Here is a 72,089-nt window from a genome sequence, read left to right as displayed (position 1 = left end):
TTTCATAAACTGTTATTTTCACCAAGTCTGAAACTGTGTGTGAGAAGCCATTTTGTGACTTCTTTTCCTAGTGATCCATGCTTCCATGCTAGTTGTTGTTAGCTGTATTTTGTAGAGCTTCTTGCCCTCTATCGTGTCATATCTTGGTTGAGTATATTGGAATTGTGTAGCTCGTAGTTGTGGGGTGTAGAAAATGCTATGTGGCTGATTTTGGCAGATTGTAGTGTTTTCCTGTTTTGCTCGTAGTTGTTGAACCGTAGCTCCGTTTTGATCGTGTCCTATATGGAACTTGCTTAGAATTTCGTGTAGTTTCATATTATCTTGCTGGGTGTATGTTTTGAAGTGCTCGTGACTGTCGTTGCACACATATTGCATTCACGCCATCATATCTTGCGGTGTCCGTATCTTTTGATCCGTAGCTCCGTTGGAGATGTTCTCTATGTGTAAGTTGCTTGTAACGACGCATAGAATCACGTGAACCTATTTGTTTTGTTGTTTAACAACTATTTAAATGCGTTAGTTCAGATCTGGACAGAATTATGAATTAACATGTGAGGTCATTTCGGAGGTGCTATATGTCATTTCCGACCTCATTTAAAATGCCTTGATAGGTAGCTTAATTACGCTTCTCCTCTTGCCATGTTTATTCACATTTAATATTGACGAGTACCTAATCGGGAGTGAAGTAAGTAAATCAAATGTGGAGTTTCGTCAATATGCAACTCGTTGCATATTGAACTTCACTTAATGTGTAGTATTTGGTTGTTGTGATTTGACATGCCGTGACTTGCATGTATTCAGACTGATCATGCATCATATGTGGATTGCATCTTGTCGTGCATTTTCCGTGGTGAATATCTTTGTTAATGCTTGTTTCCGGTTTCCTTCGTCTCGATTAGAGTTCCGCAAGCGTGTCGGAAAGTGAGGACCCGTTCGATTACATCGATTCGCCTGCTTCACGGAGTCGTTCTTTTTCCAAGCGGGATCTCAGGCAAGATGACCATTTCCCCAGATACCATTACTATCATTGCCATGCTAGTTTTACCGTTTCTATCGTTATGTCTCATTGCCTACCACATGTTAAATATCAGCCTCCCAACATTGCCATGAAAACCTTCAACCTGTTCAACCTAGCAAACCACTGATTGGCTATGTTACCGCTTGCTTAACCATGTTGTTAGCATTTCTAGTTGCATGTGCATTTGCTTCCATGTGCTAACATGGGTCCCTTGTCATATCACCCTATTAAATGCTATTTAAATTTAATGCACCTATATACTTGGTAAAAGGTGGAAGGCTCGGCCTTTCTAGCCTGGTGTTTTGTTCCACCTTTGCCCCTTAGTTTCGGCTACCAGTGTTATGTTCCATATTTGAGCGCTCCTAACACGAGCGGGGTTGTTATGGGGACCCCCTTGATAATTCGTTTTAGATTAAAGCTGGTCTGGCAATGCCCAACATTGGTACACCATTTTCCCAACATAATAATTTTGCTAATACTGAAATGCATAGGGAGTTAGCGCTACCCGAGGAGTAATTCTACATAATACAGGGAGGGCCAGTGCTGATGGTGTTGGTCCAAAATAGTGCAGCTTACTAACGCTACCTGGGGCAACTCGGCGTTTGGCGTGGTAACCATCGCTCATCCGTCGTGTCCTGAGAACGAGATACGCGGCTCCTATCGGGATCGTCGACACGCCGGGCGTCCTTGGTGGATTAGTTTTACCTTTGACGAGATATCTTGTGCATCGGGATTCCGGTGATGCTTGGGGTAATCTCAGAGTTGAGGTTTTCCCCTAAGGAGTCCGATGTGATTGCGAGCTTCGTGATCGAGTATTTCTATGCGGCTTGTGGTAATTTGTGATGGACTAGTTGGAGCACCCCTGCAGGGTTAAATCTTTTCGGAAAGCCGTGCCCGTGGTTATGTGGCAATGTGGAAACTTTGTTTAACACTAGTTCTAGATAAATTGAAGTTAACTTAATTAAAACATGCCAACTGTGTGCGTAACCGTGACTGTCTCTTTCGTGAGTTCCTTCTCCGATCGAGGACACGGTGGGGTTATGTCTGACGTAGGTAGGTGTTCAGGATCATTCATTTGATCATCAGTAGTCACGTCCGCTATGCGTAGATCTTACCCCTCTTATTTCTTGTGCTCGTAAGTTTAGCCACTAAATAAATGCTTAGTCGCTGCTGCAACCTCACCACTTAACCTTACCTCACCCATTAAGCTTTGCCAGTCTTGATACCTTTGGAAATGAGATTGCTGAGTCCCCTATGGCTCACAGGTTACTACAACACCAGCTGCAGGTACAGGTAAAGGTTATTTGACGCGAGCGCGTTGATTGTTCATTTGGAGTTGCTTCTTCTTCTTCGTCTTCATCGAACTAGGATGGTGTGGGGACCCCGACTAGCAAGTCGAGTTCGCCGTGCCCAGTGACCCCAAGGATCAATGTTCACTGAACACAGATACTGAATAATAGAGTCTTACATCCAAGTACCGAAATTATTACATCAAACGACCAGAAGGTCGGGTTCAAGAGCGAGGCCTAAGGCCAAATTAAACAGATACATCGAGTAGCAGAAACTCGTAAGGGCTAAGCGGTGCCCATGCCATCAAGCCTACACCGACAGGCATTCCGACTTGGAAGCGTCCTAGATCGCAGGTTCGTCTCCGACGGCGTACTCATCGCCAAACTCCGGTCCTTCCATGTCTGGTCAATAATATAACCAGTGGCAAGCCAATGAGTACTTTGAATGTACTCGCAAACAGCCCATGATATGAACATATATGGTAAGGAATAACAGTAACATGTATCCTTAGTGGAATGCAATGTGGTGGCATGATCATGTATATGCATCAGGTTAAAGAATTACTTTTGAAGAACAGGTCAGAGATATTGACATATCTGACAAGGGTTGAACACACCGGGTTCACCCTGTATGCCAAGTCATCGGACTTGTCATAACCTCAAGGTATTAATGAGGGCTAAACCATCCAGGTTTACCCTATATGTCAAGTCACCGAACTTGATCATATTATTATCATGATTATAACAACACCTTTTTAACACCACACACGCACACTTGGTTTATGCGGAAACACTAGACGTAGTTTAAGCAGCACCACCCAACTGTCCTTGACCATGGACACGACAATTCGAATAGTTTACACTCTGCAGAGGTAGTACGCTGGACCCATGAGAAACAGGAAACTTCCGTGTCATCCACGACTCGCGGTATATCACATATACCCGAGGTAAGTACCCGATCATCATCTTTCCCCTAACGATACTAGACAAAGAGGTCCACTCGATTGGTACCCAGCCCACATGTTGTACGTCTTACGAGCACCGACTCTCGACAGTATCAACCATGCAGGGACCAACGGTGTGCCTGGAACTCATAATAATGGCATAGTCGTCCTACCTGGCACGACCCCATCACGAGAGTGACACCGATCACTCCCGCCACTAGTAATGTGGCTCTTTGCTAGTACCGACCAGAGTAATCAACAAAGCCCCGTCCCATAAAGGGGTATCGTGGTTGTACTGGTAAGGTTGGGACGGTCGACACATCATAAATCTAATCCCATTTCCGAAACCATACTCACACAAAAACACCGGTGCATCACTTCACCAAAAGTGATCACCAACTCATCATCACCCTCGGGCATTAGTGGCACCCGACTGGGTTTTCATAAACTCTTTGTTTAACTCATCATCATGATCATAATAATATGCTCTATCTTTACTTGTCAACATGGTAATAACATGACCCTCATGGGGTAGGGTCAAGCTCAATGCAATGATTCAATAATTCTACTAGTCAGCATGACAATAGCTTGATCCTCGTAGATGATAGGGTCAAGCTCATCATGCTTGTGCTCCGAGGATCCATGTGAATAACATTACTATCAATGCAAGTGCTTCGAAGAAGCCTTCGGTACCATGACATTAATGATGAACCAGCATCATGATCACATGTAACGGAAAATACTTGCTATTCTAGCATGCATCATTTTATATACTTAAGTCATGGCAAAAGGGCTGCTTGCCTTGGTGAGCTAGGTATCCGGGGTCTTCGAGGTCTTCCGCTCCGGATCCTCCGTCACTCAGTAACTCTACCGTCGAGAAGGGAATAAATAAATAATAGCTCTCACTAAAACAGATCACAAATTGCTTTTATAAATGTTGCAAAGTTTGAATAAATTCAGTTTATTATTTTGGAAAATGTTTCCTATAGTTTTTATTAGCTAAGACTATTTATTTAAAAGCAAACAAGTGCTTTTTAATATCATTTTATTATATCAAAATAGTTTCTGTTTTTGATAAATGTCAAACACTACAGAATAAAATACTACTCATTTTTAGAAAATTATTGGTGGAAGAATCATATTTTTCTACTGGCAAAATCTTTTTATAAAAGTCATTTAAGTTACTGGATTAAAATAAAAGAAAAAGGCCAGGGAACAGATCCAGCCGGCCCAGCCAGCAGGCCTGGCCACCAGGCGCGCGCGGGCTAGGTTCAAACCTGACCTACGGGCCCCTGGGGTCAGCGTCAGCGGCTACGCGCGCTGGCTGCCCCAGGACACCGACAGGTGGGCTCCACATGTCGGGTCCTTCTCCTACCTCCATCCAGAGAGGTGGAGACGGACGCCAGCGAGGCTGCCGTTGTCCTCGGGCCAATGTAGGAACGGGAACGGGTCCCTCATGCCTCCGCCTACCTGCTCGTGGTCGGGACGTCACCGGAGGTGGTCTGGGTCGCCGGCGACGAGGTGACCGTGGCGGAAGGGTTTCAGGTTGGTGTTGAACTGGTGGCTAGGGGCACGGATTCGCTCGGGAAGGTTAGGGGAAATGTTCCTGGTATCAAGGGGAGTGTAATGGGAGGTCGGGCAGTGCAGGAGCCGATGTGTAGCCGGAGATCGACCGGAGCTCCGAGGCGGAGGGGCCTCGGTCGATCTCGAGCAGCGGGGCTCTGCGAGCTCCACTAGGTGACTAGGGGGTGTCTACTAGTCGTGCTGAAGCTGCTTGGAGGGTGCCGGGGGGACCTATTTATAGGCCATCGACGGTGACCCGACTCGGGCGCGCCGGTGACTCACCGTGGCGCGCGTGCGAGCACAGTGAGGTGCTGGCCGCGAAACCACGGGTTCGGGACGTGGTTTTGGACCTCCTGGTGCATCGTCCGCAGAGGGAAAGCGAGTGGGGTCGAGTCGCAGCGACCGTGCATGCTCGGCCGCGTCGGGCGCGCACGGGCACGCGTCGCCTGAGCTCTTGCGCGAGGGGGAGAGGGTCCCTGGGGTAGCTTTGCACTGAATGGTTGTCGGGGGAGCGTTTGGACATAACTGGGGAGGTCGGGACCGGCCGGAGCGTCGTCCCCTTGCTGGAAGCTCTCTGCAGCGCGCCCAGAGCATAGTTTTGGCATGCCACGGCATGGTGGCTCGCTCTGGGGTACTTGGGACGTGTCCTCCATGTCCCGTGTGTTGCTGGGAGTGTGCCTAGCCGTTGTGGTTTAGTGGAAGCCCGAGCTGGTCAAGGGAGCAAGGAACACTAGTGATGCCAGTACTGCCCTGCAGCTCAAATTGGAGTTCTTGTCACTTGTGCTTGGAGTTGGGAAGGGGCTGATGGACTGGGTGCTCAGGGTGTTCTGGGGCTCTAACCCACCAAGTTTGGGGCCTTGCCATTGGGTAAAACAGTGGCTAGGAGGGTTTTTACCTTCCTGTCAGTAGGTGTTCGACACTGACTTGGGGTGCTTCCACTCCACCACTGTAAATGAAACTTAACAGGTTTGGTCTTGGGGTAAAAACATGGGGTTTCACCAAATTTGAGCTCCATTGAACCAGTTTGGCTTTGTAAACTTGAAAATGCCTCAAAATGACCAGTACTGTCCTTTACAAAGGAAGTGTGGCCAAACAGAGTCTCACAAATCCCATCTTTGGTGTGGAGTCCTCATTTGGGGTGTCAAACACCTCTGCAAAGTTTCAGCTCCATTGGAGAAACTTTGCAATGTAGAGTGGTTCCAACTCTACTCTGGTCAGAGAGGGTTTTGGGCTCATTAGGTGCACTTCCCCACCTTGGATCAAGGTGAGATTTTAGGTGAGCACCTAATATGGCTTGGGAGGGCTCCTGTAATTTTATGGGAATCTACTAAGATAATTTCCTTTGGAAACATCTCAAAAAGCTAAAACAGACAGAAATGGTTTTTAGGGTTTTACTCAAATAATATTAATATAAAATAGGGTTGAAAATCTTATATATGGAAAATATATGTCCTTCTGAGCTTCCATGAATTTACTCAGAATTTTCTAAGGCAGGAAAGCAATTTTCCTTGTGGGAATATCATTACTGGCCTTAGAAAGAGACATATTTATAAAATAGGAAAATAATAATTTAAATCACCAATTAATGTTTTTAATGAATGAAAATAATATTTGGATCAGATCACCAACTTTGGTTGGAAGTGCCACTTGGCTTCATGAGCTAGTAGTGTATCCCAACATGGTGAAGGTGATCTTGATATAAAGGAAAAAGGGTTTTTGAAGAAAGCAACATAATAAGTTTTCATGGGTTTGAGTCATCAAACAAGCAAGCATTCACTCATACAAGGGTTCACATTGCACTCACAACATTATTTGAAAAAGTTTTAACAAGCTCTGATTTTTGCAACATAAAATACTTGTGGTGAAAAACAGGGTGTGACAGACCTATCCCTCTTACAAGAATCTCGTCCCCGAGATTCCTAAGCTAAGCGTTAAACAGCTCGGGAAATTCTGATCGAAGATAGTCTTCACGTTCCCATGTGGCTTCAGCATCGGTATGGTTGCTCCACTGAACCTTGAAAAACTTGATGGTGCGGCTTCTGGTGCAACGCTCGGCTTCATCTAGAATGCGGATCGGTCTCTCGCGGTAGGTAAGATCCGGTTGAAGGTTAATAGCTTGGTGATCAATGTCCTTGTAAAGATCGGGACGGTTCGGCACTTGCAAGCACTTCCGGAGCTGTGACACGTGAAACACGTTGTGCACACCCGAAAGCTCAGGAGGTAGCTCCAACTGATAAGCTACTTCCCCGCGCCTTGCCGTGATCTTGAAGGGCCCAATGAACCTTGGAGCTAGCTTCCCCTTGACGTGGAAACGCTTGGTCCCCTTGAGAGGCGTGACTCGCAAGTACACTTGGTCTCCGGGAACAAACTCCATGTTTCTGCGGCGAGGGTCCGCATAGCTCTTCTGCCTTGACTTAGCTGCCTCCAAGTTTTCTCGGACAAGCTGAACCTTGTCCCCTGCTTCCTGCAGTGCTTCTGGTCCAAAGACTAGTCCTTCACCGGTTTCGGACCAATTGAGCGGGGTGCGACACTTCCGCCCATATAATGCTTCGAATGGGGCCATCTGAAGACTGGACTGGTAGCTGTTGTTGTAAGAAAACTCAGCAAACGACAGGCAGTCTTCCCACTTGGCGCCATGAGCCAAAACACATGCGCGGAGCATGTTCTCAAGTATCTGGTTTACCCTCTCGGTCTGTCCGCCCGTCTGCAGGTGGAAAGCCGTACTGAAGGAGAGTTTGGTTCCGGGGGCTTCTTGAAACTTCTTCCGGAATCTTGAGGTGAATTGCGTGCCGCGGTCGGACACGATCTCTTTGGGAACTCCATGGAGACTCACCACTCGATGAATGTACAGACTGGCCAGCTGGCTGCCATCGTAGGTGGTGTTAACGGGGATGAAATGGGCCACCTTGGTCAAATGATCGACTATGACCCAAATGGAGTTATGACCCTTATTCGATCGGGGCAACCCGGTGATGAAGTCCATGCCGACTTTATCCCACTTCAATTCCGGCACTTGAAGAGGTTGCGGCAATCCAGCAGGTCGCTGGTGTTCAGCCTTGACTCGCTGGCATACATCGCATTTAGCGACATAGGAGCCAATTTCTCTCTTCATGCCATGCCACCAGAATCGTTCTCGGATGTCTTGGTACATCTTGGTACCACCTGGATGGATAGAGTACGGTGTGTCATGAGCCTCTTGCAGGATCAAGTCCTTAAGTTCGGCCTTGTTAGGCACGCACAAGCGCTTCCCGTACCACATTACTCCTTGCTCATCAATCGAGAATCCTAGGGCTTTGCCTTCTTGCACCTTCCTCTTGAGGCCTTCGATACTCTTGTGCCCCTTCTGGGCTTCCTTGATGTCGTCTGCGAGAGTAGGCTTGACCTCGAGGTTGGCCAGGTACCCTGGCTCGACTATCTGAAGTCCGAAGTCTTCCATCTCTTCATACAAGACGGGTAACCTTTCCTTGAGCGTGACGTTCAAGGAGCCTGCCTTCCGGCTTAAGGCATCGGCTACCACGTTCGCCTTGCCGGGATGGTACTGAATGCTGAGGTCGTAATCCTTGATTAACTCAAGCCATCTCCGCTGCCTCATATTCAGATCCCTCTGAGTGAAGATATATTTCAGACATTTGTGGTCTGTATATATCTCACATCGCTTCCCCAGAAGGTAATGTCGCCATGTCTTCAGAGCATGCACTACAGCTGCTAGCTCGAGATCATGGGTGGCGTAGTTCTCGTCATGCGGTCGCAGTTGCCGTGACAAGTACGCCATGACCCTGCCATCTTGCATGAGGACTCCACCGAGCCCGGTTCCAGAAGCATCACAATATATCACGAATTCCTTGTTGATGTCTGGGGTAGCCAATACCGGGGCGGGAGTTAGCCTCTTCTTCAACTCCTGGAAGCTTGCTTCACACGCCGGTGTCCACTCGAACTTCCGGCCTTTCCTCAAGAGCTGAGTCATAGGTCGAGCGATGCTGGAGAATCCTTCTACGAACTTGCGGTAGTATCCCGCGAGCCCGAGGAAACTCCTGACATCCTTCACGTCCTTTGGTGATTCCCAATTGGTCACTGTAGTAATCTTGGACTGATCTACGGCCAAACCGCGTGCTGTCAGGGTATGACCCAGAAATCCAACTTCGTTCAGCCAGAACTGACACTTGCTGAATTTGGCGTAAAGTTGGTGCTCTCGAAGCTTTCCCAGAACTAGCCTCAGGTGTTGCTCATGCTCTTCTTCGGATTTGGAGAAGATTAATATGTCATCAATGAACACGACGACAAACTTGTCCAAATATTCCATGAAGACCTTGTTCATGAGGTACAAGAAGTAGGCTGGGGCATTTGTCAAACATTAAGGCATGACAGTGCATTCATATAGACCGTACCTGGTCACGAATGCAGTCTTGGGTATATCTTCGGGTCGGATCTTCAACTCGTAGTATCCCGATCGAAGATCGATCTTGGAAAATACCCTGGCCCTGTTTAATTGGTCAAACAGGTCTTCGATCTTGGGGAGCGGGTACTTGTTCTTAATTGTGACTTCATTAAGGCAACGGTAGTCGACGCAGAGTCGAATGGTACCATCCTTCTTTGAAACAAATAGAACAGGTGATCCCCAAGGTGATGCACTCGGACGGATGAACCCTTTCCTGAGTTGCTCATCCAGCTGTTTCTTCAGCTCTGCCAGCTCCTCGGAACCCATCTTGTAAGGCTTTTTATATATAGGCCTTGATCCGGGCATGAGCTCGATGATGAACTCGATGTCTCGGTCAGGAGGCATTCAGGGTAGCTCGTCAGGAAAGACGTCCGGGTATTCACAGACTATAGGCACTTGATCAAGCTCTACCTCGGATAGACTGTTGACTCGGGGCACTTGAGCCGATACTGGCTCAGAGACAAACTTGACCTTGACCCCTTGGTTGCTTGTCATGGTAATGGCCCTGTTGGCACAGTCCAAAAAGACTCTGGTGCTTGGCCAACCAATCCATGCCGAGGATTACTTCTACACCTTGCGATTTAAGCACAATGAGGTCTGCCAAGAAGCTCGTCCCATTGATAACTATCTCGACCCTTCTACACCCTAGGTTGGTTCGCAATACTGATCCCGGGGTTTGAATTGTCATCTGCCCACGGAGTAGAGTGGGTTTTAAACCACACTTCTCCGCAAACCCTTGAGTAACAAAAGAATGCGAGGCACCACAATCAAACAACACTGTTGCTGGAGTTGAGTTGACGAGGAACGTACCGAGAATGCAGTCCGGGTCTTCCTGCGCCTCTTCTGCAGTGATGTGATTGATCCGGCCCTTGTCATTGAACTGCTGGTTGCGGGGGGCCTGGTTCCTTCCTGGTGCACCTTGACCGGGGTTGGGTGCATTGGGGCGCGGTGCGTCGGGCTTCTTGTTGGGGCACTGCCTGGAATAGTGCCCAGTCTGACCACAGCCAAAGCATGTGACTTGCCCCGGAGGGTTGGTCTTGACTCCACCGTGGTTCGGCGGGTTGACTACTGGCTTGGCTTCCTGCTGAGGCTGATTATTCTGGCGGAACACCGGGTACTTGTACTGCTGCTGCTGAAAGTTGGGTCTTGCAGGTGTTGACTGCCATGGTCTCGGTCTTGCGTTACTGGGTCCTCCACTGCCTATCAGTTTGCACTTGCGGGTGTCGTCCATCACACGACGCTTGTCTTCCAGCATAAGCGCCTTGTTAACCAGCTCGCTGAAAGTCTGGCAGTCGCAAACCACCAGCTGGTATTGCAGGGACTGCTGTAACCCTTCCATGAAGCGTTCCACCTTAGCGGCCTCAGTGTTAACATCTTTGGGCGCATACCTCGACAAGAGGTTAAACTTCTGCAGGTACTCCTTAACAGTTCCACTGCCCTGCCTCAAGGCTCGGAATTCCCGCTTCTTAATGGTCATCAGTCCAGGTGGAATGTGAGCCGCGCGAAATCCTTCCTTGAACATCACCCAAGTGATGACTTGCCCTATCCGCATGATCTGGAATCCATCCCACCATGCCCTGGCGGTGCCTCCGAGACAGTGAGAAGCATAAAGGACCTTCTCATGATCGTCGGTGCACTTGACCAGCGCAAGGAGGTCTTCAATGGTGCGAATACAGTCATCGGCGTCCAGTGGTTTAGTCGACTCCGTGAATATGGGAGGCGTAGTCCGCATGAACTCAGAAAGAGTAAAGCGACCACCGCCATTCCCATTCCGCGGCGGGTTGTCCACCAGGACTTGAGTCAGTTGCTGAATAGCGGCATTGCTGGCTTGACGCTCCTCCCGAAGAGCTTGAAGGAACTGAGCCATCGTCAAGTTTTCAGGAGGAGGTGGTGGCGGAAGGTCTCTAGGCTGCTGGTGGTGACCTCCAGCGTGAGCTTCTCCTTCGGTTCCCTGTGGCGTCCCTGAGGAGCCGGCGCCGGGGTTGCCGAAGGTGCTGTTGCGGGTTGCGTTCACCATCCTGTCATAGAAACAGACAGGTCAAAATGCCACCTTGCTCGGGAATACAAGGATTTGCTCCTAGTAAGAGGGGGTCCGGTACGTGCATGTGCCAAGTTTTCAAAACCAAGTTTTTGACAAACTGGAAATTACATTCATAAAAACTAAGTGATGTAGTCACTTACAGGCTGCCTAAGGCAATATGTGACTTACATCATGCACACATACGCAAATTAGAAACGGATACATGGATACCCTATGCTCGGGGTACTCCTAATTGCCTACGCTAAATCCTACGGGGCGGACTGCTCGGTCTCAAAGGCGAACTCAACAGGATCATCATCTTCATCAACATCTTCCTCCTTTATAAGAGTGGAAGAAAGAATCCGCACATCACGGCGTCTCTTAGGCGAGGCGGCGAAGATCTCAGTGTACTCTTCCGCTATCAGGCGGCGACTCCGAAGAGGGACTGCCTGGATGGGTAACACACCACCCCTACTGGCAACAGTTGCCCTCCCTTCAGGTGCGCCTGCCTTGTTTAGCTTGCGGTTCTGCATCTTCTCAGTGTGGAGCAGGCCCTTGACTAGGTACAGCTCTTGGCGAAGCTTGACTGATTCCTTAACCAGGAAGTGCGTTAGGGTGTCCGACGAGAGATTGAAGTAGGTCTGGAACCTTAATGGCATCCCATCCTCCATGGCTGGGGTGAGTGTCCAACTCCCATCCACTCCTTCCTTAATGAAAGGTAGGTGACGAGTGACAGGCTCATTAGCCATCTCAGGGAGGATGATGCGGAGTTGCACGAGCGCCCCTCGTGCAGCCGTCTCCACTGCCAACATCAGCTCTCCCATCTGTGGTCCTTCGAAGAACCAACTAGACGGGGAGTCATTAGCCTTCACTATCACGTCCACGTGATATTCCTTAGTGTCGGCGTTGACCCAGTGCTCGTGGTAGAGGAAGATGGGCGTGCGACGTACGTGGCACTTCTCGAGACAATCCACTAGAAGAAGTGGAAAGCCGGTCTCCAGAAGCGTCTCAGGTACACAGCCATCTACAAGGCATAGGAGAGAAGTCAGAAGGTTGTATGTGCAAAAGTATTGTGCAAGGCTGGCGTTCTAACATTCTCGGTTAACGTCCATGCTATCTAAGGCTTCCTATAGTCGGGATGGCTCTGATACCAGTTCTGTGGGGACCCTGACTAGCAAGTCGAGTTCGCCGTGCCCAGTGACCCCAAGGATCAATGTTCACTAAACACAGATACTGAATAATAGAGTCTTACATCCAAGTACCGAAATTAGTACATCAAACGACCAGAAGGTCGGGTTCAAGAGAGAGGCCTAAGGCCAAACTAAACAGATACATCGAGTAGCGGAAACTCGTAAGGGCTAAGCGGTGCCCATGCCATCAAGCCTACACCGACATGCATTCCGACTTGGAAGCGTCCTAGATCGCAGGTTCGTCTCCGACGGCGTACTCATCGCCAAACTCCGGTCCTTCCATGTCTGGTCAATAATATAACCAGTGGCAAGCCAATGAGTACTTTGAATGTACTCGCAAACAGCCCATGATATGAACATATATGGTAAGGAATAACAGTAACATGTATCCTTAATGGAATGCAATGTGGTGGCATGATCATGTATATGCATCAGGTTAAAGAATTACTTTTGAAGAACAGGTCATAGATATTGACATATTTGACAAGGGTTGAACACACCGGGTTCACCCTGTATGCCAAGTCATCGGACTTGTCATAACCTCAAGGTATTAATGAGGGCTAAACCATCCGGGTTTACCCTATATGTCAAGTCACTGAACTTGATCATATTATTATCATGATTATAACAACACCCTTTTAACACCACACACGCACACTTGGTTTATGCGGAAACACTGGACGTAGTTTAAGCAGCACCACCCAACTGTCCTTGACCGTGGACACGACTATTCGAATAGTTTACACTCTGCAGAGGTAGTACGCTGGACCCACGAGAAACGGGAAACTTCTGTGTCATCCATGACTCGCGTATATCACATATACCCGAGGTAAATACCCGATCATCATCTTTCCCCTGACGATACTAGATAAAGAGGTCCACTCGATTGGTACCCAGCCCACATGTTGTACATCTTACGAGCACCGACTCTGGACAGTATCAACCATGCAGGGACCAACGGTGTGCCTGGAACTCATAATAATGGCATAGTCGTCCTACCTGGCACGACCCCATCACGAGAGTGACACCGATCACTCCCGCCACTAGTAATGTGGCTCTTTGCTAGTACCGACCAGAGTAATCAACAAAGCCCCGTCCCATAAAGGGGTATCGTGTTCGTACTGGTAAGGTTGGGACGGTCGACACATCATAAATCTAATCCCATTTCCGAAACCATACTCACACAAAAACACCGGTGCATCACTTCACCAAAAGTGATCACCAACTCATCATCACCCTCGGGCATTAGTGGCACCCGACGGGGTTTTCATAAACTATTTATTTAACTCATCATCATGCTCATGATAATATGCTCTGTCTTTACTTGTCAACATGGTAATAACACGACCCTCACGGGGTAGGGTCAAGCTCAATGCAATGAATCAATAATTCTACTAGTCAGCATGACAATAGCATGATCCTCGTAGATGGTAGGGTCAAGCACATCATGCTTGTGCTCCGAGGAGCCATGTGAATAACATTACTATCAATGCAAGTGCTTCGAAGAAGCCTTCGGTACCATCACATTAATGATGAACCGGCATCGTGATCACATGTAACAGAAAATACTTGCTATTCTAGCATGCATCATTTTATATACTTAAGTCATGGCAAAAGGGCTGCTTGCCTTGGTCAGCTAGGTATCTGGGGTCTTCGAGGTCTTCCGCTCCGGATCCTCCTTCACTCAGTAACTCTACCGTCGAGAAGGGAATAAATAAATAATAGCTCTCACTAAAACAGATCACAAAGTGCTTTTATAAATGTTGCAAAGTTTGAATAAATTCAGTTTATTATTTTGGAAAATGTTTCCTATAGTTTTTATTAGCTAAGCATATTTATTTAAAAGCAAACAGAAGCAAACAAGTGCTTTTTAATATCATTTTATTATATCAAAATAGTTTTTGTTTTTGATAAATGTCAAACACTACAGAATAAAATACTACTCATTTTTAGAAAATTATTGGTGGAAGAATCATATTTTTCTACTGGCTAAATCTTTTTATAAAAATCATTTAAGTTACTAGATTAAAATAAAAGAAAAAGGCCAGGGAACAGATCCAGCCGGCCCAGCGAGCAGGCCTGACCACCAGGCGCGCGCGGGCCAGGTTCAAACCTGACCTGCGGGCCCCTGGGGTCAGTGTGAGCGGCTGCACGCGCTGGCTGCCTCAGGACACCGACAGGTGGGCTCCACATGTCGGGTCCTTCTCCTACCTCCAGCCAGAGAGGTGAAGACGGACGCCGGCGAGGCTGCCGTTGTCCTCAGGCCAATCTAAGAACGGGAACGGGTCCCTCGTGCCTCCGCCTACCTACTCGTGGTCGGGACGTCACCGGAGGTGGTCTGGGTCGCCGGCGACGAGGTGACCGTGGCGGAAGGGTTTCGGGTTGGTGTTGAACAGGTGGCTAGGGGCACGGATTCGCTCGGGAAGGTTAGGGTAAATGTTCCTGGTGTCAAGGGGAGTGTAATGGGAGGTCGGGCAGTTCAAGAACCGACGTGTAGCCGGAGATCAACCGGAGCTCCGAGGCGGAGGGGCCTCGGTCGATCTCGAGCACCGGGGCTCTGCGAGCTCCACTGGGTGACTAGGGGGTGTCTACTAGTCGTGCTGAAGCTGCTTGGAGGGTGCTGGGGTGCCGGGGGACCTATTTATAGGCCATCGACGGTGACCCGACTCGGGCACGCCGGTGACTCACCGTGGCGCGCGTGCGAGCACAGTGAGGTGCTGGCCGCGAAACCACGGGTTCGGGACGTGGTTTTGGACCTCCTGGTGCATCGGCCGCAGAGGGAAAGCGAGTGGGGTCGAGCCGCAGCGACCGTGCATGCTCGGCCTCGTCGGGCGCGCACTGGCACGTGTCACCTGAGCTCTTGCGCGAGGGGGAGAGGGTCCCTGGGGTAGCTTTGCACTGAATGGTTGTCGGGGGAGCGTTTGGACATAACTGGGGAGGTCGGGACCGGCCAGAGCGTCGTCCCCTTGCTGGAGGCTCTCTGCAGCGCTCCTATAGCGCAGTTTTGGCATGCCACGGCATGCTGGCTCGCTCTGGGGCACTTGGGACGTGTCCTCCATGTCCTGAGTGTTGCTGGGAGTGTGCCTAGCCGTTGTGGTTTAGTGGAAGCCCGAGCTGGTCAAGGGAGCAAGGAACACTAGTGATGCCAGTACTGCCCTGCAGCTCAAATTGGAGTTCTTGTCACTTGTGCTTGGAGTTGGGGACGGCCTGATGGACTGGGTGCTAAGGGTGTTCTGGGGCTCTAACCCACAAAGTTTGGGGCCTTGCCATTGGGTAAAACAGTGGCTAGGAGGGTTTTTACCTTCCTGTCGGTAGGTGTTCGACAGTGACTTGGGGTGCTTCCACTCCACCACTGTAAATGAAACTTAACAGGTTTGGTCTTGGGGTAAAAACATGGGGTTTCACCAAATTTGAGCTCCATTGAACTAGTTTGGCTTTGTAAACTTGAAAATGCCTCAAAATGACCAGTACTGTCCTTTACAAAGGAAGTGTGGCCAAACAGAGTCTCACAAATCCCATCTTTGGTGTGGAGTCCTCATTTGGGGTGTCAAACACCTGCAAAGTTTCAGCTCCATTGGAGAAACTTTGCAATGTAGAGTGGTTCCAACTCTACTCTGGTCAGAGAGGGTTTTGGGCTCATTAGGTGCACTTCCCCACCTTGGATCAAGGTGATATTTTAGGTGAGCACCTAATATGGCTTGGGAGGGCTCCTGTAGTTTTATGGGAATTTACTGAGATAATTTCCTTTGGAAACATCTCAAAAAGCTAAAACAGACAGAAATGGTTTTCAGGGTTTTACTCAAATAATATTAATATAAAATAGGGTTGAAAATCTTATATATGGAAAATATATGTCCTTCTGAGCTTCCATGAATTTACTCAGAATTTTCTAAGGTAGGAAAGCAATTTTCCTTGTGGGAATATCATTACTGGCCTTAGAAACAGACATAGTTATAAAATAGGAAAATAATATTTTAAATCACCAATTAATGTTTTTAATGAATGAAAATAATATTTGGATCAGATCACCAACTTTTGTTGGAAGTGCCACTTGGCTTCATGAGCTAGTAGTGTATCCCAACATGGTGAAGGTGATCTTGATATAAAGGGAAAAGGGTTTTTGAAGAAAGCAACATAATAAGTTTTCATGGGTTTGAGTCATCAAACAAGCAAGCATTCACTCATACAAGGGTTCACATTGCACTCACAACATTATTTGAAAAAGTTTTAACAAGCTCTGATTTTTGCAACATAAAATACTTGTGGTGAAAAACAGGGTGTGACAGATGGGTTCCAGGCCGGCAGCCTGGGATAGCAAGGATGGATGTCGTTCTTCTTTTCTCGTTTGTTTTCGTCTGTAGTCGGACCCTGCTCTTCTTCATGATGCTTATGTATTGTACTGATGTGACTCTGATGTAGCTTGTGGCGAGTGTAAGCCAATTATATATATATATATATATATATATATATATATATCTTCTTTTCAGTACATGTACTTGTAACGATATCCATTCTTGCGAAATGACAAGATGCGCTTCTATCCCTGACGAGGCCCTCGTGCCAAATTGAGGATAGGGTCACATCTTGGGCATGACATAGAGGGAGACGGGTCCGATCAGATTCACTTAGAAGAAATACCAACTTGAAGACTTAGTAATAAGTGAATTCTATTGAGGACATTGAAAGCTCATTACAATATATATATAGTCAATGAAGATGATCACAATTTTTTTTTGAAGAATTTGAAAATTTTGAAGACTTTGAAAATTTTGAGGAATTTGTGAGAAGTCTCAGATTTGAAGAGTTTGAACTTTGACGAATTTCCATTTTGAAGAATTTCAAAGTTTGGTGGTGGCGTGACCCACCGTATAAGAATGATGATTTCAGGCATCGCGTACAATTCTCATAGGGCCCTCATAACCAAATTCTTCATTAATTTCTTCATACTTAGTGTGATATTCTTCATTGATTGAAAAAAATCGTTACTTCGTGTGTTGCACATCTAAGTCATCAATTTTGCATAAATGTTAGGATGTGTGCATGTTTATAAAACATTTGAAGATTCTAGGATATTTAGCTCACACCGCAACTTGCAAAACCTTCTCTCATCCAAGGGCTTTGTGAAGATATCTGCTAGCTGGCCATCAGTCTTCACATGGTCGATGATGATATTGCCCTTGAGTACATGGTCACGAAGAAAATGATGATGAATTTGGATGTGCTTGGTCTTCGAGTGTTGCACAGGGTTGTAGGAGATCTTGATTGCACTCTCATTGTCGCAGTAGAGAGGCACATTCTTCATGTTGATGCTGTAATCTCTGAGGGTTTGCTTCATCCATAGCAGTTGAGCACTTCAAGATCCGACATCAATGTATTCAGCTTCAGTAGTGGAGAGTGATATGCAATTCTGCTTCTTTGAGGACTAGCAGACTAAGGATCGTCCGAGAAAAAGACATGTGCCTGACGTTGACTTGCGATCCACACGGTCACCAGGATAATCAAAATCAGAATATCCAACAAGGTGAAGATTTGAGCCTAGTGTTGGTGTTTGAGCTAGATATGGAAGAATATGTTTCACAGCCTTATGGTGTGATTCCTTCGGTTTTGCTTGAAAACGTGCACACATGCAAACACTAAGCATAATGTCTGGCCTAGATGCACATAGGTACAATAAAGATCCAATCATAGAATGATACATCTGCTGATCAAAATCTATACCATTTTCATCAGTGCACAGGTGGCCGTTGGTAGGCATAGGAATCTTGACGCCTTTGAATTCATGCATGCCGAATTTCCTCAGGACTTCCTTGAGGTATTTCTCTTGAGATATGAAGATGCCATCGCGTTGTTGACGAATTTGCAGACCTAAGAAGAATTTCAGCTCCCGCGTCATGGACATTTGGTATTCTTCACCCATCATGTAGGCAAATTCATCACTGTAACGTTTGTGAGTACAACCAAAAATAATGTCGTCGACATATATTTGGCACACGAATAATTCATTGTCATAGGATTTTGTGAAAAGAGTAGGGTCAAGTGAACTGGGTTTGAAGCCTTTCTTCATGAGAAATTCCTTCAATGTATCATACCATGCCCGAGGGGCTTGCTTGAGGCCATACAATGCCTTTTTGAGTCCGAAGACTTTGTCAGGATGCTTCAGATCTTCGAAACCTGGGGGTTGAGCAACATATACTTCTTCCTCAAACTTAAAATTGAGGAATGCACTTTTCACATCCATTTGATATGGAGTAATATTGTGATGGTTAGCATAGGCAAGTAATATTCAAATAGCTTCAAGTCTAGCAACAGGTGCAAAAGTTTCATCAAAGTCGATTCCTTCAACCTATGTGTAGCCTTGGGCTATAAGTCATGCTTTGTTCCTCACAACCTGACCATGCTCATTTTGCTTGTTTCGGTAGATCCACTTGGTGCCGATGATATTGTGCTTGCCACGGTCTGGTCTTTTGACGAGTTCCCATACATCATTTAGCTTGAACTGAAGAAGTTAATCTTGCATGGCTTGAATCCACTCAGGTTCCATGAAGGCTTCAACAACTTTTGAGGGTTCTACAATAGACACAAAAGAGGAATTCCCACAAAAGTTAACTAAATGTGAAGCTTTTGAGCAAGTGAGAGGACCTGGTGCACTCATGTCTGATACATCTCCAACGTATCTATAATTTTTGATGGTTCCATGCTATTATCTTGTCAAACTTTGGATGTTTTGTATGCCTTTTATATCTTTTTTGGGACTAACTTATTAACTCAGTACCAAGTGCCAGTTCCTGTTTTTTCCGTGTTTTTGACCCTTTTTAGAGGAGGATTTTAAACAGAGTCCAAACGGAAAGAAACTTCCACAAATATTTTTTCCGAAACAGAAGAAGACCGGGGAGCCTGAGAACCAGGGCAGGGGGCCACCAGGGACCCCACAAGCCCCCTAGCCGCGGCCAAGGGGGCCCGCGCGTCCCAGGCTTGTGGGCTCCCTTGGCCACTTCTGTCCTAGGTCTTTCGCCTATATATTCCCATAAATTCCAAAAAATCAGGAGATCATCGAAAGTACTTTTCCGTCGCCGCGAGCTTCTGTCTTTGCAAGATCCCATCTGGGGCACGTTCTGGTGCCCTGCTGGAGGGGGCTTCGGATACGGAGGGCTTATTCATCAACACCATGACCTCTCCGATGATGCGTGAGGAGTTCACCATAGACCTATGGGTCCATAGCTAGTAGCTAGATGGCTTCTTCTCTCTCTTGGATCTTCAATACAAAGTTCTCCATGATCTTCATGGAGATCTATCCGATGTAATCTTCTTTTGCGGTGAGTTTGTCAAGATCCGATAAATTGTGGATTTATGATCAGATTATCTATGAATCTTATTTGAGTTTCTTCTGATCTCTTTTATGCATGATTTCATATCCTTGTAATTCTCTTTGAGTTGTGGCTTTTGTTTGGCCAAATTGATCAATGATTCTTGCAATGGGAGAAGTGCTTGGTTTTGGGGTCATACCGTGCGGTGACCTCACCTAGTGACAGAAGGGGTAGCGAGGCACGCATCATGTTGTTGCCATCAAGGGTCAAAAGATGGGGTTTTCATCATTGGTTTGAGTTTATCCCTCTAAATCATGTCATCTTGCTTAAGGCGTTACTCTGTTCGTCATGAACTCAATACACTAGATGCATGCTGGATAGCGGTCGATGTGTGGAGTAATAGTAGTAGATGCAGAAAGTATCGGTCTACTTGTCTCGGACGTGATGCCTATATGTATGACCATTGCCTTAGATATCGTCATGACTTTGCGCGGTTCTATCAGTTGCTCGACAGTAATTTTTTCACCCACCGTAATATTTGCTATTTTGAGAGAAGCCTCTAGTGAACACTATGGCCCCCGGGTCTACTCCACACCATATTTTCAGCCTTACTCCTTTACTTCGTTGCACTTTCCGCCTTTAGATCTCACTTTGCAATCAATCTTGAAGGGATTGACAACCCCTTTATAGCGTTGGGTGCAAGCTCGTTTGTGTTTGCGCAGGTACTGTGGACTTGACGAGATTCTCCTACTGGATTGATACCTTGGTTCTCAAACTAAGGGAAATACTTACTGCTCCTGTGATGCACCACCCTTTCCTCTTCAAAGGAAAAACCAACGCAACCCCAGCCTCCGTCAATGTGTCAATCTCTCGCACTGTTGTCTGTTGCCGTAGCAGAAGAATTTCTGGCGCCGTTGCCGGGGAGGATCAAGTCAATAACTCATCCAAGTAAGTGTCGCAAACTCATCTCTTGCATTTACTTTTTTGCCTCTCCTTTTCCTCTCCCCCACTTCTGAAAAACAAAAATTTACAAAAAAATATTTTTCCTTTTCGTTCGCCCTTTTCTCTCGCTTGCTCTTCGTTCGCTTGTGTGCTTGCTTGCTTGCTAAAGTCACCATGATTAAAAACACCAAACTTTGTGACTTCTCGAATACTAATAATAATGATTTAATTAGTACTCCGATTGCTCCCGCCACTAGTGCGGAGTCATACGAAAGCAATGCCACTTTGTTGAATCTTGTTATGAAAGAGCAATTTTCCGGCCTTCCTAGTGAAGATGCCGCATCTCATCTTAATACCTTCATAGAGCTTTGCGATATGCAAAAGAAGAAAGATGTGGATAATGATGTGATTAAATTGAAGCTTCTTCCTTTCTCATTGCGAGATCAAGCAAAAACTTGGTTTTCGTCTTTGCCCAAAAATATTATTGATTCTTGGGATAAGTGCAAAGATGCTTATATATCCAAGTATTTTCCGCTAGCTAAGATTATCTCTCTCTGTAATGATATCATGAACATGTTGCACAATCTTGGAGAGAATGAAATTGATGATTAGTAATTGTCCCGCTCATGGCTTGAGTCTTTGGATGATTATACAAATCTTCTACGCTGGCTTGAATTTCGCTTCTAGAAATATCTTGGACTCTGCCTCAGGTGGAACGTTCATGGAAATCACGTTAGGAGAAGCCACAAAAATCCTAGACAATATCATGACGAACTACTCTCAGTAGCACACTAAAAGGTCACCTACTAGTAAGAAGGTACACACTATAGAAGAAATTAACTCGTTGAGTGCTAAGATGGATGAGTTAATGAATTTGGTTGCTAGTAGAAGTGCTCCTTTAGATCCTAATGATATGCCCTTGTCTTCCTTTATTGAGAGTAGCAACGCTAGCTTGGACGTTAATTTTGTTGGTAGGAATAATTTTGGCAACAACAATGCTTTTAGAGGAAACTATGTTCCTAGGACTTTTCCTAGTAACCCCTCTAATAACTTTGGAAACTCCTACAACAATACTCATGGAAATTACAATAGATTACCCTCTGATCTTAGAGTAATATCAAAGAGTTTTTCAACTCGCAAAAGATTTTCAATGCGTCCATAGAGGAAAAACTACTCAAAATTGACGATTTGGCTCAGAGCGTTGATAGAATGTCTAGTGATATTGATGCTTTGAAAGTTAGATGTGCTCCCCCCAAGATCAATATGGATGAAACTTTGAAAGCTATGCGTGTTTCCATGAGGGAGAGCAAAGAAAGAACCGCCCAAATTCGTGCTAGACATCTTGTGTCAAACCTAATGATGATGGGGCTGGATATGAATCCACTTTGGTTGAAAAACGCCCCAATGATTCAGAGTCCATCTTTCTTGATGCTAAAGGCATTGAAAGTGGAGTAGAAAATATTAAAACTTTGAGTAGTAATGAAATTACTACTTTGGATTTCAAGGAATTCAATTATGATAGTTTCTCCTTGATTGAATGCATTTCCTTGATGCAATCCATGCTAAACTCTCGAGACGCTTATAGCCAAAACAAGGCCTTTACCGATCATATCGTTGAAGCTATGATAAAATCTCTTGAAGAGAAACTTGAATTGGAAGTCTCTATCCCTACAAAGCTGCGTGATGAGTGGGAACCTACTATCAAAATCAAAATCAAAAACTATGAATGCAATGCTTTGTGTGATTTGGGTGCTAGTGTTTTCGCGATTCCAAAGTCTTTATGTGATGTTCTAGGTTTTAATGAGATTGAAGAGTGTTCTCTTAATTTGCATCTTGCAGATTCTACTGTCAAGAAACCCATGGTAAGGATCAATGATGTTCTTATTATTGCAAATAGGAACTATGTACCCGTGGATTTCATTGTGCTTGACATTGATTGCAATCCTACATGCCCTATTATTCTTGGTAGACCTTTCCTAAGGACTATCTGTGCTATCATCGATATGAAGGGAGGGAATATTAGATTTCAATTTCCTTTAAAGAAGGGCATGGATCACTTTCCTAGAAAGAAAATAAGATTGCCTTATGAATCCATGATGAGGGCTACTTATGGTTTGAGCACCAAAGACGACGATACGTGATTCTATCGCCTTATGCCTAGCCAAGGGCGTTAAACAATAGCGCTTGTTGGGAGGCAACCCAATGAATTTATTTCTTTTTATTTCTGTTTTGTTGCGTCCACACTATCATAATTCTATTATGATTGTGTGTTTTGTGTTTATTTTTGTGTTTGAGCCAAGCAAAACCTTTATGACTAGTCTCGGTGATGGTTGTTTGATCCTACTAGAAAAACACAGAAACTTTTCGCTCACGAGATGATTTTTAATTTTTATTCAGAAAGAGATTTTGAGTTGATTATTTTTAATGCTGGTGGATATGCCTTTTGCCCAGACAGTCGTAATTTTTGAGAATTTGTGAGGTACCAGAAGTATACGAAGTATACAGATTGCTACAGACTGGTCTGTTTTTGACATATTCTGTTTTTTTTAGTTGGTTGCTTGTTTTGTTGAAACTATGGTTAGTATCGAGGGGTACTAGCCATGGAAAAGTGATAATACAGTATCCTAACACCAATATAAATAGAAATCAAGATTGCTACAATACCTAAAGAGGTGGTAGTTTGTTTTCTTGTGCTAATGTTATCACGAGTTTCTGTTTAAGTTTTGTGTTGTCAAGTTTTCAAGTTTTGGGTGATGTTCTCATGGACAAAGAGATAAGGAGTGGAAAGAGCTCAAGCTTGGGGATGCCCAGGGCATCCCAAGCCAAATTCAAGGACACCAAAAAGCCTAAGCTTGGGGATGCCCCGGGAAGGCATGCCCTCTTTCGTCTTCAATCCATCGGTAACATTACTTGGAGCTATATTTTTATTCACCACATGATATGTGTTTCGCTTGGAGCGTCTTGTATCGTAGGAGTCTTTTCTTTTTGTTGTGTCACAATCATCCTTGCTGCACACCTTTTTAGAGAGACATGCACTCATCGTGATTTTTCTAGAATGCTCATCGTGCTTCACTTATATCTTTTGAGCTAGATAATTTTGCTCTATGTGCTTCACTTAGATCTTTTAGAGCACGGCGGTGCGTGACTTGGTAGTTAGCTTGTGCTATGAAAGTATCCCCAAAGGTGATAGGTACCCAAAGAGGATACAAAAACCTCCATCGTCATGTGAATTGAGTAGAAAGAAAAGTTTGATTCCTCTCAATTAGTTTTGAGACATGCATTTGGTAATATTATGAGTTATGTTAGTAGGCTGTTGTGAATCTAGAAATACTTGTGTTGAATTCAGTGATTCCCGTAGCATGCACGTATGGTGAAAAGCTATGTTAGGAACTCGGAGCATAATTGATCTATTGATTGTCATCCTTTGTGTTGAGGTCGGAATCGCGTGATGGTTAACACCTACCAACCCTTCCCCTAGGAGTATGCGTTTAGCACTTTGTTTCGAGTACTAATAAAAACTTTCGCAATAAGTATGTGAGTTCTTCATGACTAATGTGAGTCCATGGTATATATGCACTTTCACTTTCCACCATTGCTAGCCTCTCTAGTGCCGTGCAATTTTCGCGGGTACACAAATCCACCATATGCCTTCCTCAAAACAGCCACCATACCTACCTACTATGACATTTTCATAGCCATTCCGAGATATATTGCCATGCAACTCCCACCATTTCGTCTCATGACTTGTGCCGTCACTATCATATTGCCATTGCATGATTGTAAGATAGCTAGCGAGATGTTTCAACGTCCTACGCCAAGCTAGATCGTTGCACGTCCCGGCACACTGCCGGAGGCATTTCCTATGGAGTCATCATCGTTTTGAGCTTTGAGCTGTGAGTAAATAAAAGTGTGATGATCATCATTATTAGAGCAATGTCCCATGTGAGGAAATAAAAAAAATAGGCCAAAGAGCCTAAATAAAAAAAGAGAAAAAAAAGAGAGGCCCGAGTGCCCAAATAAAAAAAAGGAGAGAAAAAGAGAGAAGGGACAATGCTACTATCTTTTTCCACACGTGTGCTTCATAATAGCACCATGTTCTTCATGATTGAGAGCCTCCCGTTTTCTCACCACCATATACTAGTGGGATTCTTTATTATATAACTTGGCTGGTATATTCCAATGATGGGCTTCCTCAAAATTGCCCTAGGTCTTCGTGAGCAAGCAAGTTGGATGCACACCCACTAGTTCTCCTTTTGAGCTTTCACATACTTATAGCTCTAGTGCATCCCTTGTATGGCAATCCCTACTCATTCACATTGATATCTATTAATGGGCATCTCCATAGCCCTTTGATATGCCCAGTCAATGTGACCATCTCCTCCTTTTTGTCTCACAACCACCACCACACTCTATTCAACCTATAGTGCTATATCCATGGCTCAGGCTCATGTATTGCGTGATAGTTATAAAAAGTTTGAGAAAGTAAGAGTGCGAAAACAATTACTTGGACAATATCGGGGTTGTGCTCGATTTACATTAGTTGTGTGAGGATGATGGAGCATAGCCAGACTATATGATTTTGCAGGGATAACTGAAGAAGTTAATCTTGCATGGCTTGAATCCACTCATGTTCCACGAAGGCTTCAACAACTTTTGAGGGTTCTGTGATAGACACAAAAGAGGAATTCCCACAAAAGTTAACTAAATGTGAAGCTTTTGAGCAAGTGAGAGGGCCTGGTGCACTCATGTCTGATACGTCTCCAACGTATCTATAATTTTTGATGGTTCCATGCTATTATCTTGTCAAACTTTGGATGTTTTGTATGCCTTTTATATCTGTTTTGGGACTAACTTATTAACTCAGTACCAAGTGCTAGTTCCTATTTTTTTCGGTGTTTTTGACCCTTTTCAGAGGAGGATTTTAAACGGAGTCCAAACGGAACGAAACTTCCAAAAAGATTTTTTCTGAAACAAAAGAAGATCGGGGAGCCCCAGAACCACGGCAGGGGGCCACCAGGGACCCCACAAGCCCCCTAGCCGCGGCCAGGGCGAGGGGCCACGCCTCCCAGGCTTGTGGGCTCCCTGGGCCACCTCTGCCCTAGGTCTTTCGCCTATATATTCCTATAAATTCTAGAAAAAAATCAGGAGATCATCGAAAGTAGTTTTCCGCCGCCGCAAGCTTCTATCTCCGCAAGATCCCATCTAGGGAACGTTCTGGTGCCATGCTGGAGGGGGGATTCGGATACGGAGGGCTTCTTCATCAACACCATGACATCTTCGATGATGCGTGAGTAGTTCAGCATAGACCTACGGGTCCATAGCTAGTAGCTAGATGCCTTCTTCTCTCTCTTGGATCTTCAATACAAAGTTCTCCATGATCTTCATGGAGATCTATCCGATGTAATCTTATTTTGCGGTGTGTTTGTCGAGATCCGATGAATTGTGGGTTTATGATCAGATTATCTATGAATCTTATTTGAGTTTCTTCTGATCTCTTTTAAGCATGATTTCATATCCTTGTAATTCTCTTCGAGTTGTGGGTTTTGTTTGGCCAGCTTGATCTATGATTCTTGCAATGGGAGAAGTGCTTGGTTTTGCATTCATACCGTGCGGTGACCTCACCCAGTGACAGAAGGGTAGCGAGGCACGCATCATGTTGTTGCCAACAAGGGTAAAAGATGGGGTTTTCATCATTGGTTTGAGTTTCTCCCTCTGCTTCATGTCATCTTGCTTAAGGCGTTACTCTGTTTTTCATGAACTCAATACACTAGATGCATGTTGGATAGCGGTCGATGTGTGGAGTAATAGTAGTAGATGCAGAAAGTATCGGTCTACTTGTCTCGGACGTGATGCCTATATGTATGATCATTGCCTTAGATATCGCCATGACTTTGCGCGGTTCTATCAATTGCTCGACACTAATTTGTTCACCCACCGTAATATTTGCTATTTTGAGAGAAGCCTCTAGTGAACACTATGGCCCCCGGGTCTACTCCACACCATATTTTCAGCCTTAGTCTTTTACTTCGTTGCACTTTCCGCCTTCAGATCTCACTTTGCAATCAATCTTGAAGGGCTTGACAACCCCTTTATAGCGTTGGGTGCAAGCTCGTTTGTGTTTGCGCACGTACTCTGGACTTGACGAGATTATCCTACTGGATTGATACCTTGGTTCTCAAACTGAGGGAAATACTTACTGCTCTTGTGCTGCACCACCCTTTCCTCTTCAAGGGAAAAACCAACAGAAGCCCAGCCTCCGTCAACGTGTCAATCTCTGGCACTGTTGTCTATTGCCGCAGCAATGTCATCGATGATTTTATTAAGTTCCACTTCATTTGCAATACTTGGATGAGCTGGTTGAAGACTTTGGTTGGGCTGAGGAATTTGATCTGTAGCATTTTCCGCAGGTGCACCTGCTTGAATTTCCTTAGTGTTGGGTACGATTTCTTCAACAAGGGGTTGTTTCTCAGCAGGAATGATATCTTCAGTAGCCTTGTGGTTAATAGCTTCCTCATGAGTCAATTTATCTGGCACAGGAGGCAGTTACTCTCTTTGCGAGCCATTAGTTTCATCGAACCACACATCTACAATTTCAACAACCTTGTTGTGATAGGTGTTGAATACTCTATATGTGTGCGAGTCCTTTCCATACCCAAGCATAAAACCCTCATGTGCTTTAGGTGCAAACTTTGAGCTATGGTGAGGATCTCTAAACCAGCATCTTGCACCGAAGACTTTGAAATAACTTACATTGGGTTTCCTATCACTGAGGAGTTCATATGAGGTTTTCTTGATGAATTTGTGAAGATATACCCTATTGATGATGTGGCAAGCAGTGTTGATTGCTTCAGGCCAAAAGCTACGAGGAGTCTGATATTCTACAAGCATAGTCCATGCCATTTCAACCAGAGTCATGTTCTTGCGTTCAACGACGCCATTCTGTTGAGGAGTATAAGGAGCAGACAATTCGTGAGTAATACCAAGTTCATCAATATAATCACCAAGACCAGTGTTTTTGAATTATGTCCCATTATCACTCCTGATGTGTCTGATCTTGACATCGAAGTTTGTTGAGGCCCTTGAGCAAAATCGTTTGAAGACTTCCTGCAAAGCACCGCAGAGATGGTCCTTGAGGAATTTGACGGATTCGATGCCAATGACATGCTTCTTGTTCGCCAGTGTGTGCAAATTCCTCATGCCTGCATGACCAAGTCGTCGATGCCATAGCCAGCCTTCTGAGGTTTTTTCTAGTAAACATGTGGCTGAATGAGGGCCTGTAGAAAAGTCAACAATGTACAAGTTGTTGGCATTATGCCCTAGAGGCAATGATAAATAAGTTATTATTATAATTCCTGTATCAAGATAATCGTTTATTACCCATACTATAATTGTATTGAATGAAGTCTTAGATACATGTGTGGATACATAGAAAAAACACTGTCCCTAGCAAGCCTCTAGTTGGCTAGCCAGTTGATCAAGGATAGTCAAGGTCTTCTGACTATGTACAAGGTGTTGTTGCTTGATAACTGGATCACATCATTAGGTGAATCATGTGATGGACTAGACCCAAACTGATGAACGTAGCATGTTGATCGTGTCATTTTGTTGCTACTTTTTTCTGCGTGTCAAGTATTTATTCCTATGACCATGGGATCATATAACTCACTGGCACTGGAGGAATGCCTTGTGTGTATCAAATGTCACAAGGTAACTGGGTGACTATAAAGATGCTCTACAGGTATCTCCGAAGGTGCCCGTTGAGTTAGTATGGATCAAGACTGGGATTTGTCACTCCGTGTGACAGAGAGGTATCTCGGGGCCCACTCGGTAATACAATATCACACACAAGCCTTGCAAGCAATGTGACTTAGTGTAAGTTACGGGATCTTGTATTACAGAACGAGTAAAGAGACTTGCCGGTAAACGAGATTGAAATAGGTATGCGGATGCCGACGATCGAATCTCGGGCAAGTAACATACCGAAGGACAAAGGGAATGACATACGGGATTATATGAATCCTTGGCACTGAGGTTCAATCGGTAAGATCTTCGTAGAATATGTAGGATCCAATATGGGCATCCAGGTACTGCTGTTGGATATTGACCGAGGAGTCCCTCGGGTCATGTCTACATAGTTCTCGAACCCGCAGGGTCTGCACGCTTAAGGTTCGACGATGTTTTATGCGTATTTGAGTTATATGGTTGGTTACCGAATGTTGTTTGGAGTCCCGGATGAGGTGACGGACGTCACGAGGGTTTCCGGAATGGTTCGTAGACGAAGATTGATATATAGGATGACCTCATTTGATTACCGGAAAGTTTTCGGCATTACCGGGAATGTACCGGGAGTGACGAATGGGTTCCGGATGTTCACCGAGGGGGGGGGGCAGCCCACCCGGGGGAATCTCATAGGACTTAGGGGTGCCGCACCAGCCCTTAGTGGGCTGGTGGGCAAGCCCAAGAAGGCCCTTGCTCAGGAGAGAGAGAAAATCAAAGAGAAAAATAGGGGAATTGGGAAGGACTCCACCTTCCAATCATAGTTGGACTAGGATTGGAGGAGGATTCCTCCTCCTCCCCTTCGGCCGACCCCTTGGGGCTCCCTTGAGCCTCAAGGCAAGGTCCTCCCGCTCCCTCCTATATATACTAAGGTATTAGAGCTGATTTGAGACAACTTTGCCACGGCAGCCCGACCACATACCTCCACGGTTTTTCCTCTAGATCGTATTTCTTCGGAGCTCGGGCGGAGGCATGCTGAGATAGATCATCACCAACCTCCGGAGCACCGTCATGCTGCCGGAGAACTCATCTACCTCTCCGTCTCTCTTGCTGGATCAAGAAGGCCGAGATCATCGTCGAGTTGTACGTGTGCTGAACGCGGACGTGCCGTCCGTTCGGCACTAGATCGGAGCGGATCGTGGGACGGATCGCGGGATGGTTCGTGGGACGGTTCGCGGGGCGGATCGAGGGACGTGAGGACGTTCCACTACATCAACCACGTTTCTTAACGCTTCCTACCGTGCGATCTACAAGGGTACGTAGATCCAAATCCCCTCTCGTAGATCGACATCACCATGATAGGTCTTCGTGCACGTAGGAACATTTTTGTTTCCCATGCAACGTTCCCCAACACTGGCATCATGAGCCAGGTTCATGCGTAGATGTCATCTTGAGTAGAACACAAAAAAATTTGTGGGCGGTGATGTGCGATTTGCTGCCCTCCTTAGTCTTTTCTTGATTCCGTGGTATTGTTGGATCGATGCGGCTCGGACCGACATTACTCGTACGCTTACGAGAGACTGGTTTCATCGCTACGAGCAACCCCGTTTCTCAAAGATGACTGGCGTGTGTGTGTTTCTCCAACTTTAGTTGAATCAGATTTGACCGAGGAGGTCCTTGGAGAGAGGTTAAATAGCAATTCATACATCTCTGTTGTGGTGTTTGCGTAAGTAAGATGCGATCCTACTAGATACCTTGGTCACCACGTAAAACATGCAACAACAATTAGAGGACGTCTAACTTGTTTTTGCAGTGTATGCTTGTGATGTGATATGGCCGATGATGAGATGTGATATATTGGATGTATGATATGATCATGTTGTAATAGTTAATATCGACTTGCACGTCGATGGTACGGCAACCGGCAGGAGCCATAGGGTTGTCTTTAAACTAATGTTTGTGCTTGCAAATGTGTTTACTATATTGCTAGGACGTAGCTTTAGTAGTAATAGCATGAGTAGCACGACAACCCCGATGGCGACACGTTGATAGAGATCATGGTGTGGCGCCGGTGACAAGAAGATCGTGTCGGTGCTTTGGTGATGGAGATCAAGAAGCACATGATGATGGCCATATCATGTCACTTATGAATTGCATGTGATGTTAATCCTTTTATGAACCTTATTTTTCTTAGAACGATGGTAGCATTATGAGGTGATCTCTCACTAAAATTTCAAGACGAAATTGTATTCTCCCCGACTGTGCACCGTTGCTACAGTTCGTCGTTTCGAGACACCACATGATGATCGGGTGTGATAGAATCAACGTTCACATACAACGGGTGCAAAACAGTTGCACACGTGGAACTCTCGGGTTAAGTTTGACGAGCCTAGCATGTGTAGACATGGCCTCATAACACATGAGACCGAAAGGTCGATCATGAATCATATAGTTGATATGATTATCATAGGGATGCTTAGCACTGAAACTATCCTCAACTCACGTGATGATCGAACTTGAGTTAGTGGAATTGGATCATGAACCACTCAAATGACTAGAGAGATGTACTTTTTCAGTGGGAGTTTAGCAAGTAATTTGATTAAGTTAAACTCTAATTATCTTGAACATAGTCTAAGTCCACTTTGAAAATATTTGTGTTGTAGATCAATGGCTCACGCGACAGTCACCCTGAATTTTAATACATTCCTAGAGAAAGCTAAGTTGAAAGATGATGCATGGAAGCAACTTTGTAGACTGGGCTCATAATCTTAAGTTGCTCCTGCAAGCTGGGAAGAAGGGTTATGTCCTTAATGCTGCGCTAGGAGATGAACCACCCGCTACGGCTGACCAAGATGTTAAGAACGCTTGGTTAACACGTAAGGAGGACTACTCAGTAGTTCAATGTGCAGTCTTGTATGGCTTAGAACCGGGACTTCAACGTCGCTTTGAGCGTCATGGAGCATATGAGATGTTCCAGGAGTTGAAGTTTATCTTTCAGAAGAACGCCCGGATCGAGAGGTATGAGACCTCCGATAAATTCTATGCTTGCAAGATGGAGGAGAATTCGTCTGTCAGTGAACATGTGCTCAAAATGTCTGGGTACTCAAACCGTCTAGCTGAGCTGGGGATTGAACTCCCGCAAGAGGCTATCACTCACAGAATTCTTCAATCACTGCCACCAAGCTATAAGGGCTTTGTGTTGAATTATAAGATGCAAGGGATGAACAAGTCACCCGGCGAGTTATTCGCGATGCTGAAAGTCGCAGAGTCAGAACTCCGTAAAGAGCATCAAGTGTTGATGGTGAATAAGACCACTAGTTTCAAGAGAAACAGCAAAGGAAAGAAGGGTAATTCAAAGAAGAGCGGCAAGCCTGTTGCCAATCCGACGAAGAAACCCAAAGCTGGACCTAAGCCTGAAACGGAGTGCTATTATTGCAAGGGTATGGGTCACTGGAAGAGCAACTACCCCAAGTATCTGGCTGATAAGAAGGCGGCCAAAGAAAAATCAGGTATATTCGATATACATGTTATTGATGTATACTTAACCAGCTCCCGTAGTAGTGCTTGGGTATTCGATACTGGTTCTGTTGCTCATATTTGCAACTCGAAACAAGAATTGCGGAATAAGCGAAGGCTGGCGAAGGATGAAGTGACGATGCGCGTGGGAAATGGTTCCAAGGTTGATGCAATCGCCGTCGGCACAGTTTCACTTCAGTTACCATCAGGATTAGTTATGAACTTAAATAACTGTTATTTAGTGCCTGCGTTAAGCATGAACATTATATCTGGATCTTGTTTATTGCGAGACGGTTACTCGTTTAGGTCAGAGAATAATGGTTGTTCTATTTCTACGAGTAATATCTTTTATGGTCATGCACCCAATGTGAGAGGATTGTTCATATTGAATCTTGATAGTGATAATACACATATACATAACATTGAGACCAAAAGAGTTAGAGTTAACAATGATACCACCATGCTTTTATGGCACTGCCGCTTAGGTCATATTGGTGTAAAGCGCATGAAGAAACTCCATACCGATGGACTTTTGGAGTCACTTGACTTTGATTCACTTGACACGTGCGAACCATGACTCATGAGCAAGATGACTAAAACTCCGTTCTCCGGAACAATGGAGCGTGCAAGTGACTTGTTGGAAATCATACTTACCGATGTGTGTGGTCCGATGAGTGTGGAGGCACGCGGCGGATATCGTTATTTTCTCACCTTCACTAACGATTTGAGTAGATATGGTTATGTCTACTTGATGAAGCACAAGTCTGAACCATTTGAAAAGTTCAAGCAATTTCAAAGTGAAGTTGAAAATCATCGTAACAAGAAGATCAAGTTCCTACGGTCTCATCGTGGGGGTGAATATCTGAGTTTCGAGTTTGGTGCTCGCTTAAGACAATGTGGAATTGTTTCACAGTTGACACCGCTTGGAACACCACAACGTAATGGTGTGTCCGAACGTCGTAATCGTACTTTATTAGAGATTGTGCGATCTATGATGTCTCTTACCAATTTGCCGTTATTGTTTTGGGGTTATGCATTAGAAACAGCTGCATTCACTTTAAATAGGGCACCATCGAGATCCATTGAGACGACACCATATCAGCCGTGGTATGGCAAAAGACCAAAGTTGTCATTTCTTAAAGTTTGGGGATGTGGTGCTTATGTCAAAAAGCTTCAACCTGAAAAGCTGGAACCCAAAGCGGAAAAGTGCGTCTTCATACGTTACCCAAAAGAGACAGTTGGGTATACCTTCTATCTCAAATCCGAGGGCAAAGTGTTTGTTGCTAAGAACGGAGCTTTTCTCGAGAAGGAGTTTCTCTCGAGAGAATTCAGTGGGAGGAAGATAGAACTTGATGAGGTTGTCGAACCTCTCATCCCTCTGGATGGTGGCGCAGGGCAAGGGGAAACCCCTGTCATGGCGATGCCGGTTGAGGAGGAAGTTATTGATGATGATCATGAAACTCCGGATCAAGTTCCTGTCGAACCTCACAGGTCGACGAGACCACGTACTACTCCAGAGTGGTACGATAATCCGGTCTTATCAATTATGTTGTTGGACAACAATGAGCCTGCGAATTATGAAGAAGCAATGGTGGGCCCAGATTCCAACAAATGGCTGGAGGCCATGAAGTCCGAGATAGGATCTATGTATGAAAACAAAGTGTGGACTTTGGAAGTACTACCTGAAGGCCGCAAGGCTATTGAGAACAAATGGATCTTTAAGAAGAAGACGGACGCTAACGGTAATGTGACTGTTTATAAAGCTCGACTTGTGGCAAAGGGTTTTTCACAAGTTCAAGGAATTGACTACGATGAGACATTCTCACCCGTAGCGATGCTTAAGTTCGTCAGAATTATGTTAGCAATAGCTGCATTTTTCGATTATGAAATCTCGCAGATGGATGTCAAAACGCCGTTCCTTAACGGTTTCCTTAAGGAAGAGTTGTATATGATGCAACCCGAAGGTTTTGTCGATCCTAAAAATGCTAACAAAGTGTGCATGCTCCAGCGATCCATTTATGGACTGGTGCAAGCATCTCGGAGTTGGAATAAACGCTTTGATGAGGTGATCAAAGCATTTGGGTTTATACAGGTGGTTGGAGAATCCTGTATTTACAAGAAAGTGAGTGGGAGCTCTGTGGCGTTCCTAATACTATATGTGGATGACATATTACTGATTGGAAACGGCGTGGAGTTTTTGGAGAGCATAAAGGATCACTTGAATAAAAGTTTCTCTATGAAGGACCTAGGAGAAGCTGCTTACATTCTAGGCATAAAGATCTATAGGGATAGATCAAAACGCCTGATAGGACTTTCACAAAGCACGTACCTTGATAAAGTTTTGAAGAGGTTCAAAATGGAACAGTCCAAGAAGGGGTTCTTGCCAGTTTTACAAGGTACGAGATTGAGTAAAACTCAGTGCCCAGCAACTGATAAAGATCGAGAGCATATGAGCCCCGTGCCCTATGCTTCAGCCATAGGTTCTATCATGTATGCAATGTTGTGCACTAGACCGGACGCTAGCCTGGCCATAAGTATGGCAAGCAGGTTCCAGAGTAATCCAGGAGTGGATCACTGGACGGCGGTCAAGAATATCCTGAAGTACCTGAAAAGGACTAAGGAGATGTTTCTCGTGTATGGAGGTGATGAAGAGCTCGACGTAAAAGGTTACGTCGACGCAAGCTTGGACACAGATCCGGACGACTCTAAGTAGCAGACCGGATACATATTTATTCTTAATGGGGGTGCAGTAAGCTGGTGCAGTTCCAAGCAAAGCGTCGTAGCTGATTCTACATGTGAGGCGGAGTACATGGCTGCCTCGGAGGCAGCTAAGGAGGGTGTCTGGATGAAGCAGTTCATGACGGATCTTGGAGTGGTGCCGAGCGCACTGAATCCAATAACCCTGTTTTGTGACAACACGGGTGCCATTGCCTTAGCAAAGGAACCACGGTTTCACAAGAAGACCAGACACATCAAACGACGCTTCAACCTCATCTGCGACTACGTCAAGGAGGAGGACGTGAATATCTGCAAAGTGCACACAGATCTGAATGTGGCAGACCCGCTGACTAAACCTTTTCCACGGGCAAAGCATGATCAACACCAGAACTATATGGGTGTTAGATTTATTACAATGTAATTCGCATGACGATGTGAGGACTAGATTATTGACTCTAGTGCAAGTGGGACACTGTTAGAATTATGCCCTAGAGGCAATGATAAATAAGTTGTTATTATAATTCCTGTATCAAGATAGTCATTTATTATCCATGCTATAATTGTATTAAATGAAGTCTTAGATACATGTGTGGATACATAGACAAAACACTGTCCCTAGCAAGCCTCTAGTTGGCTAGCCAGTTGATCAAGGATAGTCAAGGTCTTCTGACTATGTACAAGGTGTTGTTGCTTGATAACTGGATCACATCATTAGGTGAATCATGTGATGGACTAGACCCAAACTGATGAACGTAGCATGTTGATCGTGTCATTTTGTTGCTACTGTTTTCTGCGTGTCAAGTATTTATTCCTATAACCATGAGATCATATAACTCACTGGCACCGGAGGAATGCCTTGTGTGTATCAAACGTCACAACGTAACTGGATGACTATAAAGATGCTCTACAGGTATCTCCGAAGGTGCCCATTATGTTAGTATGGATCAAGGCTGGGATTTGTCACTCCGTCTGACAGAGAGGTATCTCGGGGCCCACTCGGTAATACAACATCACACACAAGGCTTGCAAGCAATGTGACTTAGTGTAAGTTACGGGATCTTGTATTATTGAACGAGTAAAGAGACTTGCCGGTAAACGAGATTGAAATAGGTATGCGGATACCGACGATTGAATCTCGTGCAAGTAACATACCGAAGGACAAAGGGAATGACATACGGGATTATATGAATCCTTGGCACTAAGGTTCAATCGATAAGATCTTCGTAGAATATGTATGATTATGGGCATCCAGGTCCCGTTGTTGGATATTGGCCGAGGAGTCCCTCGGGTCATGTCTACATAGTTCTCGAACCCGCAGGGTCTGCACGCTTAAGGTTCGACGATGTTTTATGTGTATTTGAGTTATATGGTTGGTTACCGAATGTTGTTCGGAGTCCCGAATGAGATCACGGACGTCACGAGAGTTTCCAGAATGGTCCGGAGACGAAGATTGATATATAGGATGACCTCATTTGATTACCGGAAAGTTTTTGGCATTACCGAGAATGTACCGGGAGTGACGAATGGGTTCTGGATGTTCACCCGTGGGGGGGGGGGCAGCCCAACCGGGGGAAGCCCATAGGCCTTAGGGGTGCCGCACCAGCCCTTAGTGGGCTGGTGGGCAATCCCAAGAAATCCCTTGCGCAGGAGATAAAGAAAATCAAAGAGAAAAAAGGGGAAGTGGGAAGGAAGGGAAGGACTCCACCTTCCAATCCTAGTTGGACTAGTATTGGAGGAGGATTCCTCCTCCCCCCTTCAGCCGACCCCCTGGGGCTCCCTTGAGCCTCAAGGCAAGGTCCTCCCCCTCCCTCCAATATATACTCAGATATTAGGGTTGATTTGTGACAACTTTGCCACGGCAGCCCGACCACATACCTCCATGGTTTTTCCTCTAGATCGTATTTCTGTGGAGCTCGGGCGGAGCCCTGCTAAGATAGATCATCACCAACCTCCGGAGCACCGTCACGCTGGCGGAGAACTCATCTACCTCTCCGTCTCTCTTGCTGGATCAAGAAGGTCGAGATCATCGTCGAGCTATATGTGTGCTGAACGCGGAGGTGCCATCCGTTCGGTACTAGATCGGAGCGGATCGTGGGACGGATCGCGGGACGGTTCGCGGGGCGGATCGAGGGACGTGAGGACGTTCCACTACATCAACCGCGTTTATTAACGCTTCCTGCTGTGCGATCTACAAGGGTACGTAGATCCAAATCCCCTCTCGTAGATGGACATCACCATGATAGGTCTTCGTGCGCGTAGGAATTTTTTTTTTCCCATGCAACGTTCCCCAACACAAGTCTGCTCTTCTAAAGCCTTCTAAGACTTTGGATTTTTCAAATTCCATAATGACTACACATATATATTTTACAAAGATGACGGTCATATCAAGATCACAAAGCATTGGGACTGACATGAGATTAAACCCAAGGGATTTGACAAGTATGACTTTGTCCATGTGTCGATCCTTTGAGATAGCCACTTTACCATGTCTCAATACCTTGCTTTTACCTTTATCAGCGTAAGTGATTTGCTTCAGTGGTGGTGGAGTCAGTGGTATATTCATCAATAAGCTTTTGTCACAAGTCATGTGATTTGTGCAACCATTGTCAAGAACCCACTCTGTATTCTTGGGTTTGTCATCCTGCAGATGAATTAGTACAGGTTACCATCTCATATGCTTCAGACTTGAAGAACATGATATCAATTTCACGAGACAAGAATTTCATCACAAACAGTAAATTTGAGGACGTGTGAAATGTTAGATCATTTCATCATGTTTTATCTTGCGTCCAATCAAGCATTTTCCTCACGTATCCAGCAAATTCTTCAGATGATGACTTTCATGTGGAGATCTGACCTGCAGAAGTGATTAGTTCGATTTCTTCACCACCCACATGTGAAGAGGTGGCAAAGAATTCATCTTCCTGCGAGCACCATATGAGAAAGGAGGCATTGAAGATAATGCACTTCTTTTCACAGTAGGGGGGTTAGAATACTCAAATGAATAGGCATAGAAATTCTTTGTGGACTTATGAACATAATGACTTGAGGAATAATGCTCATATTCATGTCCCTTGTAGTTTCCCTCCGTATCAGAAGCATTAGTGCAAGTACGAGCATAATTTTGACCATTTCATCCTCGTGAAGACTTTGGTCCACCTAAGGAATTTGATCTGGGGTTCTGGTTCTTCACTGGTGGTGTCATGAGGACATTCACCTGAAGATTTTCCAAGCAACTTTTGGGGATCCAGATTTTCCTCATGGGAGGTCCATTCCTGAAGTTAGTTCCAACATATCGAGCAAACACTTGACCAGATGTACTTTCGAACGATTTATAGTTGGAGTCAAAAGACTCATCAGAGGAATAGGACATTTCACACGCAAAACCTGTTAGAGTGGATGGATCAATGGGAGGGCCTTTAGGAGCAACCCGTGAGGTTTTGGGATATTGCTCAGGTTTCCAGTATGATCCATCAACATTTAGTTTCCTCCAGAAGGCAATGCCCTCTTTCCTCGGGTTCCTATTCAGAAACTGCTTTTTGAGCACATCGCAAAGGGTTTTATGCCCTTTGAGACTTTTGTATATGCCTGTCACATACAATTCCATCAATCCTGCATTTTCGTCAGTAGAATTTGTGATTTCCTCAAGTGAAGAATTTGATACCATAGGAACATTTGAAGAATTTGTAGTGATAGAAGCATTTGATGATTCAGGTGAAGAATTAGCAGTTTCACGCTCGATGCATTTCAGACATGGTGGAATGAATTCAACCTGAGCAGTACTGATCTGTTGAGCAAGCAATGAATCATTTTCCATTTGAAGATCATCATCAGACATTCTTAACTTCTCAAGATCAAGCTTCCTTTGAAGAAATTCATAGGAAAGTTTCTCATGATCAGCCAAGAGTGTGCCATAGTGATCTTGAAGACTATCAAATCTAGACTGAAGACTTTGAACATCTTCAGTGATGACTTGAGTACAATTCATTTCATCATTCAATAAATCATCACTTTTGTCTAGGAGTTTCTGAAGCTTTTCAATAGCACTTTGTTGCTAAGTGGAAATGTTGGCAAGTTTATAGTAACTGAGTTTTTGATAATCATCAGGTTCAGAGTCATTAGAATCAGAGGAGGATCTGTAGTTTGGTACCTCTGAACCTTTTGTCATGAAGCAATAGGTTGGAGCGAAGTCATCAGCATATTCATCAGTGTAGTCGACGTTGTCATTTTCTTCAAGATTGAAGATCGACTTGCTGACGAATGTGGTAGCAATTGAAAGACTTGCCACACCAGATTCCGACTCCACTTCAGAACCTTCCTCTTCATCACATTCCTCAGATTCTTCTTCAGAATCCATTTCCTTGCCAATGAGTGCCAGAGCCTTTCTAAAACTGGTCTTCTTGTGCATGAGGACTTTTAAGATTTCTTCTTTTTCTTCGAGTCATCAGAAGTTTCATCCTTCTATTCCTTCTTCCTTGATTCTTTCACCCGGCGAGGATAGTCGGCAATGTAGTGATCAGATTTCTTGTATTTGTGGCAGATTCTTTTCTTGTAGTCCTCAGATGAAGATTCTGATTTCCTCATATATTTTCTTGAAGATTTTCCGAACTAGCCACGCTTTGTGAACTTCTGGAATTGCCTCACGAGCATAGCAAGTTCCTATCCAAGTTCTTCGGGGTCGCGAAGACTGCAACCAGATTCTTCTTCTTCAGATGAGGAAACAACCTTAGCCTTCAGTGCACGAGTTCTTGAATAGCTTGGTCCATACAGATCTCTCTTTTCTTATTGTTGGAATTCATGAGTATTGAGTCTCTCAAGTATATCAGCAGGATCAAGCATCTTGTAGTCTCTTCGTTCTTGGATCATGAGAACCAGTGTGTCAAATGATGGATCAAGAGATCGTAGCAGTTTCTTCACAACTTCATGGTCAATGATGCCTCTAGCTCCCAGAGCTTGCAATTCATTTGAGATGTCAGTGAGGCGACCAAAGGTGTCTTGGCAGCTTTCATTATGAAGCCTGTTGAAACGGTTGAAGAGATTGCGAAGAACATCAACACGAGAGTCACGCTGTGTTGAGACTGCCTCATTGACTTTGGACAACCTATCCCAGATAAGCTTAGCAGTGCCCAAAGCACTGACTCTGCCATACTGACCTTTGCTCAGGTGGCCACAGTTGATATTCTTCACTTGCGAGTCAAGTTGCTTGAACTTCTTGACATCAGCAGCAGAGACTGTAGCAGTGAAGGATGGAATGCCATTTTCCACAATATACCAGAGATTATTGTCAATTGCTTGAAGATGTATTTGCATATTGGTCTTCCAGTAGGGGGAGTCCTTCCCTTTGAAGTTAGGACATCCTGAAGTAACCTTGATCATACCTGCGGTCGACATAACTAAAACTCCAGGCTGTTAAACCAAAATCCCACAGAACATGGGAGTACCTTGCTCTCGTACCAATTGAAAGTGTGTTATATCGACTAGAGGGGGGGTGATACGTCTCCAACGTATCTATAATTTTTGATGGCTCCATGCTATTATCTTGTCAAACTTTGGATGTTTTGTATGCCTTTTATATCTTTTTTGGGACTAACTTATTAACTCAGTGCCAGGTGCTAGTTCCTGTTTTTCCGTGTTTTTGACCCTTTTCAGAGGAGGATTTTAAATGGTGTCCAAACGGAATAAAACTTCCGAAAATATTTTTTCCGGAACAGAAGATACGCACGGGACCTAAGAACCAAGGCAGAGGCCACCAGGGGAGGCCACAAGCCCCCTAGGCGCGGCCAGGGGGCCCGCGCCTAGCAGGCTTGTAGGCCCCCTGTTGCTCGTCTCCCTACCTCTTCCGTCTATAATTTCCTGAAAAGTCCAAAACTACGAGAGAGATCCACGAAAATACTTCTCCGCCGCCGCAAGCTTCTGTCTCCGCAAGATCCCATCTGGGGCACGTTCTGGTGCCCTGATACGTCTCCATCGTATCTACTTTTCCAAACTCTTTTGCCCTTGTTTTGGACTCTAATTTGCATGATTAGAATGGAACTAACCCGGACTAACGTTGTTTTTAGCAGAATTGCCATGGTGTTGTTTTTGCGCAGAAATAAAAGTTCTCGGAATGACCTGAAATTTAACGGAGAATTTTTGTGGAATATATAAAAAAATACTGGCGCAAGAATCAGCGAAGGAAGTGGAGCGTGGAGCCCACAAGCCCACCAAGCGCGGGCCCCCATGCCCGCGCCTGGCAGGATTGTGGGGCCCACAAAACTCCACCGCCTCCAATCTCAGGTCTATTTAGCCTCTTTCGTCCAGAAAAAAATCAAGGAGAAGAGTTCATCGCGTTTTATGATACGGAGGCGCCGCCACCTCCTGTTCTTCATCTGGAGGGCAGATCTGGAGTCCGTTTTGGGCTCCGAAGAGGGGAGATCGTCGCCATCGTCATCACCAACCTTCCTTCATCGCCAATTCCATGATGCTCTTCACCGTTCGTGAGTAATATCATTGTAGGCTTGCTGAATGGTGATGGGTTGGATGAGATCTATCATGTAATCGAGTTAGTTTTGACGGGGAATTATCCCTAGTATCCACTATGTTCTGAGATTGATGTTGCTACTACTTTGCATGCTTAATGCTTGTCATTAGGGCCCAAGTGCCATGATTTCAGATCTGAACCTATTATGTTGTCGCCAATATATGTGTGTTCTTGATCCTATCTTGCAAGTTGTAGTCACCTACTATGTGTTATGACCCGGCAACCCCGTAGTGACAATAACCGGAACCACTCCCGGAGATGACCATAGTATGAGGAGTTCATGTATTCACTAAGTGCTAATGTGTTGGTCCGGTTCTATATTAAAAGGAGAACCTTAATATCCCGTAGTTTCCATTAGGACCCCGCTGCCACAGGAGGGATGGACAATAGATATCATGCAAGTTCTTTTCCCTAAGCATGTATGACTACATACAGAATACATGCCTACATTACATTGACAAACTGGAGCTAGTTACATATCTCTCCGTGTTATAACTGTTGCATGATGAATAGCATCCGGCATAATCATCCATCACCGATCCAATGCCTGCGAGTCTTTCCTACTGGTCCTTGCTACGTTACTTTGCTGCTACTGTTGTCACTTCTACTGCTGTTACTTTATTGCTACTGCTGTTCTTTGCTGCTACTGCTGTCACTTTGCTGCTACTAGTTACTGTTGCTATCACACTACCTTGCTACTGATACTTTGCTACAGATACTAAATCTTTCAGGTGTGGTTGAATTGACAACTCAACTGCTAATACTTGAGAATATTCTTTGGCTTCCCCTTGAGTCGAATCAATAAATTTGGGTTGAATACTCTACCCTCGAAAACTGTTGCGATCCCCTATACTTGTGGGTTATCATGCCCTGCCGGAGGGGGGATTCGGATACGGAGGGCTTCTTCATCAACACCATGATCTCTACGATGATGCGTGAGTAGTTCACCATAGACCTTCGGGTCCATAGCTAGTAGCTAGATGGCTTCTTCTCTCTCTTGGATCTTCAATACAAAGTTCTCCATGATCTTCATGGAGATCTATCCGATGTAATCTTCTTTTGTGGTGTGGTTGTCGAGATCAGATGAATTGTGGATTTATGATCAGATTATCTATGAATATTATTTGAGTTTCTTCTGATCTATTATATGCATGATTTCATATCCTTGTAATTCTCTTCGAGTTGTGGGTTTTGTTTGGCCAACTTGATCTATGATTCTTGCAATGGGAGAAGTGCTTGGTTTTGGGTTCATATCGTGCGGTGACATCACCCAGTGACACAAGGGGTAGCGAGGCACGCATTGTGTTGTTGCCATCAAGGGTAAAAGGATGGGGTTTACATCATTGGTTTGATTTTATCCCTCTACATCATGTCATCTTGCTTAAGGCGTTACTCTGTTCGTCATGAACTCAATACACTAGATGCATGCTGGATAGCGGTCGATGTGTGGAGTAATAGTAGTAGATGCAGAAAGTATCGGTCTACTTTTCTTGGACGTGATGCCTATATGTATGATCATTGCCTTAGATATCGTCATGACTTTGCGCGGTTCTATCAATTGCTCGACAGTAATTTGTTCACCCACCGTAATATTTGCTATTTTGAGAGAAGCCTCTAGTGAACACTATGGCCCCCGGGTCTACTTCACACCATATTTTCAGCCTTACACATTTTCTTCGTTGCACTTTCCGCCTTCAGATCTCACTTTGCAATCAATCTTTAAGGGATTGACAGCCCCTTTATAGCGTTGGGTGCAAGCTCGTTTCTGTTTATTCAGGTACTCTGGACACTTGGCTTGATTCTCCTACTGGATTGATACCTTGGTTCTCAAACTGAGGGAAATAGTTACTGCTCCTCTGCTGCATCACCCTTTCCTCTTCAAGGGAAAAACCAACGCAAGCTCAAGACGCAGCAGAAGGATTTCTGGCGCCGTTGCCGGGCATGATCAACTTCTAGGTGAAGCTCATCCAAGTAAGTGTCGCAAACTCATCTCTTGCATTTACTTTTTTGCCTCTCGTTTTCCTCTCCCCCACTTCTGAAAAACAAAAATTTACAAAAATATTTGCCTTTTCCGTTCGCCCTTTTCTCTCGCTTGCTTTCTGTTCGCTTGTGTGCTTGTTTGCTTGCTGAAGTCACCTTGACTGAAAACACCAAACTTCGTGACTTCTCGAGTACTAATAATAATGATTTTATTAGTACTCCGATTGCTCCCGCCAGTAGTGCGGAATCATACGAAATCAATGCTGGCTTGCTGAATCTTGTTATGAAAGAGCAATTCTCCGGCCTTCCTAGTGATGATGCCGCATCCCATCTTAATACCTTCATTGAGCTTTGCGATATGCAAAAGAAGAAAGATGTGGAGAATGATGTGATTAAATTGAAGGTTTTTCCGTTCTTGTTGCGATATCGAGCAAAAACTTGGTTTTCGTCTTTGCCCAAAAATAGTATTGATTCTTGGAACAAGTGCAAAGATGCTTATATATCCAAGTGTTTTCCACCGGCTAAGATTATCTCTCTCCGTAATGATATCATGAATTTTAAGCAACTTGATCATGAACATGTTGCAAAATCTTGGGAGAGAATGAAATTGATGATTAGAAATTGTCCCGCTCATGGCTTGAGTCTTTGGATGATTATACAAATCTTCTACGCTGGTTTGAATTTTGCTTCTAGAGATATCTTCGACTCTGCCTCAAGTGGAACGTTCATGGAAATCATATTAGGATAAGCCACAAAACTCCTAGACAATATCATGACGAACTACTCTCACTGGCACACTGAAAGGTCACGTACTAGTAAGAAGGTACATGCTATAGAAGAAATTAACTCATTGAGTGCTAAGATGGATGAGTTAATGAATTTGGTTGCTAGTAGAAGTGCTCCTTTAGATCCTAATGGCATGCCCTTGTCTTGCTTGATTGAGAGTAGTAATGCGAGCTTGGACATTAGTTTTGTTGGTAGGAATAATTTTGGCAACAACAATGCTTTTAGAGGAAACTTTGGCAAATCCTACAACAATACTCATGGAAATTACAATAAATTACCCTCTCATATGGAGAGTAATATAAAATAGTTTAGCAACTCGCAAAAGATTTTCAATGCGTCCATAGAGGAAAAACTACTCAGAATTGACGATTTGGCTAGGAGCGTTGATAGAATGTCTAGTGATATTGATGCTTTGAAAGTTAGGTGCGCTCCTCCAAGATTAATATGGATGAAACTTTGAAAGCTATGCGTGTTTCCATGAGTGAGAGCAAAGGAAGAACCACCCAGATTCGTGCTAGATTCTCGTGATAAGAATCACGAAGATCTTAAAGTGCTTGGTGTGACTCCCATTGAATCTTTGTTCTCTAGTGTCAAACCTAATGATGATGGGGCTGGATATGAATCCACTTTGGTTGAAAAATGCCCCAATGATTCGGAGTCCATCTACCTTGATGCTAAAAGCATTGAAAGTGGAGTAGAGGAAATCAAAACTTTGAGTAGTCATGAAACTACTACTTTGGATTTCAAGGAATTCAATTATGACAGTTGCTCCTTGATTGAATGCATTTCCTTGATGCAATCCATGCTAAACTCTCCACACGCTTATAGCCAAAACAAGGCCTTCACCGATCATATCGTCGAAGCTATGATAAAATCTCTTGAAGAGAAATTTGAGTTGGAAGTTTCTATTCCTAGAAAGCTTCATGATGAGTGGGAACCTACTATCAAAATAAACATCAAAAACTATGAATGCGATGCTTTGTGTGATTTGGGTGCTAGTGTTTCCGTGATTCCAAAGTCTTTATGTGATGTTCTGGGCTTTAATGGGATTGAGGAATGGTCTCTTAATTTGCATCTTGCGGATTCTACTATCAAGAAACCCATGGGAAGGATCAATGATGTTCTTATTATTGCAAATAGGAACTATGTACCCGTGGATTTCATTGTGCTTGATATTGATTGCAATCCTACATGCCCTATCATTCTTGGTAGACCTTTCCTAAGGACTATTCGTGCTATCATCGATATGAAGGAAAGGAATATTAGATTTCAATTTCCTTTAAAGAAGGGCATGGAGCATTCTCCTAGAAAGAAAATAAGATTGCCTTATGAATCCATGATGAGGGCTACTTATGGTTTGAGCACCAAAGACGACGATACGTGATTCCATCACCTTATGCCTAGCTAAGGGTGTTAAATAATAGCGCTTTGTTGGGAGGCAACCCAATGAATTTATCTTTTTATTTCTGTTTTGTTGCGTCCACACCATCATAATTCTGTTATGATTGTGTATTTTGTGTTTCTTTTTGTGTTTGAGCCAAGCAAAACCTTTATGACTAGTTTGGTGTTGGTTGTTTGATCCTGCGGGAAAAAGACAGAAACTTTTCGCTGATGAAATTATTTTTCATTTTTATCCAGAAAGAGCTTTTGAGTTGATTCATTTTTCTTCTAGTTGAGATGCCTTTTTCCCAGGCTGTCGTAATTTTTCAGAATTTTTGAAGTACCAGAAGTATAGGAAGTATACAGATTGCTACAAACTGGTCTGTTTTTGACAGATTCTGTTTTTGTTGTGTTGGTTGCTTGTTTTGATGAATCTATGGATAGTATCGGGGGTACTAGTCATGGAAAAGTGAGAATACAGTAATCTAACACCAATATAAATAGAAATCAAGATTGCTACAGTACCTAAGGAGATGGTAGTTTGTTTTCTTGTGCTAATGATATCACGAGTTTCTGTTTAAGTTTTGTGTTGTGAAGTTTTCAAGTTTTGGGTGATGTTCTCATGGACAAAGGGATAAAGAGTGGAAAGAGCTCAAGCTTGGGGATGCCCAAGGAATCCCAAGCCAAATTCAAGGACACCAAAAAGCCTACGCTTGGGGATGCGCCGGGAAGGCATCCCCTCTTTCGTCTTCAATCCATCGGAAACATTACTTGGAGCTATATTTTTATTCACCACATGATATTAGTTTTGCTTGGAGCGTCTTGTATCGTAAGAGTCTTTTCTTTTTTTTGTGTCACAATCATCCTTGCTGCACACCTTTTGATAGACACACGCACTCATCGTGAATTTGCTAGAATGCTCATTGTGCTTAACTTATATCTTTTGAGCTAGACAATTTTGGTCTATGTGCTTCACTTAGATCTTTTAGAGCACGGCGGTGCGTAACTTGGTAGTTGGCTTGTGCTATGAAAGTAGTTCCAAAGGTGATACGTACCCAAAGAGGATACAATAAAACCTCCATCTCCATGTGCATTGAGTAGAAAGAGAAGTTTGATTCCTCTCAATTAGTTTTGAGACGTGGATTTGGTAATATTAAGAGTTATGTTAGTAGGGTGTTGTGAATCTAGAAATACTTGTGTTGAAGTTAGTGCTTCCCGTAACATGCACGTATGGTGAACCGCTATGTTAGGAAGTCGGAGCATAATTGATCTATTGATTGTCATCCTTTGTGTTGCGGTCGGGATCGCGCGATGGTTTGCACCTACCAACCCTTCCCCTAGGAGTATGTGTTTAGCACTTTGTTTTGATTACTAATAAAAAAATTCGCAATAAGTTTGTGAGTTCTTCATGACTAATGTGAGTCCATGGTATAGATGCACTTTCACCTTCCACCATTGCTAGCCTCTCTAGTACCGCACAATTTTCGCCGGTGCACAAACCCACTATATGCCTTCCTCAAAACAGCCACCATACCTACCTACTATGGCATTTTCATAGCCATTTCGAGATATATTGCCATGCAACTCCCAGTGTTCCGTCTCATGACTTGTGCCATCACTTTCATATTGCAATTGCATGATCGTAAGATAGCTAGCGAGATGTTTCAACATCATACGCCAAGCTATATCGTTGCACATCCCAGTACACTGCCGGAGGCATTTCCTATAGAGTCATCATCGTTCTAAGCTTTGAGCTGTGAGTAAATAAAAGTGTGATGATCATCATTATTAGAGCATTGTCCCATGTGAGGAAATATAAAAAAGAGGCCAAAGTTGCGCACAAAAAAATAGATATGGAAAGAGGCCAAAGAGCCCAAACAAAAAAAATAAAAAAAGAGAAAAAGAGAGAAGGGACAATGCTACTATCTCTTTCCACACTTGTGCTTCATATTAGCACCATGTTCTTCATGATTGAGAGCCTCTCGTTTTGTCACCACCATACACTAGTGGGAATCTTTACTATATAACTTGGCTTGTATATTCCAATGATGGGCTTCCTCAAAATTGCCCTAGGTCTTCGTGAGCAAGCAAGTTGGATGCACACCCACTAGTTCTCCTTTTGAGCTTTCACATACTTATAGCTCTAGTGCATCCTTTGTATGGCAATCCCTACTCATTCACATTGATATCTATTAATGGGCATCTCCATAGTCCTTTGATACGCCGAGTCAATGTGACCATCTCCTCCTTTTTGTCTCACAACCACCACCACACTCTATTCCTCCATAGTGCTATATCCATGGATCACGCTCATGTATTGCGTGAGAGTTGAAAAAGGTTTGAGAAAGTAAGAGTGCGAAAACAATTACTTGGCCAATACTGGGGTTGTCCATGATTTAAATTAGTTGTGTGGGGATGATGGAGCATAGCCAGACTATATGATTTTGTAGGGATAACTTTCTTTGGCCTTGTTATTTCGAAAGTTCATGATTACCTTGCTAGTTTGCTTGAAGTATTATTGTTTTCATGTCAACAACAAACTATTGTTTTGAATGTTACGGATCTGAACATTCATGTCACATGAAAGAAGTTACAAAGGACAACTATGCTAGGAAGCATTCCACATCAAAAATTCAGTCTTTATCACTTCCCTACTCGAGGACGAGCAGTAGTTAAGCTTGGGGATGCTTGATACGTCTCCAACGTATCTATAATTTTTGATTGTTCCATGCTATTATCTTGTCAAACTTTGGATGTTTTGTATGCCTTTTATATCTTTTTTGGGACTAACTTATTAACTCACTGCCAAGTGCCAGTTCCTAATTTTTCCGTGTTTTTGACCCTTTTCAAAGGAGGATTTTAAACGGTGTCCAAACGGAATATAACTTCCGAAATTTTTTTTCGGAACAGAAGATACGCACGGCACATGAGAACCAAGGCAGAGGCCACGAGGGGAGGCCACAAGTCCCCTAGGCGCGGCCAGGGGGGCCCGCGCCTATCAGGCTTGTGGGCCCTCTGTGGCTCGTCTGTCCTACCTCTTCCGCCTTTAAATTCCTGAAAAATCCAAAACTGTGAGAGAGATCCACGAAAATACTTTTCCGCCGCCGCAAGCTTCTGTCTTCGCAAGATCCCATCTGGGGCACATTCTGGTGCCCTACCAGAGGGGGGATTCGGATGGAGGGCTTCTTCATCAACACCATGACCTCTCCGATGATGCGTGAGTAGTTCACCATAGACCTTTGGGTCCATAGCTAGTAGCTAGATGGCTTCTTCTCTCTCTTGGATCTTCAATACAAAGTTCTCCATGATCTTCATGGAGATCTATCCGATGTAATCTTCTTTTGCGGTGTGTTTGTCGAGATCCGATGAATTTTGGATTTATGATCAGATTATCTATGAATCTTATTTGAGTTTCTTCTGATCTATTATATGCATGATTTCATATCCTTGTAATTCTCTTCGAGTTGGGGGTTTTGTTTGGCCAACTTGATCTATGATTCTTGCAATGGGAAAAGTGCTTGGTTTTGGGTTCATACCGTGCGGTGACCTCACCCAGTGACAGAAGGGGTAGTGAGGCACGCATCGTGTTGTTGCCATCAAGGGTAAAAAGATGGGGTTTACATCATTGGTTTGAGTTTATCCCTCTACATCATGTCATCTTGCTTAAGGCGTTACTCTGTTCGTCATGAACTCAATACACTAGATGCATGCTCGATAGCGGTCGATGTGTGGAGTAATAGTAGTAGATGCAGAAAGTATCGGTCTACTTGTCTCGGACGTGATGCCTATATGTATGAGCATTGCCTTAGATATCGTCATGACTTTGCGCGGTTCTATCAATTGCTCGACAGTAATTTGTTCACCCACCGTAATATTTGCTATTTTGAGAGAAGCCTCTAGTGGACACTATGACCCTAGGGTCTACTTCACACCATATTTTCAGCCTTACACTTTTTCTTCGTTGCACTTTCCGCCTTCATATCTCACTTTGCAATCAATCTTGAAGGGATTGGCAACCCCTTTATAGCGTTGGGTGCAAGCTCGTTTGTGTTTGCGCAGGTACTGTGGACACTTGGCTTGATTCTCCTACTGGATTGATACCTTGGTTCTCAAACTGAGGGAAATACTTACTGCTCATGTGCTGCATCACCCTTTCCTCTTCAAGGGAAAACCCAATACAAGCTCAATACGCAGCAGGGGGTGAATAGGCGATTTTTACAATTTCATCACTGAGGAAATTCCTAGTGAGGAAAGTCCTTAGTCATGAACTGAGTGCAGCGGAAATAGTACTGAGTCAGAGTGCAAAAACGTCTACAACAAAGTACTGAGCGTGATTTCAAGGAATCGGTTTATGTAGGTCACAAGTACAGGATAAGAAGATGAAGAATAACTCACATGAATAATTTGAGTTGAGGAATTCATGGAAAGTCTTCAGTCAAATTCTTCAAACAATAGAGATGAAAGTCTTCAACATGCAATTGAGGAAATGACAGTGTTGAGGAAATAGAACGAGTAGCTCGATGAAGACAGTTGTTGATGACCCAGTTCCAACTGTTGTGACAGTTGTACGTCTGGTTTGGAGTAGCCAACTAATTAGTAGTTGTGGGGGCGGCTTTTTATAGCCTGGGAGCATCCCGACATGATTTGACATAAATGCCCTTTAATAATATGACCGTTGGGTGGATAAGATCTGGGACACGTGGCGTGTGGCGCAGCAACGGTCGGAACATTTAACTGTAAAAGTCCTCATGTCTCTCATGTTCCTCACTTTGATGATTTGGTAGATGTACGTTTGGGTTGAGCATCATGAGGAAATTCGTTCCATAGTTTTACCTCGACCCGCTTTAATAGTACGGTGTTCCTATGACTCAAGTATAAAGAAAATGAAACAAAGACACTAAATTTTCAGGCTTCAAAGTCTTCAGTGTATTTTCTTCGGGACACACCGAATTCTTCATCTTCAATATCTTCATGAGGAATATCAATTTCTTCACAATTTCTTTGCGATCAAAGTCTCCAAGGAAGGACCAAAGTCTTCAACCGAAGACATACATGTTTAGGGGTCGATATTCATTGAATAATTCGAACTCCTCAGCGACTTATAGAGCCTCTGTACACTTACAAACATTTTAATCTCTTAACCTATAAGTCTTCAAACCACCAAAATCACTAAGGGGCACTAGATGCACTTACAAGCACCCAATACTATGATTTTTTTTCAAAATTATGACTAAATTTGTACCAAATTCAGAAAACATCTGTCGAATTTGAAAAAAAAACAAAAATACTATCCGGTCGGCCTCTGGTGGGCCGAAGGGGGACATGTCGGCCGGCGGGAGGCCGAAGAGGGCCGGTCGGCCCCCGGGTGACCGAAGAGCGGGCTGTTGGCCCGAGGCTGGCCGAAGAGCACCCGTCGCCCTCCAGGAGGCCAAAGAGCCCCTGGATAAGGCCGATGGGCCCCTGGATAAGGCCGATGGGCCCCTGGATAAGGCCCCCTCCTTCCTTTCTCCTTTCACAATTCTTTTCGCCCTCCCCGTCCTCCAGGCTCCCTAGCTCCACCTCTCATTGCTCTTTGGTGCTTCCACCCCCGCGATGATGTCTTCGCTCGTCCACCCATTTCTGTATCCAACCCGCGTAAACAATAGATCAGGGCTCTCTTCACAGGCGTATGGTTTTTTTTTGCTTCCGACTCAATCAAATGTCAACTTTCTACTCGGTTGTCGATTCAGTTCTTATTGGTCATCGTTAGTTTGCAGGTAAATGGCTTGCCCATTTTGTCGAGCTCCAGGTGGCCCTTGTTCTTCCTTTGATTCCGGTGCGTCTGTATTCACTATTGTGCTGGATCATCGATGTTCAAGGCGTGTTGTAAGATTCTATATCTTGTTTATCTGACTATGGCATATGGTTGATATTGTTTTGGTTGGAATGTATTCGAATGCCTTTGTTTATATGATTATGATGTTTGCTTCCATTCTTGTTGTAGTATGTTCCGTGTAGTGCTAGATCACATCTTGCTCGGTACATTGAGGAGTGCAGAGCTTTAGCTATTCGCAGGGTGACACAAATATTGATCTTATATGACCAAAGCTATAACAATAGTGGACATCCAACAAGATTAGATTTTCTAGACTTCAACTGGCAAGCTTTGCACATGCCTCTATACGTAGTCGCTAACACAGCAGAACCAAAACTCCTGTGCACAATGTTCTCTGGGCAACGTGCGTCAGCTATCTCTCGTGCAATACCGATGAGTCGTGCATCGACAGTGGTCACGTGGTTCTCCGTGAACATCGTCTTGCCAAAAAACCACAAAATATATGTCTCTAGAGATCGGCCAACCTGTGCCTCTGACAACTCAACATTGGGATATCCTAAGGAGACAATCTGTAACTGGCTTAACCACCTAAAAAGAGGCCCGTGACGATCGTTGTCTAGCACCATAGTAGTTGGCACTGTAGCCAGAAAACGGGCATGCATCGATGCTAGCCAACCATTTTATGCCTCTAAAGGACCTATGGCAGCACCGGCCAGAGGTAATCCCAACAAGTAAGACACATCATGTAAAGTTGGCGCCATCTCTCCCCAGGAAAAGTGAAACACATGTGTCTCTGGTCTCCATCTATCTACTAAGCAGGTAAGGAGTGACCTGTCGTAAGAGAAACGTGTAACTTGCCTCTTGTGTAACTCCATTGGTTCACCCGCCTCAGCCAATTTCGGATGATGAACCCACTCATCCAATGTACCCTCAACTAGCCGTGCCAAGGGTAGAAGTCCAGCCCAACTTAACCTACAAAATAAATAGAATGTAGCATACAGTTAGGGGCTATCAAAAGGATGTCAAACATAGTAAGTCATTATACCAATACATACCTATCAACCCATGAAGGGTGTATCATCTAGTTAGACTTTGGGGTGCGAGTGATCAACACGTCTAAGTTCGTGCTAGATTCCATAAGTGTGCCTCGGTGCCCTCTATCGATATTACCATTAAGCAACGGATACGAAGTGATACGTCTCCGTCGTATCGACTTTTATAAACTCTTTGCCCTTGTTTTGGACTCTAAATTGCATGATTTGAATGGAACTAACCCAGACTGACGCTGTTTTCAGCAGAATTGCCATGGTGTTGTTTTTGCGCAGAAATCAAAGTTATCAGAATGACCTGGAAATTTACGAGGAATTTTTGTGGAATATATAAAAATGCTCGCGCAAGAATCAACCGGAGAAGTGGAGCGTGGAGCCCAAAAGCCCACCAGGCGCGGCCCCTCCTGGTCGCGCCTAGCAGGCTTGTGGGGCCTACAGGGCTCCACCATCTCCAATTACAGCTCTATTTAGTCCCTTTCGTCCGGAAAAAAATCAAGGAGAAGAGTTCATCGTGTTTTACGATACGGAGGCGCCGCCACCACCTGTTCTTCCTCTGCAGGGTAGATCTGGAGTCCGTTCTGGGCTCCGGAGAGGGGAGATCGTCGCCATCGTCATCACTAACCTTCCTTCATCGCCAATTCCATGATGCTCTTCACCGTTCGTGAGTAATATCATCGTAGGCTTGCTGGACGGTGATGGGTTGGATGAGATCATCATGTAATCGAGTTAGTTTTGATGGGGATTGATCCCTAGTATCCACTATGTTCTAAGATTGATGTTGCTACTACTTTGCCATGCTTAATGCTTGTCACTAGGGCCCGAGTGCCATGATTTCAGATCTTAACCTATTATGTTGTCGCCAATATATTTGTGTTCTTGATCCTATCTTGCAAGTTGTAGTCACCTACTATGTGTTATGACCCGGCAACCCCGGAGTGACAATAGCCGGAACTACTCCCGGAGATGATCATAGTATGAGGAGTTCATGTATTCACTAAGTGCTAATGCTTTGTTCCGGTTCTCTATTAAAAGGAGAACCTTAGTATCCCATAGTTTCGATTAGGACCCCGCTGCCACGGGAGGGATGGACAATAGATGTCATGCAAGTTCTTTTCCCTAAGCATGTATGACTATATACGGAATGCATGCCTACATTACATTGACGAACTGGAGCTAGTTACATATCTCTCCGTGTTATAACTGTTGCATGATGAATATCATCCGGCATAATTATCCATCACCGATCCAATGCCTAGGAGTTTTTCCTACTGGTCCTTGCTACGTTACTTTGCCGCTACTGTTGTCACTGCTGCTACTGTTACTTTGTCGCCACTGCTATCACTGCTGCTACTGTTACCCTGTCGCTACTGTTGTCACTGCTGCTACTGTTACTCTGTCACTATTGTTGTCGCTGCTGGTACAGTTACTCTGTTGCTACTGTTGCTATCACACCACTTTGCTACTGATACTTTGCTGCAGATACTAAGTCTTTCAGGTGTGGTTGAATTGACAACTCAACTGCTAATACTCGAGAGTATTCTTTGGCTTCCCCTTGTGTCGAATCAACAAATTTGGGTTGAATACTCTACCCTCGAAAACTGTTGCGATCCCCTATACTTGTGGGTTATCAAGACTATTTTCTGGCGCCGTTGCCGGGGAGGCATAGCTATATTCTCTGAGTCACTTGGGATTTACGTCTGCTGATCACTATGAGGAATCCGAAAGATCCAAAAACTAAAGTCTTGTCCTCAACTACGAGGACAGGTAAGGAACTGCCATCTAGCTCTGCACTTGATTCACCTTCAGTTATGAGTAAGTTTGCGACACCGCCTCCTGCTAGAAATAATGAGGTGTCGCCTGTGCTTGATGATGCTACTTCTGCTATCCATGATGCTTGTGATGATGCTTTGCCTGATACTGCTTTGCCACTAGGTGCATTCCTAGATGCACAAATTGCTAGAGTTGCTGCTATATGTGATGATACTTCTGAAACTGTTGAGATTATTGAAGTAGAACCTGCTATTTCGCCTATTAGAACTAGATCTCCTAGATATGAATTGCCTGATATGCCTGAGGGTTATGTTATGGAGGGAGAGATAGCTGAGGATTTTCTTGCTTGTAAGGATAGCTATGATGTTGAGAAATTACTGCACAAGTGGAAAGAAAAATCTTTGAACGCTAGGATGAAATAAGACCCGAAGTTTGCTACTTCGCCTATCTTTGTGACCGATAAGGATTACGAATTCTCTATCCACCCTGAGTTAATCACTCTGGTCGAATCTGATCCTTTTCACGGTTATGAGTCTGAAACGGTTGTAGCACATCTTACCAAACTGCACGATATAGCCACCCTATTCACGAGTGAGGAAAAGATCCGCCACTACTATATCCTTAAGCTATTTCATTTCTCGCTAAAGGATGATGCTAAGACTTGGTTCACTTCTCTTGCTCCTGGTTGTGTGCGTAGTCCCCAGGATATGATCTACTACTTCTCTGAAAAATATTTCCCTGCCCATAAGAAGCAAGCTGCCTTGTAGGAAATATACAACTTTGCGCAAGTTGAAGAAGAGAGTCTCCCACAAGCTTGGGGGAGGCTTGTCCAGCTGCTGAACACTTTGCCTGATCACCCTCTTGAGAAAAATGAAATACTTGATATCTTCTATAATGGACTAACCGATGCTTCTAGAGACATCCTAGATAGTTGTGCTGGTTGTATTTTCCGGGAACGAACTGTAGAACAAGTTGAGATCCTATTGAATAACATCTTGTGCAATGAGAATGCTTGGACTATTCCCAAACCACCTCCTAAGCCAACTCCAAAGAAAAGAGGTATCCTATTCCTCAGTCCTGAAGATATGCAAGAAGCTAAGAAATCTATGAAAGAGAAAGGCATTAAATCTGAAGATGTCAAAAATCTACCACCTATCAAAGAGATCCATGGTCTTGATAACCCGATACAGGTAGTAGAAGTAAATTCTCTTCGTAGATTCAATGAGAGTGATATTCCTTTTGATAAACCTGCTAGCTTATGCCTGGATGAATTTGATAACTTTGTTGCCAAACAACAAAGTTTCAATGATTATGTTAGCAGACAATTGGAACAGAATGCTCGTATGCTTAGTCATTTAAGTGCTTGTGTAGACAGAAATGTCAATGATCTTAAGCTTCTCAGTAAACATGCCTCTATGGTTACTACTCAAGTAGAACAAGTACTTAAGGCTCAAAATGACTTGCTCAATGAGTTGAATGACAATTTTGTTAGAGTCTTCACTAGAGGCGGTAGAATGACCCAGGAACCTTTGTATCCTGAGGGTCATCCTAAGAGAATTGAACAAGATTCTCAAGGAGTTAGCACTGATGCACCTAGTCATCCTAGGAAGAAGAAGAAAGATGATAGGAAACTGCACGCTAGCAACCCTGATGCTGTTACACCCGAGAGTCCAAACGATGTCTCTATTTCTGATGCTGAAACGCAATCTGGTGATGAACATGAGCCTAATGATAATATCGATAGTGATGCTCATGATGATGCTCAACCTAGCAATGATAAGGATGTGGAGATTGAACCTATTGATCTTGATAACCCACAACCTAAGAATAAGAGATACGATAAGAATGACTTCATTGCTAGGAAGCATGGTAAAGAAAGGGAACCATGGGTTCAGAAACCCATGCCCTTTCCTCCCAAACCATCCAAGAAAAAGGATGATGAGGATTTTGAGCGATTTCTTGAAATGATTAGACCTGTCTTTCTGCAAATGCGTTTGACAGATATTCTCAAAATGTCTCCCTATGCCAAGTACATGAAGGATATTGTTACTAATAAGAGGAGGATACCTGAGGTTGAGATTTCCACCATGCTCGCTAATTATACCTTCGAGGGTGGAACTCCTAAGAAACTAGGTGATCCCGGAGTGCCCACTATACCATGCTCCATTAAAGGAAACTATGTTAGAACTGCTTTGTGCGACCTTGGAGCCGTGTTAGTGTTATGCCTCTCTCTCTTTATCGTAGACTTGAACTGGATAAGTTGACACCCACTGAAATCTCTCTGCAAATGGCCGACAAATCAAATGCTTTCCCTATCGGCATTTGCGAGGATGTACCTGTTGTGGTTGCTACCGTTACTATCTTAACGGACTTTGTTATTCTGGATATTCCCGAGGATGATGCCATGGCGGTCATCCTTGGAAGACCCTTTTTAAACACTGCAGGGGCTGTTATAGATTGCAACAAAGGCAATGTCACTTTCCATGTCAATGGTAATGAGCATACAATGCACTTTCCGAAGAAACAATATCGAGTACATTGCATCAATGCTATTGAAAAAACTTCATCGATTCTTATTGGGAGCTTTGAATGCCCTATACCTACTGTTAAGATGAAGTATGATTTGCTTGTTGGGGATATGCACATCCCCATTGAGGTAACCCCATGACTATTCAAAAATTCTCCATTCTTTTTTATGCGATTCGAAAAAGCTTGTCAAGGAGACTTGATCAACCTCATTGACGGATTTCTTTCGATGACCATGAGATGGATGAATCGAGGAGTCACAACCCTCTATTCCAAGCTTTCACCTTAGGTTGCTTAGAAGAAAAATGATAGATTTAGCTTTAGTTTTTCCTGTTTTCTGTTTTTGCGTCCCGTAGAAAAGTGTCCCGAAAATAAAAGTTCTCCGAATGTCCTGAAAATCAAGTATGGTTTTTTCTGGAATTTTTTAAAAATTCTGAGACGGAGAGCTAGTCAGGGGGATGCACCAGTGGGCCACAAGCCTTGGAGGTGCGGGCACCTCCCTCGTCGCGCCTACCAGGCTTGTGGGGCCCACGTGTCCCCCCTCCACTTATTCTAGCTCCCATCTCCTTCTCCTACCTCCAGAAAAAAAATCGTTTCGCAGCTCAAACCCGTGTTCTTGCTCTTCTTGCTGCGATTTTCGATCTCCTTGTGCAAAGCCCCATTCACCAAACTGTTTTGGGGAAATTGCTCCTTGGTATGTGACTCCTCCATTGCTCCGATTAGTTTTTGCTCTAGTGCCTTATTCGTCGCGTATTTTTGCTGCCTTGGTGACCCTATTCTTGAGCTTTGCATGCTAATTTTAGCTGGTCCCAAGTAGTTTTGATGCGTGATATGGCCTCTAGGCACTTGTCGGAGTAGTTTCTATGAGTTTCGTTGAGCCTTGTTCACTCTTCCTTTGAGTCACTAAAAATTTCAGAAAAGGAAGATGTTCAGGAGAAACTATCATGGTGGTTCCTCAAGCAAGAGGAGTCCCCGTCTCGCGATTCGGGAACCCGATCCTTACAAACCGAGGAACGCACAGGTACAACCATGTGAATGGCTTTCTGATGAATTCATGATTGATGCAGGTTTCGAAGACGAGTTTGATACACTTGTTCACAATGTTGGACTTGAAGAATTCATCTCCGATAAATGTGAACAGTATACCACTCTCACTGCCTCTTTTGTTCGTAGATTCAAATTTTCAGCTGGCCGTGACATATCCGTACTGTTTGATCTCTATGACAAATCGTATACCATGGATTTAGAGGATTTCAATAGAATTTGCAAGATACCTGATTGGGGTAGTCTCAATGATCCTCCTAAATCCTCGGTTAGAGATTTTTTTCTCTAGTATAACTGTTGGAGGAATTATAGATATTATGCAGGCTACCATGGGGAGCATTCATTTTCCTGCCTTGCATTACTTTTCCCTCTTCATAGGTAGATGCATTAACGGCAAGATTGAGTATTGTCACCTCTGTGCACCCGACCTTAGTATTCTTAAGAGCGTAGTAATGGGTGATAGAAGTTTCAACATGGGAGCTATAATAGCAAGGAGGCTGAATAATAATGCTAATGAAGGGGATTTCTTGGTGGGATCTATGCCACTCGCATAGCAAATTTTCTTGGAGTACCCATCCGCGAAGGAGATCCCCCGCCGCATACAGCTTTGCTTGATCACGCCGCTATGACACGCTATCAGTTCCTTGAGAGGGATAATGAATCCCTCCTATATCGATTAATATTTAACCGACATCGTGTTTTCCATATTACCCTTCCTGCTCCTGCCTTCTTTGTCTTTCAGGTAAAACGAAGATATTACATAACCAGCGGAGAGGCAGAGGAGTATGAGAGGGAGGCAAAGGTTGCTCGCCTCCGTGAGGCATCTATTCAGGCAGTAGCTGCAGCGCTCCCATACAACCCCATTATGATTTCGTTTATCGCCCGGACCATCCTTGGGAGTAAACCAACTTAGGCCAAAAGCCTAAGCTTGGGGGAGTACGTGTTTCTCACCGACTTTATATTCATGCTCACATTTTCACTTTGTTAGTCGGTGTTCACACTTTGCCACTGTATCATCCATGCTAGTTTATTTATTTTTCTTGCTTTCTTCCCATGTGTTTCTCTAGTTTGAGAAAAAACAAAAAGATTTCCTTTTCTTCTTTTGCTTGCTGGGAGCTTTCCCGTGTAAATAGTTTTCTTTTTCTTTGGGTCAAGGTAGAAAACCATGGTTACAATGTTTAGTGGCTCTCGCATGCATTATTATTTATCTGCCAAAGAGCCATATTACTTTGTCTTCTTCTCTGTGTTTGCTTGCAAATTCCAGCTTAGTCCAATGCACGAACAGTCTCATTATTGTTCACATCATTCCGTCATGCAAGTGAAAAGCAATAATGACGATATATGATGAAGTGATTGAGCCTGAAAAAGCTGGTATGAACTCGATCTATTTTGTTTTTGTAAATATGACTAGCTCATCGTTCCTGATTCAGCTTTGTTGTGAGAGAAACATGTTTGCAATGACAACTTAGAGATCATAGTTTCTAATGCCATGCTTAATTAGCTAGGAGCTTATAATGGTTTGTCTTGGATGCCAACATGAATCTCGAGATGATTATGATGTAGTATGATAGGATGGTATCCTCCTTTGAATGATTCAAGTGGCTTGACTTGGCACATGTTCGCGCATGTAGTTGAAACAAAATCAACATAGCCTCTATGATATTCATGTTCATGGTGATTTATGTCCTACTCAAGCTTGCACTCAATGTTGATTAATCTCAAAGCATTTTGATGACTGTTGTCGCTCTCTAGTTGGTCGCTTCCCAGTCTTTTGCTAACCTTGACTTGTACTAAGCAAGAATGCTGCTTGTGCATCCACTTCCATAAACCCAAAGTTGTTCCATATGAGTCCACCATACCTACCTATATATGGTATCTACCTGCCGTTCCAAGTAAATTTGCATGTGCCACTCTCTAAACCTTCAAGAAAAATCTGTTTTGCATGCCCGAACCGCTCATGTGGTGACAAGGGGCGATCAGTATCTTCCATGCTAGGCGTGTTATCCTCGATATGTGTTTATTCACTATCACTCACGAGAAAGGGGCCGGTAATTGGAATGCCCAGTTCCATGCTCAAATCAAAAAGATAATTGCAAACAAAACTTCCCTTGGATTGATGTTGGTATGGACGGCACCCGAGTATTCGGCTAGCCATGGAGTGTGATTGATCGGTGGTGGGGGAGTCAAAACTTTACTTTTCTGTTTGGGAACCGCCTATAGTATGTGTAGCATGGAAGATGGTGAAAACTCTTGGTCATTGCGTTGACAATGAAAGCAGGCCACCCAAAATTATTTATCTCTGTTTTCAAAGCTTGAGCTCTGGCACCTCTGCAAATCAATGCTTCCCTCTGCGGAGGGCCTATCTATTTACGTTTCTGTTGAGTCATCCTCTTCTTATAAAAGCACCAATTAGAGAGCACCTCTGTCATTTCTATGCTTTGCTTTCAATTGATATTGAGTGTGACTGTGACTGGATCTTCTTTGCCATGAATTACAATGTTCACTCAACCCTTGGTCTTTGAAGGTGCTCTGCATTTATGTTTTGCGGTCTCAGAAAGGGCTAGCGAGATACCATCTATTCACACTGTTTCATGATTGTTTTGATTGAAGTGTTGACGTTTGAAACTTATTATTATCGCTCGCTAGTTGATTATGCCATTGATATGAGTTCCTCTTGAGACCTAAATGTCATTGCTTATGTGGTTAGCTTGTGATTTTGCTGAAAATCTGAATATGAGTTAGACGTAGTTGGAACAACAAGATCAAACCGAGTTTGTAAAAGTTTTTCTTTTGTCTCTTTCAGTTTGTCAACTGAATTGCTTGAGGACAAGCAAGGCTTTAAGCCTGGGGGAGTTGATACGTCTCCGTCATATCTACTTTTCCAAACTCTTTTGCCCTTGTTTTGGACTCTAATTTGCATGATTTGAATGGAACTAACCCGAACTAACGCTGTTTTCAGCAGAATTGCCATGGTGGTGTTTTTGCGCAGAAATAAAAGTTCTCAGAATGACCTGGAAATTTACGAGGAATTTTTGTGGAATATATAAAAAATACTGGCGTTAGAATCAACCGGAGAAGTGGAGCGTGGAGCCCACTAGCCCACCAGGAGCGGGCCCCCCGGCCGCGCCTCGCAGGCTTGTGGGGCCCATGGAGCTCCACCGCCTCCAATTCCAGCTCTATTTAGTCCCTTTCGTTCGGGAAAAAAATCAAGAAGGAGAGTTCATCGCGTTTCACGATACAGAGGCGCCACCGCTCTTGATAACCCACAAGTATAGGTGATCGCAACAGTTTTCGAGGGTAGAGTATTCAACCCAAATTTGTTGGTTCACCAAAAGGGAAGCGAAAGAATATTCTGAAGTATTAGCAGCTGAGTTTATCAGATTCAACCACACCTGAAAGATTAGTGTCTGCAAGCAAAGTATCAGTAGCAAAGTAGTATGATAACAACGGTGCGAGAAACGATCTGTTGACAAGGCAGACTATTCCTAACAGTTGTATCAATGGCGCCAGAAGGTTGCACGTAGGCGAGTAACTATTCTTCCCCGACAACAGTGTCGAAAAAGATCTTGCAACAAGTAACATCGAAGTAGCAAGGAACAGCAGTAGTAGCAGCAGCAGCAGAGTAACAACAGTAGCAACAGTAGCAGCAAAGTGGCCCAATCCCTCTTGTAGCAAGGGACAAGCCTGAACAAAGTAACATAGCGAGGACCAGTAGTAAAAGACTCATAGGCAGTGGATCGGTGATGGATGAGTGTAAGGGATGTGATTCATCATGTAACAGCTATAACACGGAGAGATATGTAACTAGCTCCCGTTCGTCAATCTAATGTAGGCATGTATTCCGTATGTAGTCATACGTGCTTAGGGAAAAGAACTTGCATGACATCTATTGTCCATCCCTCCCATGGCAGCGGGGTCCTAATGGAAACTACGGGATATTAAGGTCCTCCTTTTGATAAAGAACCGGACCAACGCATTAACACGCGGTGAATACATGAACTCCTCATACTATGGTCATCTCCGGGAGTGGTTCCGGCTATTGTCACTCCGGGGTTGCCGGGTCATAACACATAGTAGGTGACTACAACTTGCAAGATAGGATCTAAAACACACATATATTGGCGACAACATAATAGGTTCAGATCTGAAATCATGGCACTCGGGCCCTAGTGACAAACATTAAGCATAGCCAAGTAGTAGCAACATCAATCTAGAACATAGTGGATACTAGGGATCAATCCCCGCCAAAAACTAACTCGATTACATGATAAATCTCATCCAACTCATCACCGTCCAGCAAGCCTACGATGAGATTACTCACACACGATGAAGAGCATCATGGAATTGTCGATGGAGCAAGGTTGATGATGACGATGGCGACGATTTCCCCTCTCCGGAGCCCGAAACGGACTCCACATCTGCCCTCCAAATGAAGAACAGGATGTGGCGGCGCCTCCGTATTGCAAAACGCGATGAAACCTTCTCTCTGATTTTTTTCCGGGCGAAACGGAAGATATAGAGCTGAGTTTGGGGGCGGTGGTGCCACGTGGGCCCCACAAGCCCTCACGGCGCGGCCAGGGGGTGGCCGCGGCCTGTGGGCTTGTGGCCCACTGGTCCACCTCCTCCGGTGGATCTTTGCGCACGTATTTTTCTTTTATTCCAGAAAAAATCTCCGTACTTTTCAGGACATTGCGAGAACTTTTATTTCTCCACAAAAACAACACCATGGCAATTCTGCTGAAAACAGCGTCAGTCCGGGTTAGTTCCATTCAAATCATGCAAATTAGAGTCCAAAACAAGGGCAAAAGAGTTCGGAAAAGTAGATACGATGGAGACGTATCAGCCACCACCCGTTCTTCCTCTGGAGGGCAGATCTGGAGTCCGTTCTGGGCTCCGGAGAGGGGAGATCGTCGCCATCGTCATCACCAACCTTCCTTCATCGCCAATTCCATGATGCTCTTCACCGTTCGTGAGTAATCTCATCGTAGGCTTGCTGGACGGTGATGGGTTGGATGAGATCTATCATGTAATCGAGTTGGTTTTTATGGGGATTGATCCCTAGTATCCACTATGTTCTGAGATTGATGTTGCTACTACTTTGCCATGCTTAATGCTTGTCACTAGGGCCCGAGTGCCATGATTTCAGATCTTAACCTATTATGTTGTCTCCAATATATGTGTGTTCTTGATCCTATCTTGCAAGTTGTAGTCACCTACTATGTGTTATGACCCGGCAACCCCGGAGTGACAATAGCCGCAACCACTCCCGGAGATGACCATAGTATGAGGAGTTCATGTATTCACAAAGTGCTAATGCTTTGTTCCGGTTCTCTATTAAAAGGAGAACCTTAATATCCCGTAGTTCTTTTCCCTAAGCACGTATGACTATATATAGAATGCATGCCTACATTACATTGACGAACTGGATCTAGTTACATATCTCTCCATGTTATAATTGTTGCATGATGAATATCATCCGGCATAATTATCCATCACCGATCCAATGCCTACGAGTTTTTCCTACTGGTCCTTGCTATGTTACTTTGCCGCTAACGCTGTCACTGCTGCTAGTGTTACTTTGTCGCTACTGCTGTCACTGCTGCTGCTGTTACTCTATCGCTACTGCTGTCACTGCTGCTACTGTTACTCTGGCACTATTGTTTTCGTTGCTGCTACTGTTACTCTGTTGCTACTGTTGCTATCACACCACTTTGCTACTGATACTTTGCTGCAGATACTAAGTCTTTCAGGTGTGGTTGAATTGACAACTCAACTGCTAGTGCTCGAGAGTATTCTTTGGCTTCCCCTTGTGTCGAATCAAGAAATTTGGGTTGAATAATCTACCCTCGAAAACTATTGCGATCCCTATACTTGTGGGTTATCACGAAGCCATATCTGCCAAACATTGCAAGCTTCTCATTATTCGCAACGAACAAATTTATACTAAAATAAACCTACACTAAAATAAACCTACACTAAATAAACATACACTAAAAATGACTACACTAAGTAAAGTAAATAAACTTACACTACCAACACTAAAAATAAACTTACACTACCAACACTACACTAAAATGACTACACTACATAAACTAATTCTACATACAATAAAAAATAACCTAAACTGTAAAAAATCGGTATACCTTCGACGCGTGTGTCCCCTTCTTCTTCCTCTCCACCTTCTTCTTCCTCTCCACCACACCACCTCCTCAGCATCCACACCTCCACCACCCCACCATGGCTCCTCCAAACGAACAAAATACTACCCCATGGCACAAAATGAGACCGTAGGCCGGTGGAGATGGGTATGAACTATTGATTCACTAGATTGAATAGGAAAATGTATGGAGGATGGAGGAGATCGAAGGTGGGGGCAAATTCGGTTTTGAAAACGAGAGAGAGAGAGAGAGAGATGAGCCAGAGGAGGAAGAAGGGGCTTGTCGGCCTTATTCAGGGGCTCTTCGGCCTCCTCGAGGCCGACGGGTGCTCTTCGGCCAGCCTCTGGCTGACCGGCCCTCTTCGGCCTCCCACGGGCCGACATGCCTCTCTTCGGCCTCCCACTAGCAACCCGGGTGCTATTTTTGGTTTCTTCGAATTTGTCAGATGATTTTCGAATTTGGTACAAATTTAGACGTACTTTTGAAAAAAAAAATCCAATACTCTCTTACAGTATCATCCATTGTTGTTGGGTTTACCAACATGATAGCACGATCTTTGGCTTTCTTAACATCCTCAAGCCTCTCCTCCTCAAGTTCAGGTATACACTCATCTGCCTTTAACTTTCTCTCTTCGTCCGTCAACTTGGATTTTCACTTCTCGTCAACATCTTGAGCTCATTCCACCTTGTTGTATTATCTTCCTTGCGTTCGACTGCCAACACTTTGGCCTCAATAATCGCCACTAGTTCTTCTTTATATGTGCCACAAATGCACCTCTCCTCTTTCTCTCTTTTGCAATCCTATTCTCATTTTGTCTATTGTTGGCAACTTCATCAACCTCGTCATCCTCCTCAACGGGAATGGTCAACCTTGATCTCTTTGGAGTGGTCTCCGCAACTCCCTGGATCCACTTATCACTCTTATAAAGATCTTGGTAGTATTGATACAAAGTGAAAACTTCTTGCTCCTATGTTTGAAGAGATCTTAAATGATCGGTCCGCACTCCTGACCGGCACACTGCTAGGTGGTGCATGATTCACATGATCAATGCAATCAGACTATCAGTTTCATTGGTTGTGAATGGTGCCCCAGTGATGCCCAAGAGACCCTTGTGTGCGGCTTGATTCCACCTCCATGGAGTTGTTGTAGTACTCCACAATTCTCTTCTAAAACTTGTCCCTTGGATTGGTCTGTTTCAACCGATGTATCTGTGAAGATGTTCATTCAAGCATAGTATATAGCAACATCTTCAATTTTTTTATAGTTGTGAGTTATTGTCATTAACACATTCTTGCTTGATTGGATCACCTCCTCAAAGTTCATCTTCTTCGTCCACCTCCTTTTCGGCCACCGCCTCCTTGGCCACCTCATCCTCTTGATGACCCCACACTGAATCATAATTGAGATCACGCGTATGAGACGCCTACAAATTCGCTAACAATGCAACCACGCTCATCTTCACGCTACGACAACAATAAATAAACTCCATCATCATAGGCCACAAACAAATCTCCGCAATAAGCATCGACCGAAATGGAAAACGTTTTTTTACCTACTAGGCATTTCCTTGAGCATTGACAGTTAGGGTGGCCGGAGATGCCACACATGCCACCGGACGGGGACGAGGGGTAAGAGTGCCATTCTTCTCGCGGCCTCCTTGGTGAGGGATGATGTTGCGATCATCGGTTTCTTAGCTCGCTTGCCGTCGGCGGGAGTAGCGGGAGCCGACTCACCGTCGTGAGAGGCAATGGCCACCCTGTCGGCCTTGGTACCGTCGGTGGCAGCCGGTTTGGTGTGTTGGAGAATATTGTTCATACCCAATCTTTTTTCGGTGCGGGCGGAGACCTGTGGGAGGTTTTCGGGGACGACGCGCGAGCGGCAATGGTCGACGAGGTGGCAGAAGTGTCTTGGCTAACCATTCCGACGATGGTGGCGGTTATCGGTGGCGATTGTGATGTGTGGGGGTGGGGCGAAGGGAAGGATGGTGCCATAGAGATGCTCTTAGACTCATTAATCCTAATGAAAGTGTCCTAGTGCATTAAAACTTGGACTATGTAGAAAATGGTATTTTTGACACATTACAAAAAATAGATGCTCATATACACATACATGCACATTGTGTCAATTCTAAAATTTAAACTTTGGGCCTCTTTGAGACTCCTCTACTTCATCAAAATCAGTTCCGCTTCACGAAACTCACTTTGAAGCAGTTTCATACAAAAGTTACAACTCATTAAAAGAGAATGTTTGGTTTTCATCTAGCTCCAACTTTACAAAAGAAAATTTTGGTGTAAAGGATCTATTTAATTGGTTGAGAGGGGAGAAACGAAGGGCTATCCATTTGTTGGTGGCAGTGGTTGATAATTTTCTTCCAACTCCAACTTCCACAATTTTATAAAGCACCTCCTAAAGAGTTTCACAAAAACAAAGAGTTGTATCCCACGTTCTAGTTTTTTGTGAAGCGGTATATCGTGAAGCTACCTCATTTGACTTACGTTTTCTAGAGCGTAAGCTTATTTTTTTGAAGGAGAGGAGTTTCAAACAAGCCCTTTGATGTAGTGGTCCGAGCACAAAGATTATAATCATTTGAGCTACACTAACCTTTGTAACGACGTGTATTCACATGGCATGATAAAACTTATGTAAATAGTTACCGTGACCGACCTTGGAGGATTCGAACCGAGAATTATAGTACTATACACTCAGAGCATCTACGGTCGGAGTTTGTAAATATGACCCCTCAAATGTCCGGATGACCGGGCACGAGTAAACTAAACAAAACTGTATTTTATACTAGATTCCTTAATCCATATAAAAGCATGGAAACGAAAAAACTACTTACCATGTACAAACCTAACTATTACTCCTCGTCGAAGATTTCAACGATCTTCATGCCCTCTAGTGGATACATGGCTGGCAGCCACAGCTCCGCGCCCTCCAGCCTTCTCCACCGCTACTTCCATGTCGAGTTCGTCGAAGAGCGCGTCGTCCTCTGCCTGCCTCTGTCGGATGAGCCTACGGTTGATCGACACCTCGACCTCATCCTGGATGGACTCCGGGATGGCCTGCTACTCCGCCATCTGCTCGGCTTGGGTGATGACGAACTCCGTGCTTGCCATGTTCAAGCCCGGAGCAGGCAGGTCCGCCTCGTCCTCCTCCGCATCAACCACCTTCATTGGCTCAGACAGCTACTCCTCCTCCTCACGCTCCCGCGAGTCCGGAGGCAGACCCGCGGCGATGCGGGTGGCACATCGCGCCTGGATCTGCATCCGGCGCTCCGGCGTAAGCATCGCGTACATGGTGATCCTACGACGGACCATATCGGCGCAAGAGAGCGGGGGAGAGGAGGCGAACGGGCTCAGATGACGGCGGAGAGAGGAAGGAGGTGGGTGTGCTAGTGCTGGGGGACGTTGGGCGGCTTAAATAGTCGGATTTGGCATCGGGCGGCGAGCCGGAGTAGCGCCACACGACTTTCATACCGCGGCGACGGTGGACACGTCCGTCGGACCTTTGAATTTCCGGACGAGTCCGCGTGGGGCCCTCGTCAGGCGGACATGACGAATGCGTCCGATCGTCCCATATTTAAGCTGAATATAAGGGATGTCGGTCAGCTCCGATGTTTGAAGCCCGTTTAAGGTGCTCGATTGAGTCGACTTTCGTAATCGGTCAGTGACCGGAAAGCCTGCTGAGACATTTAAGACGGATACGAGGGATCTCATAGATGCTGTGAGTAGACGTAAACCGTGTATAATGAGATAATTCAGAGAGATACAACCAGATAACCCAAGAACGGAAGACATAGTGGACGACTTGAGAACTACTACCAACAACATGTCACTTGTCCCCGTGGGATTGTTTGGCGATGAGAAAAAGGAAAGCTCATTCGCAGAGCAAAAAAGAAAGCTATGCCGTTAACAGTAGACCTTTTTCAGCATGCAACGACGTACTGCCAGACGGCGCCATCCACGGGAATCCAACAATTTTGCGCGTGAATGGATGATTCCCTGCGGCACGCCACGCGCAAGTCCAGCTTTCCGTCGTATTCCGTCTTTTTCCGTCGTAGGCTTGTAGCTCACCGCAGACGACACTTCGTAGCTGATCGATCCAAGGGATCGCGTGGGCCTCACATGAACCACTGATTGTTTTCTTAGCCAAAGGAACTGAAGCCTCGTGCCGTTGGCGACGTGGCCTGTTTGGATACAGAAGAAACAAAATGATTAATGGCTAACACAGACGCACTGTGCTAAACGTGGCCCTTGCTGTCAGATCTAGATCCAACAGGTCAGCTGGAGTACTAGCTAGCTAGCGTAGGGGTGTTTCTTTTCATGGATTTTTTGATGTAGGGATTAAAAAAAATCTCTTTTAGTTTCATTTAAAGAAACATGAGGGATTTTTAGGGACTAAAAGAGGGTATTTGGGACTAAAGGAAGAAGTCCCTATGGAAGGGACTTTTTGGGACTTTATTGACACATTTTTCAACAGTGCCCCTACTTTTAACATGTCATTTAATAACTTCTAGCATATTGCTAGGGGTAACATGGTCTTTTTACATGTCATTTAATGATCTCTAGTCCATGTTTAGTCATTGAAAAGAAACGGATAGGGACTAGATACTTTTTAGTTGGGACTAAAAAAGTCATAAACTTTTAAAAAAAACAAGGCCGTAGTGTCGGCGCGGGAGGGAAGGCAGCTGATCCCACGATGGCCGGGGTGGCACAGCACTGGTAGGTATCCAATCCGCGTCGGCCGGGTCCGCGTGGATAATGGACTTTCGATACTCTTTGGTCCACACCAAATTAGATAGTGGCAGCCCAAATTGCTTTTGGAGCTCCGCCTCCATGAAGGTCTTTAAATTTAAAATTTAAATTTTATGAAAATTCAAATTTTATATTTTAAAAAGTTTTGAAAAAAATACAGAGACAAGTAAAGGTGTAACACACATGTGTGTAAATTTTTAGAAAAAAATACGTTGAAATAAGGGTTGTACAAAAAAGACAAATCTGAAGATTTTTAACACGTGATATTATTCATCGTTCCAGGCCATGAATTTGTTTTTTTGTGCAAATCATGTTTTAAGGTATTTCATCCTAACATTTTACACACATACACATAACATCATTCCTTACTTGCGTATTTTATTTTAGATTTTTTTTAAAAAACAGAAAAGTTTAAATTTTTCAAAAAAATTGGCTACCATGGAGCTCGGCCTCCAAACGTCTATTCTCCATCTTCAGGGACATTTTTTTAGACTCCATTTCCGGAAGAATGCAGAGACATAAAATATAGAAAAAATGACAGTAATTAGCGGGTCACCATCTTTTTCTTTCACGAGTGTCGCTTTCAACGTGGGGTATAAAATCCTACACACAAACATTAAACAGTGACCTTTTAGACATCTTCAACGACAACCTGTATTTTTTTTCCTACATCCGACCGCGAACACAAGATCAGTTCATGGCCACGGATGCGGGAGTACGATATTCAAACACAGCCGCATACATTTTGACAATAACTCGAACCAATCGAACGATATTCGTGTAGACACGGTCAGATTTCATGCAAACATGACAAATTTCATGCAAACACGGTGAATTGTATCGTATTTCGAACATATTTTAATTAAAAACATAAAACTATATGCACGTATGGTCGTGCGAAGCTCCGTTCCCAAAACACGGATACGCCACACTAGTCTACACTGGGCCGTGGCGGATCCCTTTTGTTTCCCATATGTGCGCGCTCACCGTACTGTCGGGAGCCCCAGAGGCATATGTTTCAGTGCAAAGGATGCCTCGCTTTCCCGCCGCTCGTCAGAGCGGAAGCCCGGACTGATGCTTCAGCCGGAGGGGAAGTGGGTGACTCCGCTTCCGTGTAACCCATGCAGGGTCGACGAAGGTTCTCAGAAAACAAGAACCGGGCAAGACACTAGATGTGTACACCGGTGTCGCCCCGGTGGTGGCCTTCATGGAACCCAAGCGACCGCGACCTCCCAGTTCTACTTCTGCTCGATGATGGTCGCACGCGCGGAGCGCTGGCCACCGACTCGTCGCTCTCCTCACACATGGCTTTTGTCTCTGCCTGCATGGCGCGGTCGCAGTCACGGAAGGCGCGACCACCCCCATGCTCCCCACCGTGCTGGTGTGGCACAACTCATGACTCATCATCGAGCTAGTTTGGAGCGGCGAGTTGTTGAACCACGCGCCGGCTTGGGGCAGCAACCGGATCTGTCGTGTTAGGCAAGGGAGTGCTCCGAGTCGCGTGTGCTCGTATCCGGCGGGCTCGTCGGGCCACCTAGCCGGCTTGTATGCCGAAGAATTGCTTTTGGGAAGTCAGAGGAAGAGTGGAGAAATAGGTGAATGAGGAGATGGGGGAGAGATGGAGGAGTGCGATTGTCGTGGGTATAAGTCTGACAGTAGATGTATAGGGTACGAAAGGATGGGCAGACCTTAGCTACGGCAAGGTTGTGTGAGTTCAGACCCTCTGCGGTGGAGGTAATAGCCCTACGTCTCAGTGCTCTGGGAGCTTGTTGTCGAGTGGAATATAGAATACAGTGATTTGCTAACCCCTGCACCAGTGGGGGAGGGTGGCTTATATAGAGTGCGCTGCCCTCCACAACGGTTCGGTGCACAGGGGTGGAGTAGTGGCGAATAAATGCCTACGTTACAGGTAACGTATGCCTTAAATGCTAATAAAGGCACATAGAAACGTATGACCGTTTCCCTCCAAGGGGGTTACGATGCACAGAGTGGAATCCAGTCGGTTAGTTTGATATTCTCCGAATGCTCGTCTCCGACTGGATGGTCGAGGATCTGTTACCGACTGGATGATGGGAACTCCTTAGTTCAGTCGGAACTGACTAAGGGCCTTGTCCCTTATGAGGGGTAGTCCTTGGGTAGGACCTACAGGGCTGGCCTATGACCCTACCCTAGGACTATAACCCCATCATCAGTCCCCGAATGGATTGGGGTTGGAACGACGAAGCAATGCTTGAAGTTTGGATCCGACTGGTACGGATGCGACTTTGGCGTTGCTTGCCTCGATCCATTTTATCTTTTCTGACCAACGATCCGAGTGGAAGTAGTTGTGAAACAAACTGTCGGAAACCGAGTGCTTCCGTGGTATCTTCTGACGTGACCGGTCAACTGACAGCGGCGGATTTTCCAGGATCCTCAAATTTCGGTTACCGCGCGCTCAGCGGGGATGCCGGCATCGCGCTCTAGTAGTGTCTGACGCCTCGAATCCCGCGCCTTCATCTTCTCCACTGATATCGCCGCGGCCGGTCGGGTGGTAAGATTTCGGGGCCACTTGCCAGCGACCTAGTCGGAACCATACTTAAACCTCAACGGCGAGGGTTTTTTCGTTACGCTCGCCGGATATCTTGCCTTTGCTCGGCCTCCCTCACCATTCTCCGCGCACGCCAAGCTTCTTCCTTCTCCTTCTCCCTCGCGAATCCGCACCTTCCGCCATGACAAAGGGGCAGACTAGCAAGCTAGAGGCGCGGAAGAAGAGGGGGAAGGCGGCGGCTCCTGCTCAGCGGAGGCAGCGAACGCTACCGGCGGGGTGGATCCAGGGGGACTTCCTCCCCTCCACGGTGACGGAGGAGGACCTGCTGGAGCTGGTGGAGCACGGGATGATCGCGCACAAGTCGTGGAGGTTGCTGGCGGAGGGTGAGACCGAGCCGGCGCCCCGGGAGGGGGAGCGCGTCCTGCTGCTCAGCCACGTGCATCGAGGTTTCTCCCTGCCCCCGCATCCTTTCTTAAAAGGCACAATGAACCACATCGGGGCGCAGCTCCACCACTTTCCCCCGAATGCCATAGCTCATCTCTCTACTTTCGTAGTCTTGTGCGAGTGCTTCATCGGCTGTCCTCCCCATTGGGGGCTTTTCAAACATTTCTTCTCTGCTAGATCCCAAACTATCAAACGACTTAATCAGTCGGATGATAAGACCCACCTTCTCCAGCTCTGCGGAGGCTTAGGCTTCCAAAAGAAGAGCAAAAGTAGTTGTCCCGCTCTTCAGCTGAGTGAATCAGTTAGGAACTAGCAGTCGACATGGTTCTACTGCCAGGACGTTGCTTGCCCGAATGCCACGACAGGGTTGCCTTCTTTTAGCTTAGATCGACCAGCTCCGCCTACGCAGCTCGCGCTCACGAAGGTGGAGAAGATCCATATCCAGCCTCTGGTCGATGCACTCGTAGAAGTCGTCAGAAGGGGAGTCACCGGCATAGATTTGCTGGAGGTTTTCCTCGGCTGACGCCTCCAACCACTGCAGGCCCGAGACCACGCCATGTGGCACTACACGGGGCCCGAAGACTCCACTCGGACCAATGTCGAGTGCGTGACCGGGGAGACGGTGGCGTCGTGGGTGCTCCAGATCACAGGCGCCTGCGAGAACCCCAGAGGGTCCCG

This window comes from Hordeum vulgare, chromosome 3H (assembly GCF_904849725.1).
Source record: "Hordeum vulgare subsp. vulgare chromosome 3H, MorexV3_pseudomolecules_assembly, whole genome shotgun sequence".
NCBI classification, from domain to species: Eukaryota; Viridiplantae; Streptophyta; class Magnoliopsida; order Poales; family Poaceae; genus Hordeum; species Hordeum vulgare.
Note: the sequence above shows the minus strand (reverse complement) of the source record.